At 38.2% G+C, this 72,089-nt stretch overlaps 1 long non-coding RNA gene across 1 annotated transcript; it reads left to right on the top strand.

Moving 5' to 3' along the window:
* Positions 1–15,777: 15,777 nt before the first annotated feature.
* Positions 15,778–35,365, top strand: LOC117098044. The gene is made up of 3 exons (XR_004443151.1): positions 15,778–15,788; positions 17,778–17,785; positions 35,237–35,365. It is a non-coding gene; the product is annotated as an uncharacterized LOC117098044 (long non-coding RNA).
* The last annotated feature ends 36,724 nt before the right edge of the window (positions 35,366–72,089 follow it).

The raw sequence follows: 72,089 nt of genomic DNA, 5'->3' as shown, positions 1-72,089 counted from the left end.
AGTAACAAGAAACATGTTAAATAGATTCTTGCTATGCAATTTTTCCACGCTATTGTTACCTCTTCTAACCTTTACAAAGCACTTTCCCAATGGAATATACAGTCTATGTACCAAGGAATTATTCAAGTACAAAGTTACATACATCTTACAAACATAAAAGCTTCAGCCCCTGGCACATGTAAGAGGAACAAAGATCCCTGTAGAAATGTAGAAAATGTTCACTTTTGGTCTGGTGTAAAGATGAAGTTAAAAATATCTAGATCTGATTACATACCTAGTCTTGAAATAAACCGTAAGTCACAAAAGTCAAAGGTGAATGCAAATTGTTTTTATCTTAAGAATAAAACAAAAAAAGATATTTATTATGGAATAAAACTATCAAAGCTCCAAATCCAATAAAAAGGTCGCATTGGGAAGCTAGAACTTCTCTTCCTGTTTGTACCACCACACTTATTAACTGAAAAATTTTCGTGGTATATTGGAGCATATGTGAATGGCGAGGAACAGAAAAAAGACTTTTCCACCCCAAACCTGCTCAAGTTATTAGCATTCCCTCTGCTCCTGCTTTTCTCTTTTTCTCCCAACATAACGTCTCACAGCTTAAGATGAAAAGACTTATTGGATTCTCTGTTGTCAATCGGACAAGTCCTCTCTGGGGTCCTTTCTGTCAAGATCCTCGGATTCCATTTGAATTTAAAACAGACCCATAGGCTTGGGAAACGTGGCAGCCCTGTGTTCAGGGAAACAGAGAAAGAGTTATTTTTAAAATATCTTACAAGATCTTCATTCCCAAGGCAAGTTAGGGGAAAACTGGTGGATGTTTCAGAGTGTGTGTTATCAACTAACTACATGTTGAAGATCCAGAAAGGACGTGATCACTTAGGACAGCAATTATTGAATGTGTACACTGAATTTCTCAGCTGAAATTTTTTTTTTTAATTTAATGGACCAAGTCATTTAAGGCATCATGCATTATGTAGCTCAATGACATTTTGACTGTCGGAGCAAGACTCTTTTGATTTGGTAGAATATCTGGTTGTGTCTTCCTTTATTTCAAAGAACTACGATTTTAATCTCTTTTAATTAAAATCCAAAAGAAATGATCTTACACCACATTTTTCAAGAAGTTACTCTTTTTTCTATTTTTTAGTTGTAGTGGCATCTCAATTGCCAAATCAGTAGGCTAATATTAAAATATTTTAAATTATGTGATATGGTAGAAAAAGCAAGGAAGAGAAAATAATTCAGGCATGAAAAAGGGAAGAAAAACATAATACATAGGATGAAAGCAATCATTGTTAATAAATGCCTGTGGGACTTATAAAAAAAATTAGGTATAAAGATTACATTCAATTGTAAGAATTTTTGTCCTTTCTTAAGAGTGTGCTTATTTCTTTTTTTTATTTAATGCTACCCAAGTTATCTTTTAAGATTATTAGGGACAGGCGTGAGTGTTCATATTTAATTTTACTCATATTGTTATCTAAACTGATATTTGTTGCCTTTTATTGACAGAGCTATAAAAAATAAAAACGATGTGAATGTCCTTGTCTTTTTATGTGTACTTAACTCCAATTGATTTTACTGACAAGAGTGCATTTAGGAGAATTTCTGCAATATTCCACCCACAAAACTGTCCCTGCAATCTGTCTAGTCTCCTGATGGTCCACCCCATTCATTAGCTTGATTCTTTCTAGACTGTGCATCCCCCCTCTGCTTAAATGTCTCTTCCTTCCTCCTCTCTAGAGAAGTCACACCCCATTCCAGACCTCGATCACTAGGCTCTCTGATGACTCTAATTACTTTTGTATTTCATCTATTGCATCGTTAATACTTTTCACTACCGTCCGGGCGCGGTGGCTCACGCCTGTAATCCCAGCACTTTGGGAGGCCGAGGCGGGCGGATCATGAGGTCTGGAGATTGAGACCACGGTGAAACCCCGTCTCTACTAAAAGTACAAAAAATTAGCCGGGCGTGGTGGCGGACGCCTGTAGTCCCAGCTACTGGGGAGGCTGAGGCAGGAGAATGGCATGAACCCGGGAGGCGGAGCTTGCAGTGAGCTGAGATCGCGGGCCACTGCACTCCAGCCTGGGCCACAGAGCAAGACTCCGTCTCAAAAAAAAAAAAAAAAAGAAAGAAAAAAAAACCCTTTTCACTACCTAATTACTTTATCACATCAATATTTGCTGCTTCCTCCTCTAGAGTGTAAGTTCCTATAGCCAGGAATACTGTCTTCTATCACTTCTGCACTGCGGCACACACTAAGCATTTAACCCAAGGCTCCCAAATCCTATTTTGTAAAAGAATTTTCCCCAGAATAAAAGAAAAAAATGATAAGAATGCTGTGAGCTAGTCACTAAGCTCAACTTGTCTGATAATTTTTGTTCTCAGATAATGTTCTCTTGAATTTTTGGTGTTAGAATTTCCTTTATGGAAATAAAATACAGTGGTTTTAAATAGCAGATTTGTTGTTTTTACTTTTCTTAATAAAATAGCAAGTCAATACCAGTCCCTCAAATCTTTTGAAACTGAAATCCTGCGAGCCACTGGTTGACAATTCATCCCCAGCAGGCCATGATAACTGTCCCCTCTGGAGACCTCCTGTAACTTTGTAGAACTCATTGACCATTCAGTGAGGCTGTGTGGCTCTTTATGCTCTTACATATTTGCCTGTACCTGCAGCTAATTTAGAGCCCCATTTTATACTTATTTCTTCTTCTTTGTGGCACCTATTTATGATTACAATGTTGACAGCAAATCTCAAAAATATGCTTGTTGAAAAATTGAGTATTCAGAATTATTCCAAATATGGGGAGCTAAAAGAAATCATGGATTTGGATGGATTAGTTTATATTAAGGGAACTAAGATTGTGTATTTTAGACAAGTAAAAATAGCCAAATTATGATAAACTCTAAATCATACATTAGACTGTGATTATGGAAAGGTATCAAAAAACACATTGATTTGACAAGCCTTTTGTAATATCCTTCTATAAATGCTTAAGGAAACAAAGAACAGTATTTTTGCAGGACAGTATCATTTTCTGGTGAATTCTGTGACTGTAAAATGTTGTTGTGGTTCCAATGCAGAGTTCTTTTTATTCCTTATTAGGCGTATAAAATAATACTTTTTTTCCTGTATATGTAAACATAGTTTTAACATAATTTTTTCAATCAAGAAATACTTTTCTATTTTCTTCAATTTGTGTCTAGCTATCAGTTCCATTCTTACAAATATTCTTAGTCCATGGAACCTATTTTCTGCTGAGCACTGTGAAATTTAATTCAGAAGTAGTGCTTTATTGATGCTTCGTTTTTGTGACCTTTCCAGTCCTGTGTTGGTGACATATTGGTCCTCTGTCTCCAGTGCTTTGTGAATCTAATAGATAGGATGGAATGGGTCAGATAATGAAAGTCCCTGGTACATTAACTTTCAATTTCATGAATGTCTGAATATTGCAGAGAAGATGAATAGCAAGACTTCCTTTGCGTTTATATTTTAACATTTATAAGCTAGTTAAATTTCCCTTGTATTATCAGCAGCATAGTTCTAGTCTACAACATTAACACACACATTTATATTTTTGAGCAGTGGCATAAGAGTTTAAAATAATTTATAAACCACAGAGCAGGCAACTTACAAATGCATGCTACTAAAAGAGATGAGTAAATAGGGGTTTCATCTCATATGAGTTATAGCTTATGAAGTATACACTGAAAAGCCTCCTTTATTTCTCTTTGTGTTGCCGATGTAAGAGGGGAGTTGGGGTGCATAGTCAGTCATATGACTGATCTGTCATTAGGTAGTTACAATCATCCCCAAAAGCAGTATTATTGTTTTGAAGAAGCATTCATCTTCTCTGAAGACATTATACCAAGTGTAGCCATTTGAAAGAATCTGTTGAAATAGACTAGTCTTTGGATGAGGCTTGAAAGCACCGGAGTGATAAGAAACACAGGAAGAGCCTGAATGATTAGGTGAGGACAAGGATGAGAAGGCACACAGCTGTTCAATTGTTGGGGTTTGGATACTGATATGTGCACTCATTTGTATTCCCTTGGGTTGTTTTATAGGCATTGCATCATCTGTTCTTGCCCTAGTCCAGTCTTACCACTGTATTTATAGCAACCATTCTTATGAAATATGGCCAGACTTAGACAATACGGTTTGGCCTTTCGGATTGTGCTTGATATTCTAGCTGTATTTGAACACTCGCCCTATCTTGTCATGGTAGGATAGCTGCTTTTGAGACCTTAGATTATGCCCTAAATGAGAAATGTAGTCATTGGCTTGATTCCATGGGAAATGGGAAACTGTGACATGGAAACTCCACCTAATCTGGACTCCATAAGTATGTGATTAAATGTAAATAGTACAATATGCTTTTATCTTTTGACACAGAAATGAAAAATGACGCTGGGTGTGGTGGCGCACAGCTGTAATCCCAGCACTTTGGGAGGCCGAGGTGGGCAGATCACTTCAGGTCAGGAGTTTGAGAAGAGCCTGGCCAACATAGCGAAACCCTGTCTCTACTAAAATATACAAAAATTAGCTGGGTATTGTGGCAGGTACCTGTAATCCCAGCTGCTTGGGAAGCTGAGGCAGGAGAATCACTTGAACCTGGGAGGTGGAGGTTGCAGTGAGCCGAGATCACACCATTGCACTCGAGCCTGGGTAACAAAGAGAGACTCCACCTTAAAAAAAAAAAAAAAAAAAAAAAAAGGCAATATATGAGATTGTGCAGTGGCTGTTGTGTTTGGACCATTTTCATCAACTGGTTTCTTCGAGAAGTTGTGAGCCTCTGGCTCCAGTTCCAAGGCTCTCCCATAGTGACATCTGCCTCCTCAAAGGGGGCATCAGTTTTCCTCAGCTGCTGTTTAATTTAAACAATTACAGAGGAGCCTTTCTCTCCAGCTCATCTTACTTCACTCCATGAATGCAGCCTCCAGTCATGATGATCTATGCCTTTACCCTCTTTAGAGCAGTGAAATGGCCTCAGTCGTCTGTTACAGAGGTCACTATTGGCAGAGGCTTAGTGGCTTGGCTTTGCACTTTCCTGCCATGCCATTTCTGTTTACCCTGAGGGCCACTCCTCAACTTCCCAACTTTCCCCTCTTCTGCCCCATATCACAAGCAGCTGAGCCAACAGCCCTCACATTACTTGGATTCGGGCAGGTTGGACCAATGAACACAGGAGGGAGACTGGGGAGAAGGAAGGAGAAACTGAGGTATTTCTTCCCCTCCCCTTGTCTTGGGCAGCACCTCCAGAAGGACTTGCATCACCTCCTTGTCTCCAGCTCTCTCTAGATAGGTCCTCTAAGATACCAGATTTTCCTTCATGACTGAGGCCTTTGGTCCCCATCACCCCACACCTGCCTTCTGCCCCTCACTTCTAAGCTATGCTTACATGCACGTTCAATTACTGTTCACATTAGGCATCTCACCTCTTGATTACCGTGTGAACAAGGCTTGGCACCAGCTTTACGCTTTTTAAATACAAAGAGTGGTTTCTGTTTCCCTAGTTAGAGCCTAATATATCCATTCACTGTAACTATTTCCATGTACATCCCACCTCCCAACCCCACTATTCTCAAGGCAGATTGAACCCAGAATTTCTCATTAAGCTGATTCCTTTAGCCACATAGGCTCATCAATGAGTCTATGCCTCCTTTTTAGTTGATTGGTATGCAGATTCAGAAAGATTACTCTTCCAAATTCTGTTTAGGGCACATGGCCAGAAATTACCTGTCTGCTTATGGACTTTTAGAGTACTTTGTACTTACATTAAGACATATGCCAATTCTGCTTTAAAATCCATTATAGATGCTCCTTGACTCATGAAGGAGTTATGTCCCAATTAACTCATCATAAGTTGAAAATATAAGTTGAAAATGCACTTAATATGCTTAACCTACCAAACATTGCAGCTTATCCTGGCCTACCTTAAACATGCTCAGAACACATTAGCCTACAGTTGTGAAAAATCATCTAATACAAAACCTATTTTATAATAAAGTATTGAATATGTAATGTAATTGATTGAATACTATACTGAAAGTGACAAAAATAATGGTTGTATGGGCACTTTTAGTTTCTACTGAATGCAAATTACTTTTGTACCACAGTAAAGTTGAAAAAGCATTAAGTCTGAACCAATGTAAATTAGGGACCACCTGCATTTAAAAACACGTCTTCTCAACCTTACTAAATTATAAGCTCTTCAAACTCAGTCACTGTATCTTCTCTGTCTATCTCCCTCATGACTCTAGCCCAACTTCAGGTACATTTTAAGTGCTCAAAAATATTTGACAAATGAATGAATGGCAATTCAAACTAAAAATGAAGTTTATATAAAAATTCTTCTTTGTCAATAATAGATATTTTGCTCATTGCTGGGAAGAATCCAAAAGGAAAACAGAACGGATTTGTTTCTCTAAAAAACTTGAGAGAATTGGACTACATATATAAAAAGCATATACCACGAACAATATGCTGGTAGACATGTTGAAAATTTCAATATGCTCTTCCTAGAGATAGACTCACATTTGAGTTATCGAGAGTATTGACTCGATATTTTCTTGTATTGTGGTGGTGAATTTGTTTCTTATTATTTAAGTGGATACTGTTGCTTGTTGGTGGTCCACTCAGTGTCTGCTCCCCTCTTCCTCCTTCCTAAGTTCCTCCTTCTCAAAGCTTCTTCTTAACCCAGAAGAATCTGGGATAAGATGACATTCTCCTCAGCTAAGGACTGGGCACATGCTAGTCCAGACCAATCGGGAAAGTCCCGTTCTCCTTATGTCTAGGTTATCTAAATGGTTCAGATAACTCAGACATAAGCCAATCCACTCACGGCACTCCTCTGGCCAAGCTGGACAGAAGGTAGCTTAAGAAAGGGCATATGACCTCATTTAGATCAGTGACACATAAGAGGAGAAATCTAAAGGCTTCTGAGGAAACTGTTGGAACAAAATGTTCTGTCCCCTTCTGCACTGTGTGGTTTGCAGATATGAAGGTTAGACCTGCAGCAACCATCTTTGCTTCCACGATGGCAGCTGATGTTAGGATAGAGCTGATTCTGTGGAAGTCAGAGCAGAGAGACAGAAGTTAACTGGGTCCTTGGAAATACCTTGGAGTGTCTGACTCACTTAAATACCATGGAGTGTCTGTCTCTTATATTTTGATGAGTACTACTCCTACTTCTAGGCTTCCTGGTTTTATGAGTCAAACTCTTTGAGTAGGGTTTTCTTTCAAAGCATTTTAAAGCATTTAAACTGTATTGCCACTCTGAGAACTAAAATACTTGACTCAAATGGTGAGTCAATGAAGTATCTAAACATGAGAGGCAAAATTAGCCTAGCAGTGAATTAACCACAGGGATGGAACTCCCATGCCTCCACAGTGATTTAGCCTTCCTTCTTTCTTTCTTCCCCTTCTTCCAGTCACTGCCCTCAAGATGGTCAGAGTATAATGATCCACTCTCTATATGGAGTATTCAATTATCAAAATATGTATATTATTAAGTGTGTATATATAGGCAGTGCTGGTTTTACTCAAGAGACTAGGAAAGAATTTAAGATCCTCAAATACAGAGGAACTTGAAGGAGAAATTTGAGTGACGAGAAGCCCTACACTCATAAATTTCAGCAAGTATGGAACAGAAGAGTCTCAAAACTATGGAACTGTTGAGAGAGGCATAAATTAGCCATCAAAAAGTTCTGACAAATTCCATGAAATATGATATGAGAGGTAGGAGACTGAATAAGATCCTGGAGGCAGGTATCATGGTTAAGAACTAAGTGCATGAACCTTGGAATCAGAAAGACCTTTCTGTTCAGTTCCTGATTCTACCTCTGCACAACCTTTGTCACCTGTAAAATGGGTAATAATACTGTTTAATGGTGTTGTAAGAATCAAATGAAATGTATATATATAAATGTCCACATAATATTGCCTAAAACACACTAGGAACTAAGAATAGCCTGCACGTCCCCCCGCCATAGTTATTGTTTATATATTATCAATAAGCAATAACTGTTAGCCCTGAACTTTTTGTTCCTTGATGCAATTTTTCTGAGTTAGTTCAGTCAACCTTACTCTGCAGGAGTGAGACCACCTTGGCCACAGATTTGTGCTCGTATCTGAGTTGTCACATCCCAGGGACAGATGAGAGCTAAATGAGATTTATCTAGGGTCAGTGTTGAAGAAGAAACCTTATTAAACTGGATTTTGCGAGGCATACTCACTTGTTGGGAGTAAGGGAAGCAAGGCAGCAGCCCTCCACATATCATCAGTAAGGGCTGTGACACACTAAAGGTAAAGCACAGGCCAACACGGCTACGGAAGGAGGCCTGAAGCATGTGCAAGAAATCAGGGCAACAACTGAGCATTTCGGGGTCAAAGGCAAGGCCAACCGGGGCCTGGAATAAATCACATTTTTTGGTATTCACATCCAACATTTCTATACAGGTAGAACAAAGCTGAAATACATTTCTAAAGTAGTTCAAATGTTACAGTCTCTGAGATACCATCCACAGTTCTCCCAACCTTACTGACTTCCACCTACAAACCCTTTCTCACGCTGCCCATACTTCTGTGCTACACTCACCTACCCTGTTGTATTCAAATTCTCACATGTGTGCCCCTCATCCTGCACCAAATTGGACTCCTGATAAAAGGGACGCATCTTATTCTTTTCTCATCGTCTTGAGATCCTAGCTTAGGATTTAGGTGAATGATTGTATGTCAAAGGATTCTACCTCGGCAGAGTCCTGTTGCTGTTTAGATCAGAGTTTAAGAGCTATCAGCTATCCAAAATAAATTTAATATAATTTTTTTTTTTTTTAAGTTTCTAGATTTGTAATCAGCATATCGAGAATCTTATATGTGGATCAATTCAAAGACTTGTTGATTCTTAAAAAGTAAAACTTGGGCCGGGCACAGTGGCTCACGCCTGTACTCCCAGCACTTTTGGGGCCAAGGCAGGTGGATCACATGAAGTCAGGAGCTTGAGACCACTCTGGCCAACATGGCGAAACCCAGTCTCTACACTAAAAATACAAAAATTAGCTGGGCATGGTGGCATGCACCTGTAATCCAAGCTACTCGGGAGGCTGAGTCAGGAGAATCACTTGAACCGGGGAGGCGGAGGTTGCAGTGAGCTGAGATGGCACTACTGCATTCCAGCCTGGGCAACAAGAGCAAAACTCCATCTCAAAGAAAAAAAAAAAAGCAAAAACCTTAATAGTACTCTCATGAATTACAAAAGAAAGTGATAGAAGTGACAGTATAAGTGCCTATTAGGTGTCCAAAGACACTGTGCAGACATTGCCTCATTTGCCCCACACAATAATTGTGTGAGGGAGGTGTTATTAAGACTGTTTCAAAATGAGGAAACAGAAGCTCAGAAATGTTCATAGTGTGTCTGAGGAAACTGGCAGAGCTGAGATGGTAAGCCAGGCTTTTGATCCAAAATCCATGTTTTTTCACTGTATTAGTTCTGTTGTTTAATTTTTCTAAATTCATGTTCCTTTTCATGATGAGCTGTAGCATTCATCAAAGGAAATGTCTGTATATGTAAATTCCCTGCACTGATAGACCAAGTGATTATTTATAGCCTGTTGACATTTGCTGAGTTTTCTGCTCACATTTACATTAGCTTCACACCCTCCAGAAAAGGCTGGGAAATGTTTTGATGGCATGTCAGAGATTTCCAAATGTAGATTCACTGACTCATTCTATAAACACTTACCGAATGTTTACTGTGTACAAGGCACTGTACATAGGGTGAAACATATGCAATCTTTTTGGTGCAGTTGCATATAACATCTATTGCAAGAGCAACTATTCTTCAAGATCTATTCTGGGCAGGGGTTCAAAAATGCATGTACACGTACATTGTATGGGGATTTATCTGTGAGAAACAGGTGTATTCCTGGCAACCCAAACATAGACAATTAGACTTGGGAGAAAGGGCACCTGCTCTCAGCAGAAGAAAGAAGAACTCAACAGGAAGGATAAAAGGGCTGAAGTAACCTAGAAAGCATTTATAGTCAAAAAGCACTTTACCTGTAGTACTGGAAGAGCAAAGGATATGGAGTGGAAAGCAAGAATTCAAGAATTATCTCTGCTGGTTAAGGAATATTTGCTGTTGAGCATATAACTTAATTCCTTCTCAGTTTCTTTATTGGTAAGAGAGGTAATGATACTTCTTTCAAATGAAGTAATAACATTTTAGTAAAATATAAAGGGATATATGAATGCCAAAATGATATAATAATCAGGATTTAAGTTTTGTTTAATGCTCTGGAAATCTTGGAGATGAACAGAAGCAGACGCATGGTCAAATGCATGCTCCGTGATTGACTAGGGATTCCAGCATGGAGCTGGGAGGAAGGAGAGTTTTGTTTATACGTATATATCAACAGAGGTCAAATAATAGTTGGAAATTTGAAAGGAGTCTGGATTTTGAACTACGAAAGTCAGAAATAGTCATTCAAAATACATAGCACCGTTAAAGAGGAATGAGAAGAGTTATTTTTCTAGGGTATACATATGCTAGTCCTCATCAGAATTTAAGAGACAACTTTGGAGATGCAGATTTGTGATTCTGCAAGTGTAGAAGCTTTGGTTATGTGTTCTGCTTCATTATCTGCCTTTTGATATCATCCAGAGGAGCATTTCTTGGTCTGAAGCAAAAACTATTTAATGAGAGTTTATTTAAGGTTAGATTCTCCTGATTCAGTGCCCTGCCATTCAGAGTTACCTGACTCCCCTTTAATAAACTGGGAACAACAAAGAAGATTTTCTGTCTGAGCCAGCCAGCAAAAATAATAAATAAAATAAAACCATGCAGGTTGTTTTATTTGGGTTTGAAGATCAAGTTTAAAGTGATCTTCAAAATGATTAAAGCCATCTAGATTTCGAGTTTGCATTTAATAGAATGAGAGCTCAGTTCTCTTTCTCCTATTCACATTAGTTTGGGCCCAGAGGATATTTATTAAACAAAGAACAGCAGAACAAACTAATGCTAAAGGAGGAAATTGGTTTTCCTGCAGTCTAACCTATTTTTAAATTAGCAGAAGCAAGTGCTAATATGAAACCCTCTGACCAGTAATCACATTTTCCTTTCTCTTTGTTGGAAAATCACAGCCATCCATATTAGCATTTCACACTAGTTAAGAGAGTGTGGTCAAATGGTCCAAGGAGACTGTTCAGGGTGAGAGCTGGGGAGGGAGAGGTGATTTGGGCAGTGAGGTTTCCTGGGAAAAGCACCTCAGTAGGCAATTTCATGTGGAAGTTAAAAAGCCTTTTTGGACATCAATTCAAAAATAAAGCACAAAAGACAATGAACATGGCTCCAGATGGAGGCTGGGTTATAGTTTACTCAGGTGTTGACAAAAAATCAATACTGCCACCACCTATTGATGATTTATTTCAGTAATTACTCTTGAACCCATAACTAAAATGCTGTCAAAATAGGACAACCTTGTGCTCCTAAATGCTTGTGCTTTCTTCTTTCACTAGATTAATTTACATGTAATAATGAAAACAGCACAGTTCTCTGATACTGATCAGTCAGCAATCTATTAAATGGTTTTAAAAACGGGAGAAAAAATTAACAACTGCTTTCAAACACCTTTGGCTTGGGTGACTCAGTTATTTTCCCATTGGTCTGGTTAAAATTGTTGGTCCATAGAACTAATCTGGAAGCATAAGGACCTAACACGCTTTCTCTCCAAAGTGAAAAAACCTCAGTGGTTCATGGGAAGTCTCAGCCATTGTCCATCACAACCCTCAGCCTTGTGTACCTGGTGAATGCTCTCCCAGGTTGTTGGAGAATTTTCTGGACAATAAATGTATTTATTTACCAGGCAACAGAGGTGTATTTAGAAACAGCTAATTGTTGTAATGCTCTTTCATGATTTAAGCTGAAATAGAAATCATTTATTAGTGATAAATAGTATACTATCTACCAGCTGATCCTCGCTTTACCATTTCTAGAACCATATGAAATAAATCAATTTTTTCTTCTAAATCAGTGAATTAGAAGACCTGAGATGCTTGAAATTGAATGAAAACAAAATGCATCTTTATTTTCAATAACATCTGACTCAGCCATAGAATGTATTTGGATTGTAAATGTAGGCCAATAAGCCAGTAGTATTTGTGGTACCTATGGCTTTAAGTTCAGTAGAAATCACACACATTTTCATGAAATCTTAGTTGTTACACATATCTTGAAATAGGTTTTTGTGACCATCACCCTTTGAATTGATAATAGTTGCCCATCATATTGTTTAGATGTTATTTAACATGTCAAAAATATCACAATATTTTTTTTTAGAAGGAGTCTCAGTTTGTTGCCCAGGCTGGAATGCAGTGGCATGATCTTGACTCACTGCAACCTCTGCCTCCCAGGTTCAAGTGATTCGCCCACCTCAGCCTTCTGAGTAGCTGGGATTGCAGGAGCCTCTCACCACGCCCAGCTAATTTTTGTATTTTTAGTAGAAATGGGGTTTCACCATGTTGGTTGGCCAGGCTGGTCTCGAACTCTTGACCTCAGGTAATCCGCCCACCTCAACCTCCCAAAGTGCTGGGATTACAGGCGTGAGCCACTGCACCTGGCCAGAAAATGTTTATTTTTAAAACATATGATAACTGTATTTATATGAAGTTGATTTCAATTATACTCCTATGTATTTTATGCTTTCAAAATATTTTTCTGAATACTTAGGAGTAAATTTCACCAAAGAAGTGAAAGATCTATATACTAGAAATTACAAAATATCGATTAAAGAAATTGAAGATGACACAAATAAATAGAAGGATATCCTGTGTTCACATATTGGAAGAGCTAATATTGTTAAAATGTCTGTATGGCCCAAAGTGATCTACAAATTCAGTGTAATTCCTGTCAAAATTCCAATGTCACTCTTCACAAAAATTTTAAAAACTCCTAAAATTTATATAGAACCATAGAAGACTTCAAATAGTCAAAGACGTCTTGACCAAAAGGGACAAAGCTGGGGGCATCACACCATGAGATTTCTAAACGTATTACAAAGCTATGATAATCAAAACAGCATGATACTGGCATAAAAACAGACATGTCAACCAATGAAATAAGATAAAGAATCTAGAAATAAATTCACAAATTTACAGTCAATTGATTTTTTACAAAGGTGCCAAGAAAACAAAATGGGGAACTGACAGTCTCTTCAACAGTATTGGGAAAACTAGAAATTCACATGCAGAAGAATGAAAATGGTCCCTTATCTGACCCTTATGTATGAATCAACTCCAAATGTGTAAAAGTTTCATGTAAGACATGAAACTATAACACTACTACAATAAACATAGGGGAAAACCTGCGTTACATTGGTCTGGACAGTGATTTCTTGAATATGACCGCAAAAGCACAAGCAACAAAAGCAAAAATAGACAAATGGGATTGCAACAAACTAAAAAGCTTCTGTACAGGAAAGGAAACAATTAATAGAGTGAAGAGACAACCCACAGATTGGGAGAAAATATTTGCAAATTATACATCAGATAAGGGGCTAATATCCAAAATACATAAGGAACTCAGACTACTCAATAACAAGAAAACAAATAATCCTATTACAAATTGGGCAAAGGAGTTGAATAGACATTTCTCTTTTTTTTTTTTTTTTTTTTTTTGAGACAGAGTCTTGCTCTGTCGCCCAGGCTGGAGTGCAGTGGCTGGATCTCAGCTCACTGCAAGCTCCGTCTCCCGGGTTCATGCCATTCTCCTGCCTCAGCCTCCCGAGTAGCTGGGACTACAGGCGCCTGCCACCTCGCCCGGCTAGTTTTTTTTTTTTTTTTGTATTTTTTAGTAGAGACGGGGTTTCACCGTGTTAGCCAGGATGGTCTCGATCTCCTGACCTCGTGATCCGCCCGTCTCGGCCTCCCAAAGTGCTGGGATTACAGGCTTGAGCCACCGCACCCGGCCGACATTTCTCAAAAGAAGACATACGAATGGTCAACAAGTATATGAAAAACTGCTCAACTTCTCTAATCATCATAGAAATGCACATTCAAACTACAGTGAAATACCATCTAACACCTACTAGATTGGCTATTATCAAAAAGATGAAAGATAAATGTTCAGGAGGATGTGGAGAGAAGGGAATCTTTGTGCACTGTTTAGGGACATTGTAAATTAGTATAGCCATTCTGGAAAACTGTAAGGAAATTCCTCAGAAAACTAAAAATAGAACTACCTTATGATCCAGCAATTCCACTTCTGGTATATACCCAAGGGAATTGATACCAGTGTGTCAAAGAGATCTCTGCACTCCCATGTTCACTGCAGCATTATTTACAATAGCCAAGATACGGGAACAACCTACGTGCTCATCAATGGATAAGTGGATTTTTAAAATGTAGTATCTAAACACAACAGAATACTATTCTGCCTAAAAAAAAACCAAAAAAAAAAAAAAAAAAAAAAAAACAGGAAATTCTGTTATTTGTGGCAACATGGATGAGCCTAGAGGATATTATGTTAAGTGAAATAAGCCAGCTACAGAAAGACAAATACTGTATGATATCACTTATGTGAATCTATAAAAGATAAAACTTGTAAAGAGTAGAACAATGGTTACCAGAGACTAGGGTGGAATGGGGTGGATGAGGAAAGGGAAGATGTTGGTCGATAGGTACAAAGTTTCAGTTAGACAGGAGGAATAAGTTCTATTGCACAGCAGGGTGACTATACTTAATAATAATGTGTTGCATATTTCACATAGCTAAAAGAGAAGCTTTCAAATGTTCTTACCACAAATGTAAATATTTGAGGTGATGGATATGCTAAGTACCCTGATTTGATTATTCTGCAATGTATACATGTATCAAGACATCACATTGTACCCCGTAAATATACAATTGTTATGTATCAGTTAAAAATAAAATAAAATTTTAAAGCTATGTTTTTTCCAATAGGCTTTTCAACAATGATCTTGGAGCAATTGACATTCATAGCTAAAAAAAAAAAAAATGAACCTTGCCATAAACCTCATACTTTATACAAAATTAATTCAAACTGGATGACAGACTTAAATGTAAAACATAAAACTATAAAGTATTTGGAAAAAAAACTATTCAGAACCTAGGGCTAGGTGAAGAGTTCTCAGAATTGATCCCAAAAGCATCGTCTATACAAGGAAAATTGATAAACTGGGTCTCATCAAAATTAAAAATCTTTGCTCTGTGAAAGGTCAACAGGATGAAAAGGCAATCAGACTGGGTGAAAACTTTTATACATTTCTCATCTGACAAAAGACTTGCATCTGGACTACATAAAGAAGTCTCAAAACTCAACAATTTAAAAAAAAACAATAAAAATGAGCAAATCCATGAGGAACAGTTTCACTGAAGAATAAATACAGATGGCAAATAAGAACCTGAAAAGATCAACATTATTAGCCACCAAGGAAATACAAATTAAAATTACGATTTCACTATGCACCTATCAAAATGCCAAAAAAAAAAAAAGATAATACTAACTGTTGGTGAGGATGAGGGGAAACCAGATTACTCATACATTGTTGATAGGAAGAAAATGTGTCAGTCACTCTGGAACATAATTCAGCAGTTTCTTCGAAAATTCAACATGCACTTGCTATACTTAGCAATTACCCTTTTAGGTATTTATCTTATAGGAATGAGAAACTGTGTTCACACAAAAACAAAGCATGGATGTTCATAGCAGCTTTATTTGCAATAGTTACTAGTTAGAAACAACCCAGGTTTCCATCAAGAGGCGTATGATTAAACAGCCTGCCGTTCATCCATACCGTGGGATGCTATTCAGCAGTTAACAGGAGTGAGTGATCGATACATACCATGACCTGGATGAACCTAAAAGGAATTATGCTGAGTGGGGGGGGAAAAAAAAAAAGCTATTTTAGAAGTGTCATATAATGTATGATACCATTTATATAACACTTTAAAAACATTACAGAAATGAAAAATAGATTCGTGGTTTCCAAAGGTTAGGGATTTAGGGGATATGTGCTATAATGGAGTAGCACAAGGAAACTTGAACTGAAGGAATGGTTCTGTATCTTGGCTGTAGTAGTCATGACACAAAGCCACGTATTTAATTAAATTGCATAGAATTATGCACAGACATAATCACATGAGTACATGTATAACTACTGAAATCTGTATAAGCTTTGTGAATTGTGCCAATGTCAATATCCTGGTTTGCATACATAGATGTTAGCAATGGGGGAAGAGCCAGTAAAGGGTACACTGACCTCCCTGTATATATTTTTGCAACTTACTATGAACTTAGTATTATTTCAAAGTAAAGAGCTTTTTAGGCCAGGTGCGGTGGATCAGGCCTATAATCCCAGCACTTTGGGAGGCCAAGGCAGGGAGATCACTTGAGGAAAGGAATTCAATACAAGCCTGGCCAATGTGAGGAAACCCAGTCTCTACTGAAAATACAAAAATTAGCCTTGTGTGGTGGCACACGCCTGTTATCCCAGCTACTCGGTAGGCTGAGGCATAAGAATTGCTTAAACCTGGGAGACGGAGGTTGCAGCAAGCTGAGATCGTGCCACTGCACTCCAGCCTGGGTGACAGAGTGAGACTGTCTCCAAGAAAAACAAAACAAAACAGTTAAGAACTTTCTAAAAAGTCAAAAAACCCAAACATGGTTCTCATTATGGATGTTGCCAGACTACCAACGTGTCCTAAGTGATAGAAAAATAAAGGTTAAACACTATTGTTAAAAGTCCCTATTATAAGTGAATTCTTATAAATCATGAACTACTTGGTTGGTAGATATCAAGAAGTTAAATAACTGCTTTTGTTCAAAGAAAAATAGTCCTCTTGCTAACCACATACAAACAAGCAGATGCAAGCTCATTTATTGGGTCCTGACTTGCCCAGTGGGGTTCAAACCAGTGAAGACCAAAGACAGCCTGCCTCCTTCATCTCTTCTTCTCTCTCTCCTTCCTCCCTTCCTTCTTTTCTTTAAGGAAAAATCTCCCAGTTTATTAAGCAGGTTTGTGTATAATTTCTAGGTAAGACTAGCTCCAGAGCAGTCTAATTCAAGTGTTCTCGTTTATAAGAGTCAGTAAACTCGAAGCAGAAACTGCTTCTGCTTGAAGTACACCATGCACATTGTTGCTCACAACAAAGCAGATTTATTCTAAGATTTTTAAACCGTCAAGGAAAAACATTTCTTATAAAAACTTAAAAAAAAAAAAAACCTCAATATTAGTTTCTAGTGAATTAGATAACTGATGTCAAGGTTCAGTATTTGGTGGCTAAAACAGACTCCTAAATACAAGAAATCAATTTTAAAACTCTCCTTCTTGCAAGAAAAAATATGAGATCCAAAGAATATTACCTGGAGCCAGGTGCAGTGCCTCACGCCTGTAATCCTAGCACTTTGGGAGGCTGAGATAGGTGGATCACTTGAAGTCAGGAATTCCAGACCAGCCTGGCCAAGGTGGTGAAACCCCCTCCACTAAAAATACAAAAACCAGCAAACTGTCGCAAGAACAGACAACCAAATACCACATGTTCTCACTTATAGATGGGAATTGAACAATGAGATCACTTGGACACAGGAAGGGGAGCATCACACACCGGGTTCTATTGTGGGGAGCGGGTAGGGGGAAAGGATAGCATTAGGAGATATACCTAATGTAAATGACGAGTTAATGGGTGCACCACACCAACATGACACATGTATACATATGTAACAAATCTGCACGTTGTGCACATGTACCTGAGAACATAAAGTATAATAATAATAATACAAAAATACAAAAACCAGCCAGGCATGGTGGCGCATGCCTGAAATCTCAGCTTCTCGGGAGGCTGAGGCAGGAAAGTTGCTTGAACCTGGGAGGCGGAGGTTTCAGTGAGCTGAGATCGCACCACAGCACTCCAGCCTGGGTGACAGAGCGAGACTCCATCTCAAAAACAGAAACAAAAACCAACAACAAAGGAAAAACAAAGAATATTACCTGGACAACAATGTCATGGTCTTCAGTCTTTTGACCGCTGGCAGGATATGGCATTGTCCATTTTTGCAGAATATGAGATAGAGAGGAAGCAGGCAGATTTAGCTTGATCCCTTAGTATCCATTGTTCCCTTTTTCTCTATAAAATTATTTTTCCATAATGTAACTTTTGATGTCTAAAATATTGTTTCCAGAATAGAAAATGTGCTTGAAATCTCACTACAGATGGGCCTAGAAGGAAATAAGAAAATTCTGTTAGACTTGTCTTACATTAAAGAGCATTTACACAATAAAACCCATAGCAGTAGATCAAAAACTTGACAAATAGCTGTGCATTTGCCTCAATTTCCTCACCTGGAAAGTGAAGGGGCGGTCTGGATGAGCTCTAAAGGTATTCCTGTTGCTTAATTTCTCAGGATTCTGAATTCTGTGATAATTCAGAGCCCCACATCCTGAAGCCTTAAATCTTGAGTCTCTCAAAGTTTTTAGTTAAGAAGACAGTGATGGTGAATGTCTACTGTCCATGGATTACACGCCGGACACTGTTTTAAGTACTTCATATGTCTTAATTTATTTAATCCCAAAGCAGTTCACTGAAGAAGGTGCTCTTGTTTTCAATATCCTCAATTTAAAAATGAAGAGACTACTGTGACTCAGGTCAACAAACTCACCTAATAGATACTGCTAATAAGTGGTAGAGATGGAACTCAAACCATCTAACTGTAGAACTCAGGTTCTTAGCCACTAAACCCTGTTTGCTTGTGAAGTTAGGGGCTTTGCCCAGAAATGTTGTGATAAAGCAACCTTGTCCATTCAAGTAGTTATAGACATAAATTGCCACACATTGCGAGACATGATGCAGACCTCAACCAAGCAATTTGGTCCACAATTCAGATCAGCCACAGCACTAACTTGCCCTGACTACATTTTCGGACTTTCAGCCATTTCATTTTTCTATATCAGGCATAAATTCCCTTAGGCATTTGAATCATTTCCTTCATACAAATTCAGAAACCTTGTCTATATGTGAATTCTTTAGTTCAGGGATTGGCAAACGTTTTCTGTAAAGAGACAGATAGGAAATATTTCAAGCGTTGCCGGTAGTAAAGGCTGTCACAGCTACTCAACTCTGCTGTTGTGGCTCAGAACCGGGCTGTAGTTTGCCAGCCCCTCCTTTAGAGAACTTGGCATTCTCTGTAATGGTTTCTTTGGATAAGCCAAAGGTGTAATAGTTGAAGATAAATTTCCCTGTTCTATACGATGAATTTTTTTTTAACAATTCTGGATTTTAGAGCCTACCCTAAGCAGATGATCCCTTAATTTTTTAAAGAAGTTCCCATTTATATCAAAAGTAATTTTTTTAATTTTGAGAAAAAAATTCACAAAGTGCAGTTATGTGTCTCATATAATCAAAACGAGGCAAAGTGCGATCTAATTTTGAAGACATTGCTTTAAAAATTATTTTTTTAATTTCCTCTGGTTGTTACAGTATACTAGTAAATATTCCAGTTTTTTTCTTCTGCTTCTGAAAGAAATACGCCCTTTTTTTCTCCTAAGGAAGGTTCATATACAAGGGTTTTGATTTACTTAAGAGTAACGCTCAAGGTCATATTTAAGTACTATTAGTACTGCATTATGTTGGTACTAAAGTGCTTAATGGACGCTCAGCATTATTTTTTGTATCCTGATTTAGCACTAATGTTGGATTATTGCTGATCTATGCAGCTTTACGATTAATTGTCCAAATTAGGTCAAGGCAAGCCTCTGTGTGAAAAAAACGGTCATAACTCTGTATGTTACCAGAGTGCCGAGGGCACGTTCACAATCACCGTCTCCTATAAAGGAACAGGCTATCACCTGAGGCTTTTGTTCAGACTAGGGCAGACAGAACCCGGGTTGGAGGCGAGGGGTCAATCTAGATAAAGAGTTAAATATTTGGTATGCTGCATAGCATTGAAGACAACGTCTGCATGCAGCTGTATTCAATTTTTTAGTTGGATTCTGGCACACAGTGACAAAGGCATTTGTCTGAAGATAAGAGTGACATACTTTTGGTAACCTAAGATGTGTTGTGATGAAAATGAGAGAAAGCAAATAGTATGATTTAAGAGCAGTCTGATCTTTTTGGCTTCTTTACAATGTATGCTTTAATAAATTTGTTTAAACTTGACTTGCATTCCTTGATATAAAAATTCATAGTGACTAACAGTGTCATGAATGCTGCTTAAATGAATCTGGAATCTAGAGAAAACACATGTATACAAACCTAGCAAGTGTTATGGTCTTTGGCTTTGCAAAGACAACGTGAAATAGAAAGTGCTTATTGAGTTAATTAAATGATAACATACCAAGACAATTTACTATGGACATATTTAACCTAGTTTTTTAAAAAGAAAAAAAAAAAACTATGATAAAGTGAGAAAATCTAGGACTTGCTAGAGATGAAAATTAACTGGTTTTGAAATTAACCGGTAGAGGGCTATATCTGAAATTAAACTTATATTACTTTCACTAGATGAAATACCATGCAAGAGCTTTTCTAAACGAATCCTTTACTTATAGGAAGTTAATATTTCATAATGCCATGAGAAACACAGCAGTAATACATTTTCAGCAAGTAGGCACGTTTCGCCTTAAGACAAATAAAAATAACTTGTCAGTTATACAATCCTAAATTTTGTGTTGTTTTGATTTTGATTACAATAGTCCCCTATTATCCTTGGTTTTGCTTTCCTAGGATTCAGTTACCCAAAGTCAACAATGGTCTGAAAATGTAAAATGAAAAATTCCAGAAATAAACAATAAGTTTCCAACATTCAAATCTCATGCCATCCCGCCCTGTCCTGCCCAAGATAGGAATCCAGGAATCATTCCTTTGTCCAGCGCCTCAGTCCTGTTTGTGCTACTGCCCATTTAGTCACTTAGTAGCCGACTCGGTGATTTCAGATCAACTGTGGCAGTATCGCTGTGCTTGTGTTCAAACCACCCTTCTTTTACTTAATGGGCCCCGAAGTGCAAGAGTAGTGATGCTGGCATATGGTTATAATTGTCTTTTTTTTTTTGGAGACAGAGTCTCTCCCTGTTGCCCAGTCTGGAGTGCAGTGGTGTGATCTTGGCTCACTGAAACCTCCGCCTCCCAGGTTTAAGGGATTCTCCTGCTTCAGCCTCCCAAGTAGCTGGGATTACAGGCACCCATCATGCCAGGCTAATTTTTGTATTTTTAATAGAGACGGGGTTTCGCCGTATTGGCCAGGCTGGTCTCAAACTCCTGACCCCAAGTGATCGACCTGCCTCAGCCTCCCAAAGTGCTGGGATTACAGGTGTGAGCCACTGTGCCCAGCCAATTATTCTGTTTCTATAATGAGTTGCTGTTAATTTTTTACTGTGCCTAATCTATAAATTAAGCTTTATCATAGGTATGGATAGATAAGAAGAAAACATAGTCTAGATGGGGGTTGGTACTATCCTTAGCTTCAGGCATCCACTGGCAATCTTAGAACATAGCCCCCTTAAATAAGGGGAGACTACTGTATTATAAGGTTATACCGAATTCTGAATCTTAAACTACTTCACAAAATCAACTTTGAAAGGTAAGTATTATTTAGAAAGCAAAACTTCAAGGTGAAGGCTTGTGAATGGAATCTGAGTGTATATCACAGAGAATGAGAAACGATCATGTTCTGCCTCCTTAGCTCAACTCGTACCACCTCTTAATTTTTTTATGGCCAAGCTCCAGGTAATTATTTCCCATCTGTTCTTGATTTAGTGCTCCTGAAAATCAAGGAATACTACTGACTTAGACTTTTAAAAAAACTTTTGAGAAAATATTTACTATCCGGAGAGTACTGATAGATAATTAAGTAAGATCAACTGTCCCCTCCAGCCAGCCTTAAATCTGGGAGCAGATGGCCATCCCACAGGCCACATTACTTTGGATATTCCAATAAACTTTATAATGAAAAAGAATATCCAGAATTTTTGTCCCCCAAATGTAATTTAAATTGTATTAGGAAATAAAATATTGCATTCCAATACACAGGTGCTTTTCTAACTCATGATGTAGTTTTACTTATATACGTTATACTCTTCAGGACAAAAACCAACACAATTGCTTACAGTCCAAAATACAATTACTAGTCAAATATATTTTCCAGTATCATAAAACTCCTAAAATAGATCTATGAGTACTATACTTTTATACTTACTAGCATTTGTTTTGCAAGGCCCTAAAATTTATAGAAAATGTAAATCACTTTTACAGTTCATAACTATTCTTAACATTACTTGATATACAAGTATTTATTTATCTGGCATATAGAATGTTTCCATAAATACAGCTGTATTTATATAAATACCCTATCCATATATACCACATATGGATACCTCAACTTATGGTCCATATGGATCTTTATATTTAAGCTCAGTAAAATAAATAATGTCAACAAGCTTTTAAAGTACAACCAATTAATAATATTGGTATATTTTTATTCAGACATACTTGAAGACCTGAGAATAATTACATAGTATTTCCTGAGTGTTTATACATTGTATTATGAACATGTGTTTAATTGTTTCAATAAACTCTTGGTACTCGTATTTCTAATAATAAAATTTTCTATCTTAAAAAAAAGGTGATTGCCTGGGAGTGTTACCATTAAGACTGAATTGATTAAATGCAAATTAATGCAAGATGCAAGTAATAGTGCTTTTAAATAAGTACAGACCTGCATTGTAATTGAAAAATACTCACAAAGGACTGCTTCATACTCCATGCTAAATCTCCCAGTGATTTTATCAGTGTGCTACATAACAGAAGAGCAATAGGCATGATGTGCAATGAAGATAACCAATTTCTTAAATTAACAAATACTAAGGAGATAGCAAAGAACTACACTTTTCCTCCTGAACCAACACATTGCTCTTTTCTGTTGCCTCTAGGCCACGCCTCCCATCCATTCATTTGACTTAAATTACAGCCAACTTAACTAATTTGTTAGGAATGTTTTAAAGCATAAGCGCCATATACAATTTTTACATTTGTTTCTCATGGGCCCTTAAAACATTCGATTTGTCATCTCTTCTACGTTAGAAGAGGTGACTCACTTCCAGTTCACCGGTCAAGAATCGGTAAGACAGAAAACAAACCTATATTCCAAAGTTTAATTCAAGGTTTGTTAGATTGTACAGATTCTGATGTCTCCTTCAGTTTCCTTCTAAAGAATGGAAAAGTTTGAAGCAATGCTCTCTGACAGGTCAAATCTGCCCAGGCCAAGGAGATATATAGATGCCCTGGTGCCACAGATTTTTCTCATGGCCTCTTTCCCCTAAGTCTCAGCAATTGGATTGTCACTTGGGTCCCCGACACAGGAACTCTAAGGAAAGATGGCTTCTCAAGGAAGGGAAGGGAAAGCCCTGTGAACAATTAGGGTGATAACACTTGCCATGTGAGTTGCTTTGGGCTCCTTTGAAACTCAAATTCCAGAATGTAAGCCTGTGAACTGTAGCAGGAAGCTAAATTAATATCAAGCATGAGCTAACTTAGGGTTAATTCTCAACCACCACCAATGAGTAGACCTGTTAGGTTATATTCCTGATCAGATCAAGCAGAAAAGGGTAACGAATTATACTTTCAAAGGCATGTCAAAGTAATAGAAGTAGCAAAGATACAAAATGTATCAATTGTGCCCAAATAATACTTTCTTTTTCTTTAGGTAAATTACCTTTTGAAAAGCATGAGAATTTTTTTTATGTATCAATTAATGTTTCCTTCCAAAAGCTTCATTCATTAATTTCCTGCAAAAGAAAAACTTTGCTCTGTTGGATATGTTTCTTAATGACTCTGACCTTTTAGTTAACACTGCATATGGATAAAATGCTTTATCATGGTTAATGAATTTTTCCATGTAACAATCCCTTTACGTTGAATAAATAATATTATTCATTATCATTAATAGTCCTCACTGTCAGAAACAAACAGTACAAGTAATATCAAAACTATTCTAAATGTTCTTAAGTTACATTCCATTATTGCTTTTTTAAAGAGTCAATTCCCATTTCTATTGAATAGGTTGATTGCTTAAAAATACTCATTAAGAAACTGTTATGCACCACATATTATTCTGATTTAACTGGTCTAGACATTGGCATTTCTAAAAATCTCTCTGGGTTTTTAGTATGCAGCCTAGGTTGAAAATCGTTGCTCAGGAGGCCTGAGTCTGGAATGAGGACAGGAGGCTTTCACAGGATAGGTGACATTTGAGAGAGACCTAAAGAGAAAGTAGGAGTTTCCCAGAGGTTGAAGGATGGAGAAGAAACAAAGAGGCTTGACACAACCTTGGTGGGACTGGACCATCTGTTCTTGGGGAGGTAAAAAAGGAAGTGACCAGAGGAAACCAGAAGGATTGGTCAGGGCCACACTGAAAAGAACCTTCACAGCCATGCTGACAAGTTGAATTTTATTCAACTGGTCACAGGGAATCACTATATCTTCACATTTTTAAGAAGCAAATATGGCCTGAGCTGATCTCTGTTTAAGATGAAAAACCTGTGAAGTGGAAGATGCATTAGAGCACGAGAACTTTGAAATTAGCAGAGGTTTGCATCCTTCAGGTGAGAGATGATGATAGATTATGATTGTTCCAAACTGACTTGCTCTATTGTACCTTGGATCACCAAATAAACATCATAGCTTCCTGTACTCAATTTTTAAATGTTATCAACAATTGCTGTAAATATCATGTTAATTCTATGCCCAGAAGATAAAAATATTTGGCAAAAACCACAATTAGTTTCGCACCAACCTAATAATATTCTTGATCCACAAGGATTTCAACAACTAATTCCTTGGTACTAAAGAAGCAGAAAATAATTAATACCAAGTGTTCTTTTAAAAAAAATCTAGTATTTACTCAACAGATTTGAATAAATGAACTAATCAGTAGTTGTACCAACTCAGTTATTAGTCCTATAGTAGACACTATAGAGAATGTACAGGGAGCACCAGTGGGTTGGAGGAACAAAGTTAGCCCAACTGAAATAATAGTGCACAGTTTTGTACTAATGCTGTGATGTAGATCACAAGTATAGGTGGCATTCAGAAGAAAATACAAAAAGTTTTGGAGGCTTCAGGGAGAATAAGGATCCATTTTATTTTACTCCTAGTGGATGCTCAATAAGTATTTCATTAATACTGCATTGTATGGTATAAATATTTGTTTAGTTATTGCTCATTGAATAAGTGAAATCAGTCTTCAAATTTGCTCTAAAGATGGGCAAGATTTTGGATTGATGACATAAAATAGGGCTTTTGAGATAAAGGAAATAAATGAAGACACTGATACAACATAGAGGTTATAATAACCATATCAAGTATTTTAGTTTTAATGCTATCAGGACCACTGGAGGAATATTTTGCTTGCAGAAGAGAAAATTTAAAATGAGAAATTATGTGTCTTCAAATATCCAAAAGCGAGGGAGGCTTTCACTAGAAACTCTATGACTTTCCAGAAAGCAAAATTATGTCCCAAGAGCAGATGCCAACGCTACAGTTTCATGCAAACTGAAATTATATCCCTTGCCAGTAAATTTTTTTCATCACTTGGTTTTTACTCAAAGGATTAACTTGGTGAGAATGTTACAGAAGACTTTCAAGCATAAAATAAGGCATTGCACTAGGAGATCTTCAAAGTTTGTTCCAACTCTTATAGTTTAAGTAGCAAACATTAGAATTTGTTTGGGTTCACGTGGCTAAGTTTGGACCAAAACAAAACAAAACAAAACAAAACAAAAGAACCCAGAAGACTTCTGCCTAGCATATTAATAATTAAAAAGCAGAGTTTCTCACATTGGAATAAAAAGCACAACACAACTAAAGGCTGCCTATAAAAAACAAATTTGAAAGAGAAAGACACAAATAGATTCAATGCAATACCACCACTTTGGAAAATCGTCTGGCAGTTTCTTTAAAAACTTAAAAATACACCTACCATATGATCCAGTCATTCCACTACAAGATATTTATCCATGAAAAATTGAAAGCATATGTCTGTTCAGAAACTTGTGCATGAATGTACATGAAAATTGTATTTGTAATAACCAAAACCTGGAAACAAGCCAATATCCATCAAGAGATGAATACATGAGTAAACTATGGTATAGCAATACTATGGAATATTGCTCAGTAATAAAAAGGAATGAACTGTTGATACGTGTGATAAGGGATGAACTCAAAATAATTATGGTATGTGGAAAAAGTCTATAACACAAAGAGGTGAACATATTGTAAAATTTTATATAAAATTCTAGAAAATGCAAACTAGACTTTAGTGAAAGAAAGTCAGTAGTTGTCAACGGGTGGGTGTGGTGTAGTGAATGCAGATGGGAATGGGCAGGAGGGAGAAATGACAAAGGAGAATGATGAAACTTGGGGGATGCATATGTTCATTATCTTAATTGTGGCACTAATTTCATGGACATGTAAGTATATATATCAAATTGTATGCTTTAATATGTGCGGTTTGGCACACCATTATGATTAAAAAGTCAGAAAGTTACAAAGTAGCCATATAACAATGTAATTTCAGAATTGATACATAAATTTTTTCTTTCAAGAGATGTAAGATAGGACAGGATGTGTAGAGTAGAATAGTGACTTCACACTTGATAGGAGACTCTCAAAAATGATTCTTGGATAAAGATTACTAGGACTACTACCAGAAACTATCTTCATGATCAACAGACCCTGTGCTAGATATGCTCGCTGAGCCAAAGGATCCAAAGCTGGCTTAATAGGTATAACCCATCTTCCTCCTTTTAACCATCAGCAGTCCAAGAATCTAGTGCTTTTTCATTGACATTTTCCACCCATGTGTCTTAATGACTTAGTTTTTCGGAAAAAAAAAAAAAAAAAAAAAAAAAGCTTTTGTTACGCTTTAAGCTTTCTGAAATTCTGTAAGGATTTTTTTTTAGTAGCAAAAAATGTGTGCAACAATGCATCCTATGTTAATGTTAACTGGCAGAGGGTGATTAACTTCCCTTTTCCATTGAGTTCTGCTCTCACTTCTGCAGGTGAAGAGAAGTAGCACAAAGGGAGCTGAGAAAATGGGTGCCAATGGATGCCATTTAATCAAGAGATTCCTGCCATCAGTATTTAAGGCAGAGCAGACAAATACTACCAGATGGTACCAACCACCATAGGGAACAAGACACAGTTGGAACATTAAGTCAGAACCCCAGAATTCCCAGTCACCCGCCACTCAGGCTCATTTTGGTCACTGTTTGCCTAATCATAACGCAACCATGGGCCAGGCACAGTGGCTTATGCCTGTAATCCCAGCACTTTGGGAGGCCAAGGTGGAAGGATTGCTTGAGTCTGGGAGTTCAAGACCAGCCTGAGCAACAAAGTGAGACCCTTGTCTGTATCAAAAATAAAAAAAAAATTAGCCAGTCATGGTGGCATGTGCCTGTAGTCCCAGCTATTCCAGAGGCTGCAGTGGGAGGATTGCTTAAGCTCAGGATGTTGAGACTGCAGTGAGCTGTGACCGTGCCACTGCACTCTGCACTCCAGGCTGAGTGACAGCGAGACCTTATCTCTAAAAAAAAAATTACATAATTATGATAATGACGATGTACTGTGTATTTTACGCATTAAATTTCTTGGGCCCCATTTCTGCCAATATGGGTAGGTTTACTGTACCTCAGCATAAATTGTATCATGTATGTGTGCCTGTAAATGGGCTATAAACCTCACCTTAGAGGTTTTTTTTTTCTTTTTTTTTCTTTCATTTAAAATATCTTTATTGGAATCAACACTATGGAGGGGACAGCTTGTACTTTGTATAGTTATCAAAATATGTACAAAGGGCTAATTAATTGGCATAAAATAGGTAAAATAATATTTTTCAATGAAGTTTACCTCAAAGAACTTTATGGATACCACTGCCCTTACAGGCAAGCCCCAAAGCCAAATACCTATCCTGTCACCTTTGAAGTCTAGAGATAGCTTATTCTTATCTATCCCTTCCTCAATTTCCATCCCTGGTCTGATTATTGCCTCATCCCCTGTCAGAATATCATCATATATGCCCAGGGCAAACTTTTCATTCAGGGCGCTCTCAGAGGCATTTTGTGGCTGCTGGCTAACGAAACATGGTACTTTTGGCAGAGTATTGAGGTAAGCTTGCCTTGTCAGAACCAATTGTAATCAAGTTGTGGAGGAGATCTGTAGCCCCCTATTTGCCTCTGATCATCGTGGTTTAGCATACAAGATATTTCCTAAATGAACCCTATCAGTGTTGCCTGCTCATATTACCATTGGTCAGTTAGCAACACTTTGTTAATAGACCAGATTAGAATTTGCAGTCCACTCCCGTAAGTGCTAGTATAGTTCTTGGGCCTTCTTCAAATATTGCTTTCTGTTTTCATGCATCTTTTTAGGTTGCTCTGTTTGATGCTTTTCATAAGAATTGTTTAATTTAAGCTTTATTATTCTGTTCTCTGAGCAATTTATTGTATTAGTTTAGGGCCACTGGAGGCACCTGATCCTCCCCTAGTTGATTTATGAGGTCTTTAGATATTGTACACTTGGATAATGCTTCAGAAGTAATTAAGCAACATGTGGCTTTGGCAGTTGGAGATAATCAATTCTCAAAAATGATAAAGTGTTTATAATGTACAGTTGATGATAGATGCTTGATTGGGTGGCCTAGAATAACAATCACCCATCAACTCTTCTGCTCACTCACTAAATCGCCCCATCAGGCCTTAGAAATATTTAAGCGTAAGTGAGAACTGTACTCATTCCATCTTGTAAATTGGTCAGAAGCTGTGGCATGGTGAATTCACTTCTCATGCTTAACAAGGAAAGCAAGCACAAGTCTTTCTTCTGTAGTTTATTTATTCAATAAGTAAATATTCAGTGCCTACCACGTGCCACACACTATTCTTTGGGAATACAGCCGTGAACCATGGAGTCAAAAGTCTCCCTTGGAATTTGCATTCTAGTTGGAAAAAAGACAACACCATAAATAAGTACAATATTAGTATGTAGATATGTGTTAAGAAGGAAAAAGAAAAGCAGGGAAGATTGAAACCTCAAAAAGGGAGTTTCTGTTTTTCACTAGGGGCCAGGGAGGACCTCACTATGAAGATGACTTGGGAGCAAAGACCTTTGTGTTTTGGGAATTGTCCAGTAAAGCAATGTTTACTACCCTCAGAGATGGGCATTCCCCCAGGTGTGCTTCCATGTCCCCGAGTGGCTTTGTGCACTAATCTACTGCCTGAGCCAACAGCATAGGGGGACATGATTTATTATATAGCTTGTCAACACTCTTGTCCTGGTTAGGGCTGAATTTTCTGGCTTACTTTCTTCCTAGATCTGAAGCATCTGGCCATGCCTACCACAGGAAACAATTGAAAGAAGAAAGGCAAACAAAACAAATTCTTTTCAAATGATATCACGTGGCTTACAGAGGAATAAAAGTGTGTCCCGCATAGCCCTGTTAAATACGGATGTGTGTTCATGTAGGAAAAGCTCCTCGGAAGGAAAGATAAAATAGAGATGATGAGACTTTGTTGGCTTTCCTTTATAAGTTACACATGAGTAGGCAAAACATTAGTGGCTAAAAGATAAAACAATTATCCAGTTTTGAGATAAACTTTGTAAATATTCATTTACCTTTAGGTTTCACTAATTGCTGTCCAACGAGAGAACCCAGGGTGATAAGTAGTCAATAACACAACACACTTAAAAGCATTTTCTTCATTAGGTTGTATGTAAATCCCAGTGTGCAGTTCTTATTCTGTGTTTTTTGTTTTTTTTTTTTTTTAGTTTCCTCACCGAACTGCTGAAAATTTATCTCTGGCATTCACTTACTGGAATTTAGGGCAATTACATGAGCATAGGTCAGATAATAACTTGTGTCTGTCCATATTTAAATACAATAGATGTTACTTATCAGGCACCAAATAAGAAAGTCAGTTTTCTATTATGCAAATTAACTATCAAACTTGTTTTAAAATATTTAACCTAGTACTAGGGCTGTCATAACAAAGTGCCACAGATTGGGTGGCTTAAGACAGCTGAAATTTATCATCCCACAGTTTAGGATTCTAGAAGTCTGAAATCAAGTTGCCAACAGGGCCTTGCTCGCTGGCTCTCTCTGAAGGCTCCAGAGGAGGATCCCTTCTTGCTTTCTTGGTTGCTGGAAACCCTTGGCATTCTTTGGCTTATAGATGCATCACTAATCTCCATGTCCACTGTCACATGGCATTCTCCCTGCGTGTTCCGTTTGTCTTCTCTTTTATAAAGACACCAGTGATATTGGACTAAGGTCCGCCCTAATGCCATAAAACTTCATTTGAACTTGATTACATCTGCTGAGACCCTATTTCCAAATAAGATCACGTTCACAGGTGAGAGTGGTGGTCAGGACTTTGACATATCTTTTCTGGGAACATAATTCAACCCGTAACAACTAATATCTTAGTGACTCCATTGCACGTTTTTAAACAGGTCAAATATTTTAAGCCACTCATTTATTGATATTCATGAAGATGATTCTTTACTTTGAAATCCTTGGAATTTGAATAAAATCTGCCTGTGCATCTTTGAACAGTAAAGATTTCACTAGTTGCCAGCAAGAGCCTTAGCAGCTATCATTCCTCAGGCTGATCACATCCCCACATGTACTTCGGATGAACTGGAAAAGAAGTCGGCGGGCTAGATACGAGAAACTTGACCTAGTATCCACTTCTAATAGGAACACAAGAATTAGGAGGATGGTAAATAGCTTTCTTCCATAAAACTATGTTCTGTGTTTTGTTATCTTGTTTTGTCAAAACCTTACTTATGACTTTTTTTCTATGCATGGGTTCCATAGGAATATGTAATTTCAAAATGGAAAGAAAATGAATTATTTGAATTAACTGAGTCATATTTTTCCTTCTCCGTATACAACAATAATTAAGAGATAACAGGAATACGTAGATAGTTGAACTGTAGAAAACGTATGTATAGTGATGTAAAAGCTAAGATTTCCCTTGCCATAGTAGGCTCAACAGTTGCAAAAGTAAAGCAGAAATTAAGTCACTGGCCTTCCCCACTGACAGGATGAATCACATCTGTAGTGGGTCTTTTCAGCTCCAATGGTTGGCAGTTGGTGGTGCACACAGAAAGCCCTTTCTCCATTTCTGCAGCTCACTGTGATTATTTCTTTTTTTTTTTTTTTTTTTTCCTTTTTTTGAGATGGAGTCTCGCTCTGTCACCCAGGCTGGAGTACAATGATGCGATCTCGGCTCATTGCAACCTCTGCCTTCCAGGTTCAAGCAATTCTTCTGCCTCAGCCTCCTCAGTAGCTGGGATTACAGGTGCCCACCACCATGCCCAGCTCATTTTTTGTATTTTTGGTAGAGATGGGGTTTCACCATGTTCACCAGGCTAGTCCTGAACTCTTGACCTCACATGATCTATCTGCCTTGGCCTCCCAAAGTGCTGGGATTACAGACGTGAGCCACTGCTGGGATTACAGTTGTGAGCCACCGCACCTGGTCCACTGTGATTATTTCTTTATATATATACATATATACACTTTATGTTCTAGGGTACATGTGCACAACGTGCAGGTTTGCTACATATGTGTACATGTGTCATGTTGGTGTGCTGCACCCATTAACTCGTCATTTACATTAGGTAGATCTCGTAATGCTATCCCTCTCCCCTCCCCACATCCCGCAACAGGCCCCAGTGTGTAATGTTCCTCTTCCTGTGTCCAAGTGTTCTCATGGTTCAGTTCCCATCTATGAGGGAGAACATGCAGTGTTTGGTTTTCTGTTCTTGCTTTAGTTTGCTGAGAATGGTGGTTTCCAGCTGCATCCATGTCCCTACAAAGGACATGAACTCATCCTTTTTTATGGGTGCATAGTATTCCATGGTGTATATGTGCCACATTTTCTTAATCCAGTGTGTCATTGATGGACATTTGGGTTGATTCCAAGTCTTTGCTATTGTGAATAGTACTGCAGTAAACATACGTGTGCATGTGTCTTTGTAGCAGCATGATTTACAGTCCTTTGGGTATATATCCAGTAATGGGATGGCTGGGGTCAAATCGTATTTCTAGTTTCAGATCCTTGAGGAATTGCCACACTGTTTTCCACAATGGTTGAACTCGTTTACAGCTCCCCCACCAACAGTGTCAAAGTGTTCCTATTTCTCCACATCCTCTCCAGCACCTGTTGTTTCCTGACTTTTTAAAAATCGCCATTCTAACTGGTGTGAGATGGTATCTCATTGTGGTTTTGATTTGCATTTCTCTGATGGCTAGTGATGATGAGCATTTTTTCATGTGTCTGTTGGCTGCATACATATCTTCTTTTGAGAAGTGTCTGTTCAATTCCTTTGCCCACTTTTTGATGGGGTTGTTTGTTTTTTTTCTTGTAAATTTGTTTGAGTTCTTTGTAGGTTCTGGATATTAGCCCTTTGTCAGATGAGTAGATTGCAAAAGTTTTCTCCCATTCTGTAGGTTGCCTGTTCACTCTGATGGTAGTTTCTTTTGATGTGCAGAAGCTCTTTAGTTTAATTAGATCCCATTTGTCAATTTTGGCTTTTGTTGCCATTGCTTTTAGTGTTTTAGACATGAAGTCCTTGCCCATGCCTGTGTCCTGAATGGTGTTGCCTAGGTTTTCTTCTAGGGTTTTTATGGTTTTAGGTCTAACATTTAAGTCTCTAATCCATCTTGAATTAATTTTTGTATAAGGAGAAAGGAAGGCATCCAGTTTCAGCTTTCTACTTATGGCTAGCCAGTTTTCACAGCACCATTTATTAAATAGGGAATCCTTTCCCCATTTCTTGTTTTTGTCAGGCTTGTCAAAGATCAGATGGTTGTAGATGTGTGGTATTATTTCTGAGGGCTCTGTTCTGTTCCATTGGTCTATATCTCTGTTTTGGTACCAGTACCATGCTGTTTTGGTTACTGTAGCCTTGTAGTGTAGTTTGAAGTCAGGTAGCATGATGCCTCCAGCTTTGTTCTTTTGGCTTAGGATTGTCTTGTCAATGCGGGCTCTTTTTTGGTTCCATATGAACTTTAAAGCAGTTTTTTCCAATTCTGTGAAGAAAGTCATTGGTAGCTTAATGGGAATGGTATTGAATCTATAAATTACCTTGGGCAGTGTGGTCATTTTCATGATATTGAGTCTTCCTATCCATGAGCATGGAATGTTCTTCCATTTGTTTGTGTCCTCTTTTATTTCACTGAGCAGTGGTTTGTAGTTCCCCTTGAAGAGGTCCTTCACATCCCTTATAAGTTGGATTCCTAGGCATTTTATTCTCTTTGAAGCAATTTTGAATGGGAGTTCATTCATGATTTGGCTCTCTGTCCTGTTATTGGTGTATAAGGAGACTTAGACTCCCACACAATAATAATGGGAGACTTTAACACCCCACTGTCAACATTAGACAGATCAACGAGACAGAAAGTTAACAAAGATATCCAGAAATTGAAGTCAACTCTGCACCAAGTGGACCTAATAGACATCTACAGAACTCTCCACCCCAATTCAATAGAATATACATTCTTCTCAGCACCACATCACACTTATTCCAAAATTGACCACATAATTGGAAGTAAAGCACTCCTCAGCAAATGTAAAAGAAGAGAAATTATAACAAACGGTCTCTCAGACCACAGTGCAATCAAACTAGAACTCAGGACTAAGAAACTCAATCAAAACCGCTCAACTACATGGAAACTGATCAACCTGCTCCTGAATGACTACTGGGTACATAACAAAATGAAGGCAGGAATAAAGATGTTCTTTGAAACCAATGAGAACAAAGATACAACATACCAGAACCTCTGGGACACATTTAAAGCAGTGTGTAGAGGGAAATTTATAGCACTAAATGCCCACAAAAGAAAGCAGGAAAGATCTAAAATTGACACCCTAACATCATAATTAAAAGAACTAGAGAAGCAAGAACAAGCACATTCAAAAGCTAGCAGAAGGCAAGATATAACTAAGATCAGAGCAGAACTGAAGGAGATAGAGACACAAAAAACCCTTCAATAAATCAATGAATCCAGGAGCCGGTTGTTTGAAAAGATCAACAAAATTGATTGACCTCTAGCAAGACTAATAAAGAAAAAAAGAGAAAAGAATCAAATAGACGCAATAAAAAATGATGAAGGGGATATTACCACCGACCCCACAGAAATACAAACTGCCATCAGAGAATACTATAAACACCTCTACACAAATAAACTAGAAAACCTAGAAGAAATGGATAAATTCCTGGATACATACACTCTCTCAAGATTTTAGCAGGAAGAAGTTGAATCCCTGAATAGACCAATAGCAGGCTCTGAAACTGAGGCAATAATTAATAGCCTACCAACCAAAAAAAGTCCAGGACCAGACGGATTCTACCAGAGGTACAAGGAGGAGCTAGTACCATTCCTTCTGAAACTGTTCCAACCAGTAGAAAAAGAGGGAATCCTCCCTAACTCATTTTATAAGGCCAACATCATCCTGATACCAAAGCCTGGAAGAGACACAACAAAAAAGAGAATTTTAGACCAATATCCCTGATGAACATCGATGCAAAAATCCGCAATAAAATACTGGCAAACCGAATCCAGCAGCACATCAAAAAGCTTATCCACCGTGATCAAGTGGGCTTCATCCCTGGGATGCAAGGCTGGTTCAACATATGCAAATCAATAAACGTAATCCAGCATATAAACAGAACCAAAGACAAAATTCAACAGCCCTTCATGCTAAAAACTCTTAATAAATTCGGTATTGATGGAACATATCCCAAAATAATAAGAGCTATTTATGGCAAACCCACAGCCAATATCATACTGAATGGGCAAAAACTGGAAGCATTCCCCTTAAAAACTGGCACAAGACAGGGATGCCCTCTCTCACCACTCCTGTTCAGCATAGTGTTGGAAGTTCTGGCTAGGGCAATCAGGCAGGAGAAAGAAATAAAGGGTATTCAATTAGGAAAAGAGGAAGTCAAATTGTCCCTATTTGCAGATGACATGATTGTATATCTAGAAAACCCCATCGTCTCAGCCCAAAATCTCCTTCAGCTGATAAGCAACTTCAGCAAAGTCTCAGGATACAAAATCAATGTGCACTGTGGTTATTTCTAAAAGTTGCTTGGCCAGTCAGAACCTCAGCTTTCCCTCCGTCACAGCCCAAGATGCCTGCCTGCACTTACAGTCTAGGTTTCTATGTAGAAAAGACAAACTCATTTTCATTAGCTCTCAGTTTGAACCTGATGCTCAGGGCCCAGGAATACTTTTTCTATGACCAGATTTCTTTAAAACCATCAAAAGGAAATGTAGGTTTCTGTAGGACTGGGAAGGATCTCTGCAGGTCCCTCCCTCGGGTCTACTTCCATACCGTGACTCTCCTTTCCAGGACCCACCCTTAAAGCCCAAGGGAGAATATGCCAAAAGAAAGCCCAAGAAGTAGAATCTCTGAGGGGATGCCTCTCATGTGAACTTGGGACAGATATTCCTTTCTGGCTCTGTGACAGCAGCTGTTATTCCCTGACACTGAGCTGAGAGCAGCCCAGCTGAGCATATCGCCTTGCACATAAATAGATACATTTCCATGCTTCCTGATGGAGATGACAGCTCAGAAAGGGGGAGGTCCAGTTTTGGGCCAGAAAGCATCCTCACTAAGAATGTTCTGAGGCTGTCCTTTGGTCTCCTGAGTTTTTACCTTCCTTTATATAAAAATTGCACAGATAAGTCCATTCAAAGCCACCGTACATGATTGACAAATCAGATAAGAGATGGGATTTGTTTATTGTTTAGTTTAAAAAAAATTATTATTATTTTTATGGTTATCTAAATGCTCTGGAAATCAGGTTGAGTGTTGCAAGGAGGCTCTTGTTGCCGCTCTCCCTTGAGAATATGTTTCTAATGCCTGTCATGTGTGGTGGAAAACTTAACTCATGCTGCTGTTCCCTTACTGGACTTCAGTACTGCCTGGAAATCCTATCCTTTGACAGTTTCTAAGCCAAAGCTCTCTAGAATTTATCAGTTCTCTTGATTGAGGCTGGTTCTCCTTGTTACAGTTTATTTCTCCAGGCTTCTAAAAATGCGTGCCTACTACCAAGATGAAAAGACGCTGTAGGGGATGTGGAGCTCCATGCCCCCCCTCTGCTCTCTAGGATGGACCCTGGCAGCCTCCAGATATTTCACTTGCACCCCGGGAGCTGGGAGGGATTTTGAAAGGCAAGATGTGAGGGAAGAGCAGTTTCTTATTATTTACAACTTATTTACTGGTATCAAATAGTGTAACAAATTTACCCTACAATAAGTATAGCATTTTTATGTTATCAAATAGAGCTCACATGTGATAGCACATTTCTATTAAACAAAATTTTGTGGTCAGCAAAATTCATAACTCCCTCTTCTTGTGACTTCTAAGAATAGCCTCTTTAAGGTCTCAAACGTGAAATTGTCTGATTTTGCATTTTAACCTACATGTGGTATATATTCTCTAGAAAGGAGGATTTTTGTGATCAGCTTTTAGTTTGAGTCTAAAGAAAATTATCAATATAGAAACTGCCCATTGTACTGAATGTACTTGACTATTAGTCTTAGCTTCCAAGAGTACTTCCAAAAGCACAATAAATGTAGGCTGGAGAATCACGGCAAGGGGTACAGAGGAGAGAATGAGAGGTCACAGCAGATTCCAACATGTTTTTAAATGATTTCCCCTTACAAATTAATCTTATTTATAAGGATTAGGAGGAAGAAATCATTCACTTGGCAGGATCCTTGTCATAGGTAAAGGGTCATAATTTCAGAAGCAATATTTGTTGACATACTGGAAAGTAAATTCAGAGACTGGGCATCTTTACAGTTTTGCTGCATTCTTCAAACTCACGCTGGGGACTAAGAGGTCTCAGTTTACCCAGGCCTTCAGGAATATCTTTTTAGAATTGAGTCACATTGGTAAAGAAAGCTGGCAGGGGAGACTGGGCTATCCTAAAGGAAAACCCTCTCTGGTGTATTTCTAACTGTGCACTGATTTATAATATAAGACATAACTCTTCACCAACTAGAAATCATAACAGAAGTTTCAAAACACCTTCCTGCCTCTCATTATGATGTGAAGTTAAAAGATTTTGTTACCTACTATAAAAGCCGCTGAAGCAAAAACTTAAGTAGAAGGTTGTTTATCAGATAGTTGTGAAATGGAGTTAAGGATTAAGCTGGGTAACATCTGCCCCGACCCCATTTTCTCCCCTTTTGTCTCTTTTATGGCATTTTTTTTCAGGCAGACATTTATAGGTAACAGCCATGTCATCGTTCCAAATAGGACCCAAGGTCTGAGCTTTCACCATGAACCTGTCATAGTATCTCAGTGTCCATCCGCCACCAGTCTTTAGGTTTTGTCTGTCACTCAAACACTTGCCTTTGGAAGGTGGAAAAGTAGCCAGTTGTTTCTTTTCATCATTTCACTTTGATTTCTTTCCACTTTGTTTGTTTGTTTGTTTGTTTGTTTGTTTGTTTGAAACAGAGTCTTGCTCTGTTGCCCAGGCTGGAGTCCAGTGGCACAAGCTCGGCTCACTGCAACCTCCACCTCCCAGGTTCAAGCGAATCTCCTGCCTCAGCCTCCTGAGTAGCTGGGATTATAGGGGCACACCATCACACCTGGCTAATTTTTGTATTTTTAGTAGAGACAGGGTTTCACCATGTTGGCCAGGCTGATCTCGAACTCCTGACCTCATGATCAATCCGCCTTGGTCTCCCAAAGTGCTGGGATTACAGGCATGAGCCACCGTGTCCGGCCAGAGAGGTTTGCCACCAAGCAGCATAAACATCATCTTCACCTATGTGTGTGGAGTAACTTGAATTTTCCCACCCTAAGAAATGTTCTGTTTGTGTTTTATGCTGAGGGACTTGGCTAAAAATGTCAGTTTCACTGTTTCAGAATTCTTAAGAGAAATTGTACTCTAAGTTGTACTTAAAGTAGATATCATTAGGTTTCACAAATCTTTTCCTGTTTTCCTTTAAGAATATTTTGAACATAAAGAAATGATTTGGTCAATAAATAAATGCGGTTGTTGAACTGACCATCTTGTGCTACATCTCCGAATGATGCCCTACACAGTAACACCCCAGAAAGGTGTTAGAAATGAGATGTCCTTTACAGGCAGCATTTGGGGGAGATCACAGAATACCATGTTAGCTTTATAGATGCCAGGAAGGAAAGGAGCAATGCCAGACCTTTTACAAAACCTGTGAAATCAGAGATCTGCAAAGGAATCTTGTGATAGACGAGAACTTACAATCACCTTTATTTAATTAACTTATTTGTTTTGGTGTGTGAATATGAGCCTTCATGTTTCAGTTTTTCAGGTTATATCATTTTTATAAAACAAGCTCAAAGGGTCCTAGAGAGAAAGATGGTTACTTTATGAACCTTGTGGTGTCTCACATACGTCTAGTCATGATATGTGATGCTTCCTAATCATAAGGTCTTCTGTGCTGTGTATCATTTTCTGTGCCCTATAGCTAGTAGTGTATAGTAAATAAACACAGACTTCCAGTTTAAAACGTTCTGGAGCCAAAAAGTTGAAAGCAGGCTTCACCTATGTGAGTGAAACCTGCAAGATTTGCAAAATTCTGCAAAAATTCTTCTGGAGGCTTACTATGCTAATGTGTATCAAAAACCTCCATTAGGGGAGTAAAATACATTGCTTCCCAAACTTACTTCACCAGGGAACTCTTCTCTGCTGGGCATCTATTGAGGCCAGTGTTGCATGAATCATATTCCTTCTTACTTTAGAGTGAACTGATGAGAATCAGTGGCAGGTATGTCAAGACTTTCATACAGAGTGTTGGGTTTCACCATATATGATAGACACAGACTCTGACGTGTGTGTGTATGTGTGTATGTACATGTAGGTATATATGTGTGTGTGTATGTACATTTGGTATATAAGTGTGTGTGTGTGTGTGTGTGTGTGTGTGTGTGTGTCACAGAAAAAGGGAGAGAGATAGAGGGGGCAAAGAAAAGGGAAAAAGAGGAAAGATGAATTGGCCCGGGATCAGGCCACCTGATTGTTTGAACCTAGGATTTATTTAACAGCTGCATAGATGTAACACGTTTGCAGGTTTTTGCCTCTTTATTACAACATTAATTTAGCAGCTTCACAATTCTAAGTATTGACATGTAATAAATTTTGTGTGAATTAATAAATGCATGAATGAATGCCTCGCAGGTCCCCGTTTTTGTGCGTGCTTTCCTGACATTTTCTGAAATGGCTTTGAATGAGGGTTTTTCTTGGGGACCCGTGGATGCCAACTGAGGACAATTATTATGAGTATTTGCAAAGCTGAGCCTACAATGTCCACTTCAGGGGTATTTTAAGGCAAAAGGAAAAAGAAAACTCTCTTTCATTTTGTTTTGCTGACACCTAATATGTTTTAAGTAAAAAATCCATTCTACACAGGCAAATAACTGGTTATTTGGAGCAGAAAATGTATTTATGCCAATTGATAACCTATTAATTTAGGTAGAAAATATATTTTCCAAAGCATATTTGAATAATAAGCACAATATAATACATTTTAAAGTGTTTTCCAACTGGTTTCTACTTCTAGTTTTTGATTAAAATACACACTTGAAACTTTTATGTTTTTAATAGCACTAAATTAAAAGAATCAGGTTTTCATTTATGCAATTATTTTTAACATTAATTTTAAAAATAATCATTGTACCTTAGTGAGCTGGAATTTTTTTCCCCGATAAACTACTTCCAAGAGTGCAGAAATACCAGGGTGTGTATCATATACCTCCAACCAGACATATACATGGACACATTTATCTTCTGTTGATCAATCTATAACTTGTCCACTGCTAAGCAAAAATCTTAGGGAGTAAATTAGACCTAGTCTCTTGAATTGCCATTGCTGAGGAGTTTGAAGCTTAATTACACGGGAAGGATACATTTCCTTTGTGTTACACCAACAATACATGTGGTTTTGATGAGTAATAAGCATTCTCTCAAGGAAGACAGGTAAGACGCCAAGACTACTAGAAAGTGCTCACAATGTAATGAAAAGTGGGATGGTAAAGATACTAAACTCTGGGAGGAAAGATCCTATTATATAATAGTGCATAGGAAAAAAATGAAAGTACACCAAAATGCCAATAAGATTATCATTGGTCGTTGGACTTATGGGCAGTTTTAACTATCCTCTGTATACTTTTCCTTATGTTCTAAATTTCTACAATGAGCTATGGTTACTTAGAAAACAAATGTTATGGAAAAAAACTCTTCTCTTTTCCCCACTCAATTTCACTACCCTCTTCCTGCAACCTGGTAAAATAGTAAGCCATATAACTAGAGGCACTTTTATACTTCCACAATAGTGTAGATTCTGGCTAAAATCATTTAAAAAGAACACTAAATACATCACAGACGCAAAAAAGGAGAGAAGGGCACAGTAGCATTGTATTCATGTGATTCTATTGGGCTTATTTCCTATAAAAACATATGGCTTGAAATTTTGTTAATATATATTGTTCATACAGAGCTGTTAAAGAAGAAATTGAGTTATTTTCCGGTGTGAAAAAGTCTATATGAGGAAGAAAGTTACATGGACAAAATGCTAAACAGCAACTATTTTACGAATGCTAAGATCCAAGCTAGGAAAAGGAAAATTTTCTGAATATTAATTTCTGTATCCAGATAAGAGTGAACTATAATTTACAGACACGCTGCTGTTGGCCTGATGATGGTAAAAACGCTTTGCCAAATATTTCTTCCCTATATAAATGATATGTCTGGCCCATGCTACTGTAATGTATCTAATTCACTCTTAATTACTTTCTAACAATTGTGGGACAATTAACCATACTGTAGCATACTTAGTCAAAAAGGTTTTTTTTTTTTTTACTTAACACTGATAATGTTTTTATATTTTATACTCTAAAATATAGCCACCTGTGAATATATGGAGCGAGAAAGATCTCTTCGGACTTGCTGAAAAATCAGAAAATTTCCTGTGAAACCTGGGTGGAAAGATTTTTTCTTAAGCTTTAGAAATAATATGTAAAATGCCTTTTACAGAAGTTCATGATAAAGGCAATTCATTTGTGATGGGAGGGAATGATTTCCATTTTTGAAAAGAAAAAAATTAAGCCTTCCCCTGGCTGACCCTGCATCTTCCCTCTCACAACCACTTTATACCATGTGACGCAATCAGCAGAGGCCGAAGGGCCTCCTCTCTATTGCCTATTGATTTATTTTAATAGTGTCATAGAGATTACGGCTGTAGTATGCACATTAAGTGGCTTAGGCCAAAGGAGGATTGGTCCTTCTAGTTGGCTTTTAAGTTTAGGTTTAAATGACCTCAGTATTGTACTTCCAGCAGGCCAATGTCCCAATAGTCGGCTTAAACAATTGGTGGCTGAATATTTTGTGTCTCCCTTATTGCTGAAAAAAACCCACAAAAAATGGTATTGCTTCTGGGGTGTTCTCATCCTGAAAACAGAAGCCTAGAATAAGAATGTTTTTAAAAGATTCTCCACTATTACCAATGTGTTTAATATTAGAAATGTACTTATCCTTATTGCATAATTCTTTATGTTGCAAGAGGGTAGAGGGAATGTGAATTACATATTTTTTATAAGATGTTGACTAAAGCTAGAAATGTCATTAGAAAAGTTACTTTGGAACAGATTGATTTCCCTTTACAACTATTCAAAGCCAAAAGAATATTGAGCAGATGCAGGTAAATGTGCAGGGAAAATTCCTTTTACCAAAGCATGCTTGTGAGTTCTTTTAGATGGCTTCTTGGGTTATATAAATTTAGTTTGAGGTCATTATATGGATAATTTGTTACTAAGTAAAGTAGTTTGTCAGGTTACGAGACATTAATCTTCCAATAGGTCTTTAATTAGGACAGATGCACTAAATAATTCATAGCAAGACTTGGCCTGGAAACATTTATAATACTCAATTATACCATTTTACAGGCAATGGCAAATTGTTTTTGTGTAGTCTGGAAATTGTGGGACTTAATTAATTACCTTCAGTGTTTTAGACATCTGCTCTGCACTCTTTTAAATGCATTAAATTGGCAACTCATGAAATGTTAAAAATACAGTTCAAATTCCCAGATGGCAAAGGGTGAAGATCAGCTATGACAGAAAAGAAAAAGCCACTCTGTGGTGTGCTGGAAATATGAAACCAAGTTACATAGCCAGTAACATTCGGCTTAGAAGGCTCTCAAGTGTGTGACAATTATTTTTAAAAGAATGAGAAATTTTCATGGTTTTAAAAAGCATTTAACTTGCCATTAAATACACTTCCTCCTGGTTTCCTTTGATAGGCTGCAGTAAACAAACTGGGAAACCAGGCAGAGTGCAGATAGAAAACACGTATCAATCTCTGTCATGTAAACACCTCTGAGTGAAATTTATTCCTGCACAAACAAATAACTTTGCCCCCATAAGTTGTACGAAAGACATGACAAAAAATAAGTACTCTAGAAGTATTTGCAGAGGCATTTTCATGTCATAGATCATAAATGATGGAAAGGGGAATTAAGAGCTTATTCTATTTGTAATTAGATCACAGAAAACAGATGGTGATGGCTTTGCACTGGGTAGGAGGATGTGACCATTTAAGTAAACAAAAGGAAAAGGGATGTTCGTTTCATTTTTCATCCTAGAAATTTCTCTGAGAAAGATGTTATAAGGGTCCTGTGATTAAGAACAATACATGAATCAGTTACAGAGGATCTAAACACATTCTGAAAGCTCTAAATGAGGCATGAGTTTGCAGATGAAGGGATCCCCTCTGATTGTGATAGTCAGCTGATGCTGTGGCCCTTGGAGCCCAGATATCTGCAGCTTTCTGAAGGGCATTTCTCTCAAGGTTGTACAGTTTCTCCAGAGGGCTTGGGAGATGTTTTCTTCAAATGAGCATAGAGTTCAGGTCCTACCTCCAAAGCAGTTATGCTGGGTCAACATGTGGGATCACATGGAGGCAGAATTGTTTCCTACTTGAGTAGCTCCTGAATGGAATGGGGAAAAATGGAATTGGCTGCCAACATGCTCAGTGAGTGGACAGGGCTTTGTGGCCAAATCCCTTAGAGAATGTAGACCAACTCTCTCTAGCAGAAATCCAGTGCAAGCCACATATGGGATTTAAAGTTTTCTTGGAGTCACAATTTAAAAAGTAAAAAGAAACAGATGCAATTAACTTCAGTAACATGTATTTTATCATCTCCACTTGTAATCAATATAAGAATTATTATTATTATTATTTTGAGACAGGGTCTCACTCTTTTTCCCAAGCTGGAGTGTAGTGGTGTGATCAAGGCTCATTGCAGCCTTGACCTCCCAGGCTCCAGGGATCCTCCCACTTCAGACTCCTGAGTAGTTTGGACCACAGGTGCTCACCACTACAACCAGCTAACTTTCTCTCTCTCTCTCTCTCTTTTTTTTTTCTTTTTTTTTTAGAGATGGGGTCTCCTTGTATTGCATAAGCTGGTCTTGAACTCCTGGGCTCAAGTGATCCTCCCACCTCAGCCTTCCAAATGTTGGGATTTTAGATGTGAGCCACCATGTCCGGCCAATATAAGAATTATTAATGGGATTTTTTACATTCTTTTTTAAAATACTAAGTCGGCAAAATCCTATGTATATTTCACATGCATAGTACATCTCCACACTAATGAGCCACCTTTCAAGGAGCTCCATAGCTCACTGTGGCTAGTGACTACCATACTTCACAGTGCAGCTTTAGGTAATGAATGGGATAGCAAGGTAGCACATATGAACCTCCAGGGTATACATCTAGCACGGTGCTGGGAAGAAACTAAATAGGTGCTCATTATAAAGGCCGGAAGAATCCTTCCCACCTGCCAAGTATGAGCTTAGTATTCTCAGAGGCCTTCCCTTATTTTCCTCCATCCCCATTCCCTGCCTCCAAGACAGAAGGTTGCCCTTTTCTATGCCACAGAAGCACTCTATTTTCCCTACATCCCCTTTGGTATATATATATATATATATATATATATATATATAGCTATTAATACGGCATCATAATTATGTCTTTACAATATTCTCTTAAGCAAATTTTAAGCATCTTGAGGACAGAGTTGGTGCCTTATCCATGTCAATTTCCTGACATACAAGGGGATGTTCCATAAATATTTGTTAACTTGAATAAAAAAATTCAATCAGCAATTCAGATGAGGGAAGAATGCCAAACTGCACATATCAAGACAGGGCAGAAATGAGGGAGAGGAAATCTGGAGGTGAGAGGGGAAGGGCAGGAAGTGAGGAAGGGAGAAAGAGAAAGAAAGAGAGAGAAGAAAAGAAAAAAGGGAAGAGGGAAGGTAAGGGAGGGAGAGGGGAAGGAAGGGAGGAAGGAAGGAAAACTTTGAGGGAAACAGCTCATCCAGACTTATGAACTAGCATTTCCCAGAATTGTTCCACTGAATTACTCTGCTTTTGAGGACAAAGTCCACATTTGTAAAACAGGGACGATATATAGTTTGGGATTGGGGTAGCACTGGAAATACTTGTGTGTATGCTTGCTTGCCAGCCATAGTGAAGTTTGTAAAGGAAGGCTTTGATTCTGTTGTTTGGTGTAATTACTTGCTCCATTAGAAAACAAAACAATAAGACGCTTGTACACACTCTGGAGTGTTCTCCCTAGATCAAGTCACCGTTAATACAAACCTAATCTAAACGTTTTCGGCAGTGGTAAATTAAGATAATTTAATTAGAAATCTATTTCTTAACAGGATCAATTATTTTTTACTTTAACAGAATGAAAAGCATACACAAATAAACTAATATTTTAGAGTTACATATGACTTAAACTTTTTTCTTTAATTACTACTATCAGAAGGGATAGATTTAGGCTTAAGAATGGGACTATAAAAACTATACAAATTTACCATTGCACCTCTCTAGCTTTGATGTTATTAGACAGCTGTTTGAGGCTAATTTCCCACTGAAATAAAAAAAAAAAGGACAAGACAAATCTCTAAAATGTAACCTCATTTTCAAGATGACCAGGCAGAGCCTCAAAATAAAAGAAGTGAAGGAAGGAGAGACACAAAGGTGAGAAAAGTTAGGAAATTTTATTTGTCCTTCTCTTTCAGTTTATCAGAATAGCAAAATTAACACTATCATTCCAGTTTACTCCTTGGGCACCAGCAACATCTTATTGCTTATCTCTAGTACTATCTGGAACCTTAAGCAATTCACTTTGTCCTCCCCTTTGTCCTATTAGAGACATCAGGCAAGGCAGCAATATTAGGAAAAGGCATATTTGATTACACCATTCAAAAATCTCTCAGTTCTTTCCAGTTTTCTTTTAGACTTTCTTCCCCTACTGTAATTCCTCCTACATTCCAAATTTTATTTTCATGAGGCCAACCATTTGTTTCTAATACAGAGAATTAAATCTGTAACTCTCTTTCTTCAAAATAATTAAAGAAAGAAAATTAGCATTCAGAAAAATAATAAATACATATATGTAAATTTAACAGGAATCCAATGCTTCTAATTAAGAAAAGGAGAATAGTCTTACCTACTGAGAAGAATCGTGAGCATTTCTCTAGTTTGCGACAACTTTATTCTGATTAATAAACACACTATATTATTATTAGTATTAGCGGTACTATTATTAAGACCTGGTCTTGCTCTGTCACCCAGGCTGGAGTGCAGTGGCACAATCATAGCTCACTGCAACCTTAAATTCCTGGGCTCAAGGAATCCTCACACCTCAGCCTCCCAAGCAGGTAGGATTACAGGTGTGCACCACCATGGCTGGCTATTTATTTTCTTAGAGATGGGGTCTTAGTGTGGTGTCCAGGCTGATCTAAATCTCCTAGCCTCAAGAGATCTTCCCATGTCAGCCTCCCAAAGAGGTGGGATTATAGGCATGAGCTACCTGTGCCTGGTCTATTATGTAATCATTCTAAACGTGCTCTGTGCCAAGCGCTATTGTTAAGTGCTTTGCCTGAATTAACTAATTTGATCCTCATAGTGTCCCAGTAAGGGTGGGTTATTATCCTTATTTTACAAATGAGGAAACACATCAGTGGGTTGGGTTCCTTGTTGAAGACCACATTGCTAGGAGGAGGCAGAAGCTGGATTTGAACTCATGTTTACATCACTCCTCTACGCTGCTTTTCCCTAGTGGAGTATGGAACGAGGATTCGTGGGGACTGACCTGGTGCTCATGGAATTGCTCACTTCATGGTCCCTGATGGAACAGGCATGAGGAAAATCCCTTTCCCATCACCTACACTCAGTCTGATGGCACTGTGTTCAGGCCACACTCATGATGGCTAATCAATGAGAACAAATTGTACAAACCTGTACAAATCAGTACGACCTGATGCCATATTGAAAAAAACTAACTCAAATTGGAAATTCTGCTCCCTGACAAGTCCCATAGCTCCATGAAGAAAGGAAGTGTGTCCAATTTTTAAAAATTTTCCTTGGTGCTTTCTTTTTAATCAACTTCGGGGCCATTATAGTGCCTTCTACAGGTACATAATCAACAAGTGCTAACTGAATTGATCTATGCCTTGGTAGCGTTGCCCTTAAAAATTGCACTCTTAAATATGCTGAAAAACTAGCTGTATATTAAAAGTGTAATTTAAGGCCAGGTGTGGTGGCTCACGCCTGTAATCCCAGCACTGTGGGAGGCTGAGACGGGTGGATCACGAGGTCAAGAGATTGAGACCATCCTGACCAACATGGTGAAACTCTGTCTCTACTAAAAATACAAAAATTAGCTGGGCGTGGTGGTGCATGCCTGTAGTCCTAGCTATTTGGGAAGCTGAGACAGGAGAATCGCTTGAACCAAGGAGGCAGAGGTTCAAGAGACTCTGTATCAAAAAAAAAAAAATGTAACTTAACAACTAAGTATATTTGTTTGGTATCTATTGTAAGTATGTTGTTTGTTGATTTTTCAATATTCTAGTGTTTAAAAAATGCATGTTGCTATTAATTGTAATGTGAGTTTTATAGAAAGAGGAAAAAGAGTAACCCAAGGCTTGAAAATAAAATTATGTTGAAATATTCATATGATGAAGGAAGGTTTTCTGTGTATATATTATACTAATACTAATGGTACTTATTAGTTATATGGATTATTCATTAAAAGTATAAATTTTTATTAAGTGGTTCTAATTTTATAATTAGAGAAATTTTAAAGTACCTGAGTTAAAATAATGACTTGTTATTTAATTTGGCTTCCTTTCCTTGTAATTAAAAATTCAGTACTTTCTTTTTATCAGATTTATCTTTACTTCTTTATTCATTGGGCTAGCTACAGTGGTTTCTATGCATAGATTCTTTTAATGTCCTATATGCCTTCTGGAAAGTTAGAAAGTATTTTATGATGCATCACCAATGTTATTTCAAAAACCCCAAATTAGCAGCAAACTTACACATAGGAAAAATAGAATGAGTCAGTGAATTGTTTTATATTGTATGTCTCTTGAGAACAAGTCATCAAAAGTTACAGCATTTTAAAAAATGTACCATGTATATAGTAGAAATCTGTCTCAGCTGCTGCCTGCCTTTAGTGAACATGATATTATGCTTATTTAATTGCTCAAAAAACTTTAGGCAATGCTAAGCACGAATAGAAGGCTTTTTCCTAGGGTGGAGAAATATGCTGATTGGCTTTACTTCCTTAATTATGGCTTTACAGTTTAGGCATTACAGAAATATTACATATCTGACTCTTAAGGTCTTTACCCATTTTATATTAGAGCTTAGATTTCTTCATCCCATTGTTGATCTAAAATGTCTCTAGCTTTCTCAGGTAAAGGAAGAACATGCCCATGTGTTGCATTAGGTAATTCCTATTATTGAAAAGCTGTGTTCAATCTAAAATGACCTTTTCTTGTATTTATTGTCAAGCTAGCTTTGCAACCCACATTAAATTGAAGCTTTTGTATGAGGACTGAGAAGCCCACTGTTGCGTGTGCAATGACACTCTTAGGATGTTTGCTTAGGACAGCCAGCCCTCCAGCCAGCTGGTGGCAGGAGCCGGAGCATTTGGCCAAGTATTCATTGTTGCTTTTTTAAAGTCCACAGCAAAGACAGGGCATTGGGTCTGAATTTGGACTATAAAGAAAGATGGACAAGTGCTATGCAAAGAAAAAGTTCATCTGTGAAGAGGGTCTCTGTGCTTTCGTAATCGGAACTCACAGCATCAGTACTTTTGAAGATGTTGAACAAGAATTTTGGGAGGGGCAGAATGGAGATTTGGACTTTTCACAAAAATAAATTTGATAATCAGCATTGGTTTTACTTTAATTTTAGTGATCCTTTATGGTTATACATGTTTATAGTGACAAATTACATCTGTGGGATTCGGGCAGGACTTTGAAAATGGCCTGATTATGATGTTAAGCTGCGTTAAGAGTTTTCTGGGAGGCTCACATGACTTCACTCAGAGAAAATGCCCAAATATTAAGAGAGGAACTCTCTTAATTGCCTATTTCCTGCATGCTACTGTTTTTTTAAGCAAAGATTGTTCATTTACTTACCTTTTAAGTTTGTGTTTGCACTTCCAAGTTGAATTTTAAAACCTCTTCATTTAAAATAATAATAATAGTCATTTTAAAATTCTCTCCTGATTTGAAAGACAATTTCTCAAATTTTAACACTAATTTTATACTTGCCAAGTTTATTTTGGTTTACATTATATGCACTATTTTTTCCCCCAAGACCTTAAAAGCAACCTTATTTGAGAAATGTGAATTATGTGCTTAGAATGCCCAGTTTTACTAAACCCAGCAGAGCTCTAGCTACTGACCATACACCAGCGGCCTGCACCACTTACAGCAATGACCAAGTAATAGCCCCCTCTTAACTCTTTTACTGTCTGTGAGTTGCGACCTTCTTTACACACCCACATGCCTCTAGTATACATTAAAGTCCAGCCTGCCCAGATCTATTAAGCAGCTATAACTAATATTTTCCATTTGACTATCTCATCCTTCTTCTCTTTTAGTCTCTTGTCAGCTGAGTGTTCTATCCCCTAGAACAGGGGTCCCCAGCCCCTGGTCTGTGGCCTGTTAGGAACCAGGCCACACAGCAGGAGGTGAGTGGGGGGCAAGCCAGGAAGCTTCACCTGTCCTCACAGCCACTCCCCATCACTCACATCACCGCCCGAGCTCCACCTCCTTGTCAAGTGGCCGCATTAGATTTTCACAGGAGTGTGAACCCTATTGTGAACTGTGCAGGAGAGGGATCTGGGTTGCATGCTCCTTATGAGAATCTAATGCCTGATGATCTGTCACCGTCTCCCATCAACCCCAGATGGGACCATCTAGTTGCAGGAAAACAAACTCAGGCTCCCACTGATTCTACACTACACTGAGTTGTGTAATTATTTCCTTATATATTACAATATAATAATAATAGAAATAAAGTGCACAATAAATGTAAGGCACTTGAATCATCCCAAAACATCCCCTTCTCCCCTGGTCCGTGGAAAAATTGTCTTCCATGAAACCAGTCCCTGGGTGCCAAAAAAGTTGGGGACCTCCTTTGTTTGCCCTAGAACACTAGAGGAAGAAAAGGGTCACTTTCATGGGTGTGCAGCTTACACACTCAGAAGATCCCTCAGCCTGGCCGAAAGCTCCGCTGTTGCCATCTTAAAAATATTAGTAATTTTTAAACAAGGGATCCTGCATTTTAATCTTACGTTGAGCCTCACCTTCTTCCTTGCTGGTTCTGAAAGAGAAGAAGATGTGAGGAACTGGGAAGGCCCTGAGCTCTGCAGAGTCTCTCTTCATCATTGTGAATTTCGTTTTGGAATAGCTGGTCACTAGCCTCTAGTGCACTGTTTCAAAAAATATGTCAGTGAACATTGATGCAAGAAGCACTTACTAAAAATGGTAGATTCCTCAGCCCGGACAAATGAATCACAGTCTTGAGGGATGGGGCCAAGAAGTTTGTATTTTCATAGACTTCCCATGATTCTCAGTTCACTAAAGGCTGAGAACCTTTGGCTGGTGAATTGCACCGCTGAATTGACACATCTCTAATTCTGTGACTCCATATTGGTGGGTTCACAACTAAAGGAGAGGAAACAAAAGAAAATAAATTCTGTTAGCTCCAGTACACTTTATGATACATTGTCAGAGGACAAAAATACTGGTTTGTACTAGAAAAAGAACTCTGTTTGATTTGGCGGAGAATTGTGATGTCTTCATTTGAGGCTAGGTTATTTTAAACCACTTTTTTGGGGGAGTTCCTATTTTCACTGTTTCTGCTACCACCATTAGAAAATGGAATATTTTAGTTAGGCAATTATGGGTGATCAAACAGCTATTTCAGCCAGTCGCTGGCCCTGTCAGGGACTTTGCAAAGATCAATTGCAATGACAAGGATTGTTGTATTAAAGTCAGCTAACCAAGGCATCAATCATTATTTAAAATAGCGTTTTTGCAGATAGCAGAGTTTAGTGGTTGAGAGGCTGCATTTTGGAGGCAGACAGGCCCCAGTGGAAACCAGACCCATCATTTAATAGTGGGACCTAACGCAATTCTTTTTTCCCAACAAATCCTAGGTTTTCATTTAAAAAAAAATCATTGATAAGGATATTAACAGACTGTACTTTATAAGGTTGTTTTGAGAATAAAGCAAGACAGTCCAAGTGAAATCCTAGTGCACAGTACCTGGTACATAGTATTAAATATTAAATATTAAATAAAATATTATTTTTAACTGTCAAGAAAGATTTTAAAATGAAGGTCTATGAAAAGTTAAGAACTGAAGCCAAACTAAAATCCTGTAATCAAATAAATTCCAGGTGTAATAGATAATCCTTGTATATTTTTCCAAATTGTGTACATGATAAACTCATTAATTCAACCTTACAACAGAGAAACTGACTTCAAATTAGCAGGCAAGCAAGCATGGAAGTACAAATGGTTATGCATAGGAAGACAGAAATACAATGTCAAAATGTATTTGACACATTTGTTTTGACAAGTGCAATGATTAATTTTCTGTGTCAATTTGGCTAGGCTGATTCCTTGCCCAGTTATTTCATTACAGGACAGTCTAGGTGTTTCTGTAAAGGTATTTTTTGATGTGTTTAATATATAAGTCAGTAGACTTTGAGTAAGACAGATTACTCTCCATCATGTGGGTAGTCCTCATCCAATCAGTTGAAGGCCTTAAGAAAAAAGACTAAGGTTTATACAAGAAGAAAGGAATTCTGCCTCCAACTCAAGACTGCCAGCCTGCCTTGCAGATTTGGGGCTTGTAAGCCTCTACAGTCACTGAACCAGTTCCTTAAAGTCCGTTTCCCTCTCTCTCTTTGTATAAATACACACACACACACACACACACACACACACGCATACACACACAATAGATAGATAGATAGATAGATAGATAGATAGATAGATAGATAGATTTTTTTTTTCTTTTACAGACAGAGTCTCACTCTGTCACTCAGGGTGGACATCAGTGGTAAGATCATTATCTCACTGTAACCTCAAACTCCTGGGCTGAAGTGATCCTCTTACTGCAGCCTCCCAAAGTGCTGGGATTACATGCATGAGCCACCATGGCCCAGCCTGTGTGTGATGTATTTATCATATATATATTAATTTGGGCTGTGATAGCAACAATACCATAGTCTGGGTGGCTTGAAAAACAAACATCTTCACAGTTCCAGGAGCTGGGAAGTCCAAGATCAAGATGCTGGTAGGTTCAGTGCCTGGTGAGGATCCTCTTACTGATTCATAGATAGCCATGTTCTCACTGCTATTTCCTCACATGGTGGAAAGGAATGACAGGACTCTCTGGAGTCTTTTTTATAAGGACTCTGTTCCTACTCTATCAAGACAACCCTTACCCCTCTAATCCCATTCATAAGGTTTTACTATCATGGCCTAATCACCTCCCAACGGCTCTACATGCTACTACCTTCACTTTTGGGGTTAGAGTTTCAACATACTACATATCTATATATAGATTAGTATATAATGTTAATTACATATAGATTATTATTAGTAATCACAGTTCTCCAGAGCAACAGGAACTATATATAGATATATATACACGTGATATATCTCTATATAGATATATATACGCATATATCTCTATTTACAGAGGTTTATATGTATATCTATATATCTATATGTAGATGTATTATCTAGTATATAGGTGTATCTAGTATATATCTCAATATATCTATATATAGGTCCTACTTTTCTAGAGAGTCAGTACAACACAATGACTAATATAACACAAGCTTTGTTGCCCAGGCTGGAGTGCAGTGGCACGATCTGGGCTCACTGCTAGCTCCGTCTCCTGGGTTCATGCTGTTCTCCTGCCTCATCCTCCTGAGTAGCTGGGACTACAGGCATCTGCCACCACGACCAGCAATTTTTTTGTATTTTTAGTACCTTTTACTTTTTTATTATCACACAGTATTGATGTGATATTCCATTGAGCATTTGGCTCACAAAAATAAATATTTTGGAATGCAGTTATTTTATGGAAGGACTTGGATATTGAATCCTCACTGTGATATCCGATGAAAACACTTTCCTGTAATGGAAATTAAAGACAAGATGTTGCAGATCAACAAAGAATGTGTGTAGAGTCAGGACTGTTACTGCCCCCTGTTTTGTGCTTACCTCATATGCATTGCTCTGCCCTCCAGGCTGCGCTGAAGAAGCTGCGATTTCACAACTGCTTCTGCACAAGCAATATGGATAAAGAATTTTGCCTTTCCATGAAATGGCTCAACCAGGGTAATTATTTATCTGTGCAGGCTGATGCCTTAAGCTTAGTGCCTGTGAACTCCTCCGAGAGCAGAGATGGGCGTGATTGACAGATAGCTGAAACTCTGTCACCTGGGTAAAACCCTGCTGGTAATGAAGCATTCATACTCAGACCTCACCTTTCTGGACCTGCCAGGCTGCATTTGCTGGCAGCAACTCTGAAAGCCTTCCATGGGAAAATGATGTTTCAAAGGTGCCAATTACAGCACATATGTATTTCACCTTGAGAATTTCAATTGGCAAAGATAATATCATGGATTGCCCTTATAGTTTTGATGGGACATTCATTTGTACTAAGTAGCTGATCGAAATGCAGTTATTAATGGAGGCTTTGAAAACAGTGCATGAAAAGCAATGGGGGATTGGTTTTTTTAAAAGCATGTCCTAAAGGACCATTTACCAACTAGTGCTCAGCAAATGTTTAAAGAATAATGGTGTGCAAATAAGCATGTTCACCTAGAAACCAACTGGATTCTGATTCCCTGATGAAACATTATATGTAAATATAAATTAGCTTGTTCTAACCCGTGGCATTGGACACCTAGACGTGGCTTCTTTCCTTTTGCACAACACGGACCTGAGGAGAAGGAAAACAGAGCTTACCTTGTTCCTGCTCTGTCAAGACAACCCTTACCCCTTTGTTATTTTGCTTCTTTTTAGGATAACTCTTAGGCAAAATAATGAAGCCAGAAACCAACATGGTCATAAGTGAATGTTTATGGAACATCTACTATGGGTCAACTGTTTTACATATGTCGTTTTATTTAATCTTCATAAAAATCCTGTGAAATATGAGAGAAGAAGCATTTTTGTTTCCATTTTCTCTAGAAGAAACAGATTCTAAGGTGTCAAGTAATCAGTCCAAGGTTGTCTAGATAGGTAAAGTTCCAACGACTTTGTCTCTTTGCATTTATTTCTTCTCATGTAAGTACAAGTCAGTTCCTCTCTCTCTCTCTCTCTTTCACACACACACACACACACACACACACACACACTCTCTCTCTCTCTCTCTCTCACTGTGTCTGTCTCTGTCTGTCTGTTGCTCTTTCTCTCTCTCCTTCTCTTTTTTCTCTCTGGGTCTCTCTCTCTCGTACACACAAGCACATGTACACACACACACACACACACACACACAGATAACCTCTGCCCTCTTCTGTACTTCCAGACCTCCGTTGTACTGGGTGAAAACATTGGATAAACTCCTTCACACTCAATTGGTTGAGACTTAATATACTGTGCCTTCCCTGAGCATTTTAATAGAAGAGGTCAGGGAGAGGGTGAAGCTTAGTAGAAAGAATTGCTTTGTGAATGGATTCTCAAAATCTGTAAAGAATGTGGCTTTGGACTGAATGCTTTCTCAGAACCCCTCAGACAATCCCACTTGGGAACTTTGTCCTCTCCCCCAGCTCGTGGGTGGTTTTAATGTCCCAGCTTCTTGTCCAGCTGCTGCTCTGTGTCTCCTGGGCAGCTCCTCCTTGTCGTTCAGCCTTTACATCATGCAGACTGTCTGTCATCCCAACAACTCAACAGATGCTTTTTGAAGGACAAATAAAAATTTTGGTTAGATTCTTGGTAAAATGGTACTAGATCCTGAAAAAAACATCTGATTTTGGAATTAACCTTAACTTGGTATCCTTCTCATTGTCAAGGGCCTTTTCTTTGGGCAAGGATGTTAATCTGCGGGCCTGACTACCCTAGACACTGGGCTAAATTCATTCTTCCTTTTTAACTTTTACTTGAGCAGTTTGACACAGGTTTTAGATAAGCTGAGAAGCACGTCCACCTGCCATAGCAAATAGGAAGACAAGCACTCTCTTCCATATGGATGACCCAATTCTACTCTCTCAACCCAGCAGTGGCCCTAACAAGCAATAGAACCCCTTGGCTAGTTATTTTCAGAAATGACAGCTCTGTAGCAATTATGGAAAAACTAGGATCTTTGTTTTTGACAGGAACTCTTAACATTCAAAGGGAGAGTGAGACCCAGCAACACAACAGGGTGGGGTATTTCATTATTTAGGGCTAACTTGGGCAACAAAATCATTCTAACAGGATCATTTAGATGCCACCCGAGTCAAAATGAAACTTTCTCCAAGCCCCACATCAAGGTTCCCCGCAGCAGAGGTGGATAAGTGGTACATCACACCCTCACATTCTTCACTGGCCTTGTCACATCCTCCCTAGGGACATAATACAGCATTGGAGCATCCAAAGTCCAAAACCGCTGCTTGCCTGTCATCTTCCTGCAGCCTCCACACAGTAGAGGTGTTCCTCCAGCAGTTGATTTCCAAAACAAAGCACCAGCTTGACTCCTGCTTGTCAGAGACGGAAGCCCCCTGAGCTCTCTTCCTTACAACAGCACACGATAGCTGCTGGCTGTGTTCTGCATCTCAATTCAGCAGTGTTTGCTCCCATCAAATCCTAGTTGAGAGAAACAGCCCACCAGGCCTGCCAAAATCGACTTCTTGCGAATTCCTCATTTTGGGAGAATCCCTTATTTCAAGAAGTTGCATAGGTACTTGGAATGTGTGACCTTAGCTGTGCCCTCAACTGAGCTATGAATTTAACGTGATGCCCGTGGCTTTGATCTGGGGGGTCGATGTGAGAAACTACCACAGGAAGAATGCCCTGGCATTTTGCAGAGTGGCTCTGGTGGGCCCCATCCATTACATTGTCCAGTCCCCCAAATGATTGCATGAGACTTAGACTTAGACTTAGACTTCCGGGCTCGCCTAAAAAGATTTTTCTTCTGAAGAAAAGGTGTGCATCCATTTATAAGACAATGAGGGCTCTTTAACCTATCGTGTGTCTCTCCTTACCTGAGCTGCAAAAACCCAGGGCTACATTTTCTTCTCAGTCGTAGCAGCTTTCTTTTACTTCAGCTTAGGATAGAATTATTTCTACTCTTTTTCCTCTTATTACTTGACATTTTGGTAGACATAGAGTTAGACATTATCTTGTTGATTCTCACAACCACACCCAAGAATATCTACTTATTATCATTATTTTATAGAGCAGGAAAATAAGGAGAGAGAGATGAAATGATTTGCCCCAGTTGACAAAGTCCCATTAGAAACTTTGTTAGTTATAAACAGTAAACAAAGGAATGGAAAGGTCACAGTGTGTAGTCATAGTGCATGCTCTGAGTCTATCTAAAATGTTTTTAACCAGATGTGGTGATGCACACCCGTACTCCCAACTACTTAGGACACTGAGGCAGAATGATCACTTGAGCCCAAGAATTCTAGGCTGCAATGCGCTACGTTTGCCACTATGAACAGCCAAGCACTCTAACCTGGGCAACAAAACAAGACTCTGCCTCTAAAATTAAAAGAAAAACGTTCTTGTGGTTGTTATCGTTGTATAACCCTGGCGAAGCCACTGACTGTGTTGATATGGCACTTGTTCAGCAAACCAGCCCTTCTAATGTCAGGTAAGCCATGCCGGTGTGAGGGCCGAGAAAAATGTTTAAAACAAAAACTTACCATAACATTTAAAGCTTCACATGAAAAGATATAGATCTTGTGTACATATGTTTTGCCCTGTTATTAGGAAGCAAAATGTAGAAGACAAGTAATTATAATTTAAGTAATTTGTTTAATACAATACCTGAAATTACTGTCAGATAAACATTTCTTGAGAAGATCAAAATATATGGTTATTTTACATTTGCCCATTTGGATCTCTTTCAATTTCTGCAGTTTATTAGCTTGGTTCAGTGTCTTTGAGCATTAGTCAACATTTAAAATGTAGGTTTTTATGATTCTGGAAGAAGCAATTGCTTCTGAGGGAGAAAACATTCTGTAAATTACATGTAAATGTTTTTACTTGGATGAGTTCTTTTGCATCTGTGCAGAGGATCGTTTTAATTTACACAAGAATGAAGATTTTCCGTGATTGAATGTAGTATGCACGCTTGTGTATCTAATTTCCACTTCATTTATACCAGAGTCTAGCAGACACAAGGGGCATTTTGTTATAATGTAAGTGCTACTTAAAAATAAAATAAAATTATAATAAAAAGCTAAGGATTAGTGTGCCATTTCTAATTTTATTTCAGAGTTGCCCCTTGGAGTGGGTTGGAGCAGATCTGAGTCTTGTAATTTGGCATTATGATGCTCTAAAGATACAGACCATAAAGACTTCATCCTAGGAACAAAGCAGATGAGAAACTCAGAGATGTGATTGACTAAAAACATCAAACCGTCTCCCCTTTCCCTCACAGCTATACATTTTAGAGTTCAGTGTATTTTTCCTATATAGAAAACTGTTCTATAAATCATTTCTATTTCTTTTTCCTTAATCTCTGAGATTATGTAGCCTTTATAAAAATCGGGTGTTTGAAAATCCAAAGGATTATAAAGGCTTCAGCTAATTCAGCTTCATCTCTTTGCACCATTAAAATCTTTCAGAGAAATAACCAGCTTCTAGTCATTGTTTATTGACAGTGAAAAGGATGTGACATTTTGACATTAATCAGTTGCTAGGCTGGAGACAAATGTATAGGTTTTGATGTTCTAATATCACTGCAAATGTAATAATAAAGGCCACTGAAATGTGGAAATGGGTGTGAATATTTGCCTCTTCCTAACTGAGAACTACAAGACTTCTTTTTATCTTATTAAATCCACGTTATTAAAAGCCCTGAATTAATGAAAGGTTATTGCTTAAGAATTCAAATTTATATAGAATTCAAAATTATAAGAATAATTTTGAATTAAGAATTTTGAATTAAGAATATAATTAAGAATTCAAAATTATAAACAGCCAGTTCGAAGCTTTTAGTCTCCGAGCCGCTCTTTCCTCTTTACAGCTTCTTTGTTAGGCACAACTACATTTTTAGCATTTTTCTTCTATAGTCGTTTTTTAGGTTTTGTTTTTGTTTGTGTTTGTGTTTTTTTCATGCTGTCATTTTTCCCCTTGGCCATCTTGGGAAATAAACTGGTGGAATTTCTCCTTACAATAGAGAGTACTGAGACTCTGGAAGAGTACAGACATCTTGCCTAAGATGTACAGTTGGCAAAGAGAACTGATAGGGTCCCATTCTGTAGGGAGGGCCGGCACATTTAAACAGGCATGGTCCAAGGTGGAATGGAGGTTAATGAGCATTCATATGTTTCCTTTGCATCCACCAAGACGCCTCCTGGGTGGACAGGTAGAGAGCTAAGGCAGCCCCAGGTTGATTTCCCAGGACAACTACAGTTGCAGAGTCTTTGGGAAGGACTTGTGTTTTCAAATTCTGAAAGCTAGGTGCCCCAATCTCAGATATTCTGGTCAGTTACCTGCCTACAGAACCGTAATACCTCCCCTAATGAATATAATTGATTACAGATTAATTTTGAGCTACTTTCAAATTCTCTAAAGCACAGGTAATTTTGAAGGTACTTATAGGATGTTGCAATGAATTAATCACTTTAAGATAGAAGGAAAGGGTGTAAGATAGATTTTTAAAAACTTTCAACCTTATGTTTATTTTCTTATTAATATAGGTGGCTTTATTTGGCTAATCTTATTTTAATTTAATTATTTTATATTAGATGTGCTAATTATATAAACACTAATTACCTGAATCTATTTAATTCTGTGGCATTCATGGTTACCTGACAAATACTGAATTGAATGACAACACCTAAATAAAACTGCATGACTTAACTGTCTGGTGTAATATTTGCGTTATTAGGGAGTTGTCATCTTGTAAAGAAATAGAAATCATGAACTGTTTATTTACCATAGCTTTACTTAATAATACAATAGGAGATATTGCTATCTCAAGACAATGTAGCTTCTAATCTTGGTTTAGAACCAGGATAGCATCCTTAAGATTTAGAAAACTTTGAATAACCTTTAAAAAAATGTTTTTAAAATCATATGCTGTGCCAATTAATTTTATAAGTCTAATTATCAATATATTGCTTCCTAAAAGTTCATGAACTGCCAGTATTGCTTTTGTCTCTCAGATGGATTCTAAGGCAGCTCTTATAGTCTTGTCTATAGGCCAGTTGTGATCACTCACCCCTCTGATCCCAGCACTTAGGGAGGCCAAGGAGGGGGAGTCATTTGAGGCCAGGAGTTGGTGACCAGCATGGGCAACATAGCAATAGTAAGACCTCATATCTACAACAATTTATTTTACGTTTTTAGTATTTTAAGTGTGAAACACATTCAGGTGTACATCCAAAGTTTTAGGACTTTCACTTAATAACAAATTTTATCATCTAAGTTTGACACAACCTGTTTTTCTTTAAAAACAAAATAAGGTTGGGTCAAGATGGCAGTTATAACAAAATATTTTGTTTCCTCTCTTACCCCAAGTTCCCTCAAATTAAAAAAAAAGTAAAATTTTTAATAATTAATACTTCTGGTAAACATGTACCATGAAGAAATAATTTTAAGGAAATGCAAAAATTTAAAAGCAAGCTGGATTAGATCCACAAAGGAAAAGAGACTGTAAAAAAGCAAAGCAAACATAACAAAACAAACAAAAACGCTACCCAGATTAAATATGAGAGAATACTACTGCCGAGAATTTTCTAGGGGTACTCCAAGCTCATGACCAATGAACACAAGTAATGGGAGAAATCCTTGGAGCAATGATCATGGTGATTGTGCAGCAACTGTATTTGGGGCTGCCCAGCCAGTCAGCCGTTTTCCATCCTTGGCTTTTTTGCTCTGTGGGCAGCAGAAAAGCCAAGATGATTTCATGGGAAAATTCTACCATATGTCTAAAGAACATATAATTTCTATATTATACAAATAGTTTCAAAGAGAAAACATAAAAAAGTTTTCCAACTCATTCTTTAGGGCTAACATAATAATGTACCATAAAATAGAAAGAAAGCTATAGTCTAAGCTTATTTCTGAACTTAAATGCAAAAATCTTAAGTAAAATACAAATGAAATCCAACTGTGTATTAAAAAGAGCATTTCCTAGGAGTACAATCATGACTCATTATTGATACTTCACTAGAATTTATTGAAAATTACTATCACCATATTAACAGATTCTAAAAATTCAATCTATATACTCAGCTCTATTGATGCCAAAACTGCATTCGATGTAATTAAATACCAAATTCAGACCACAACAATGAAACAAAAAAGAGAAACACAAATCCAAAACAAAACAAAATACCTCTCAAACCACACTCAGAATATAAAGAAAACTTGATAAAGGGCATCCAACAAAAATGAAACCAAAGTTTTTGAAGAATTTCCCATTGAAGTTACTAAGGAGAAGAGGAGAGAGGAATATCTGTCTAACACCCAGATTCTGAAGTGACCTCTGCCTCTTGGTGGTCCTGCCTTTCTGTAATCCTCTCCCCCTTGAGTGTGGGTGGGACCTGTGACTTGCTTCTAACCAACAGAATATGGCAAAGGTGATAGGAGGTGACTCCTAGATTACTTTATGTTGTATAAGACTCCATCTTACAAGCAGACTTATTCTCTCTCTCATTCTCCTACTGGCCTTGAGGAAGCAAACGGCCATATTATGAACTGCCAATGGAAAGAGCCACATAGCTTGCACAGTGGCAGTATCACAGCCAATAAGGTTTATCTGAAAGTGATTACTGGTAATTGGAAAGGGCCACATGACAGGAGGCTGTGAATGGAATTGAGGAGCTGAGGGAAGGCTTTGGCCAATAGACAGTTAAAGCTCCCAGCCCTACAGCTACAAGCTATGAGGAGATGAATTCTGCCAATAACTTTAGTGAGTTTGGAAATGGATTCTTTTCCAATTGAGCCACCAGATGAGAATACAGCCCAGCTGACATCTTGATTGCAGCTAGTGACATCTTGATGCAGAGAGCCCAGCAAAGCAGTGCTCATGCTCCTAACCCACATAAACTGTGAGAAAACAAATGTATGCTGTTTTAAACCGCTACATTTCAAAAAAAATTGCAGCAATAGATAACAAATACAGTCTATTCTCACCACTACTTTTTATAACATTTAAGGTTTTTATTTAATGACATGATATAGAACATTGACATACAATGAACTGTTCAAAGTGTACAATTTGATAAATTCTGACTACAGATACACACAACTGTGAAGGCACCAAAATGATTAAGATAAAGAACACAACCATCACACCTAAAAGATTCCTCGGGTCCCTTTGTCATCTCATCCCTGTCTTGACCCCCATTACCAGCCAACCTCTGATTCGCTTTCTATTGCAGTAGATTAATTTGCATCTTCAAGAATTCTAGAATGTACTCTTGTTTTGTCTAGCTTCTTTCACTCATCCATTGAGTGAAATCTCTCTCACATTGAGATTCATCCATGTGAGAACATGAATTAATAGTTTATTTTGTTGTTGTTATTGAATAGCATTTCATTATACAGCTACACCACAGTTTGTCTTTTACCCTGTCGATGGACATTTGGGTTGATTCCAGTTTTTTACCATAACAAATAGAACTCTTTGAACATTCATGTGCAAGTCTTTGTATAGACATATGCTTTCATTTCTCTTGGGTAGACACCTAGGAGCCAAGCAAGTGGGTCATATAGTACCTATGTTTAAATTTTAAGAAAATGTCAAACTGCTTTTCAAAATTGTTGTACCATTTTATGTCTCACAAAAAATGTGTGAGAGTTTCAGTTCCTCTACAGCCAGCATTTGGTATGATGAGTCTTTTTAGTTGTAGCCATTATACTATGTGGGTAGTGATATCTCATTGTGATTTTAATTTGTATATCCTTGATGACTAATGATGTTAAACATCTTTTCATGTTCTTATTTTACCACACTTAGTAAAGTGTCCGTTCAAAATCTGTAGCCTATTTTATATTGGATTGTTTTTTATTACCAAATTTTGAGAGTTTTGTATATAGTCTAGATGAAATTCCTGTATTCAACATGGGATTTGCAAATCCCATTTTCTTTCTGTGGGTTGTCTTTTTATTCTCTTACTCTAAAGAGCATCATTTAATTTTGATGAAGTTCAATTTATTATTTTTCTTTTATAGATCATGCTTTTGGAGTTTTATCTAGGAAAACGTTGCCTAACCATAGGTCACAAATATTTTCTCCAGTAATCTTTATAAATTTGTGTAAATCAAGTTTTCACCTGTTATTATTTTCTTCTGCTTGATATACTTTAACATTTTTTGGAGTGCAGGCCTGATAGTGATGAGTTCTTCTAGCTTTTGCTATCTGAAAACATTTTCACTGAGCCTTAATTTTGAAAGGTATTTTCACTAGGTAAAGGACTACATTTGCAGTGTTATTAGTTGCATTTGCACGTTATTTTTTCAGTACTTTTCATGTTGTTGGGGCATTGTTTTTTAGTTTGCATTGTTTCCTATGAGAAATCTGTTGTCATACTTATTTTTATTCATTGGTACATAATGTCTTTTTTCTCTGGCTGCTTTTAAGGTTTTCTTTGGCTGGCCACTGTAGCTCATGCCTGTAATCCTAGCACTTTTTGGAGGCTGAGGCAGGTGTATCACCTGAGACCAGGAGTTCGAGACCAGCCTGACCAACATGGTGAAACCCCATCTCTACTACAAATACAAAAAAGTTAGCTGGGCATGGTGGCAGGTGCCTGTAATCCCAGCTGCTTGGGAGGCTGAGGCAGGAGAATTGCTTGAAGCTGGGAGGCCGCGGTTGCAGTGAGCCAAGACTGTGCCACTGCACTCCAGCCTGGGCGACAAGAACAAAACTCCGTCTCAAAAAAAAAAAAAAAAGATTTTATTTTTCTCTCTGCTTTCAAGCAATTTGATTATGATATGCCTTGGTATAGTTTTTCTTCATATATTTCTTATGCTTCTAATTTGTTGACCTTCTTGGACCTGTAGTCTACAACTACAAATCAAATTTGGAAAGGTTTTGGCCATTTTTTCTTCAAATACTTTTAGTTTCCTCATCCTCTTCTCACCTTTGTGTATTCCAATTACATGTGTGTGTATTTGGTCATTCGAAGGTGTCCTTAGCTCATGGATGTTGTGTTCATTATTTTCTGTTATTTTCACTCTTTGTTTCATTTTGAACAGTTTCTGTTGCTGTGTCTTCGTGTTCACTATTTTTTTTTTCTGTCATGTCTAATCTTCCGTTAAACCTATCCACTGTATTTTTAAACTCACATATGTATTTTTAATCATTAGAAGTTTTATTTGGGTCTTTTTAATATCCTCCCATGCCTCTATTTAATGTGTTCACTCTTTCCTCTAGCTTCCTGAACACACAGAAGGCAATTGGAACAACTGCCTCAATTTCCTTGTCCACTAATTCTATAATCTGTGTTATTTCTGGGTCTGTTTTAACTGATGGATTTTGCAGTTTCCTGCTTCTTTTTATGCTGTGTAATTTGTTATTAGATGCTAGACCTTTTGAATTTTACCTTATTGGTTGCTGGATTTTTTTATTCCTGTAAATATTCTTGAGCTTTGTTCTGTCACATAATTTGGGTCAAAGGATTCTTTCCCATTACTGAGGTAAGACAATTCCTAGTATCCTAAATATGCTCCCCAACAATGACGGGATTATGAGCCACGAGTAACCTGGCTGTTGAGAACACACACTACTCCTGGCTCTGTGTGGACTCCAGGCATTTGTTTAGTCTGATCTTCGAGGCGAACATTCTTTCATGGGCCTCAGATAGTTTCCTCAGACGTATGCATTGATCAGGGCTCTGCTGCGTTCTGACAGGAAACTCTCTGCAGGTCTCTGGAGTTTTCTCTCTGTGCAGCTCCTTCCTCTCTGATATCCTGCCTCTAGCATTGGTGTCCCTAAACTCCCAACTCTGTCATCTTAACTCAGGAGGGCTGCCAGGCTCTGCCTAGGAATCCACTCTCTGCACCATGGCTTAGAAACTCTCTTGAGACAGTAGACTGGGGCTATCATCATGTGCTTACTTTTAATAATAGAAAAAATTTTAAATGTTTTGAACCAGGAAGGAACACAATACTATAAGCAAATATAAAAACAAATGTGAGATTGAGGAAAAATATTTTTCACATGTGTAGCAGAAAAAAATACTACTATTAAAAATAAACGAAACATAATCATTAAGAAAAAAAATAACCCAAGCTAATAACAGTCAAATTCACAGAAGAAGAAACATACATAGCTAAAATGCATATAAACTCATCCTTGACCTAATTAATCACCAAGGTAATGTAAATGAGGTATAGTTTTTTCAATTATCTTTTTTTTTTTTTTTTTTTTTTTTTTTTTTGAGATGACGTCTTGCTCTGTTGCCCAGGTTGGAGTGTGGAGGCGTGATCTCGGCTCACTGCAACCTCCACTGCCTGGATTCAAGCAATTCTCCTGTCTCAGCTTCCCAAGTAGCTGGGACTACAGGCACACATCACCACGCCCAGCTAATTTTTGTATTTTTAGTAGAGACAGGGTTTCACCATATTGCTTAGGCTGGTCTCAAACTCCTGACCTCAGGTAATCCACTCGCCTTGGCCTCTCAAAGTGCTAGGATTACAGATGTGAGCCACTGTGCCAGGCCTCAATTATCTTAAATGGTAAAAAGGTCAATACATTTCAGTGTTGATACAGATGCAGGAAAATAGAGACTCATGAAGGCTACGGATATTTGGATAGTTTTTTTTTAAAGCAAAGTTAAATAATTTATGTTAAAGATTAGATGTACATCCTCTTCAACTCAATAATATCAGTTCTGGCAGTCCTATATTACTAATTGCACATGTGTGTACAAATTTTCAAAGAAGGTATTCACTGAAATAAAATTGGAAACAACCTAAATGACCATCAATTGAGAATGGCACAGTGCGCTATGTTACATCCGTATTGCAGAAAATAAAAGAGCTACTAAAAAAATGTGGTAGCCCTTTATGATTGCATATGGATATTTCTAAAATATATTGTTAAGTGAAAAATATTACAAATGAATACATCTAGTAAGATCCCACAAATGTCTTCAAAATAACCTTACATAGGAGAATATATTCTTATGAAGATGTAAAAGCAATAAAAAATATTGGAAGGCTATGAATTCAATGTCAGCCATGATTACCTCTTGGGGAGGAAAGGAAAAGGGAAGCCAGTTAGAGGGAGAATTGTATACTCTACATAACTTCTGTATCACTCAAATTCTTAGAATAAAAAGTCTATGTATTATTTGTGTCATTATAAAATTAAAACATGGGGAAAACTCATGCCAAAATGAAAGAGAAAAAGAAGATCAAAGGGAAAATGAAAAGAAGGAAAAAAATTCTATTTTGAGATTTATGGCAGACTGGTGGATATCATGTGGCATACTCAAGTTGCTTTATTCGCTCGTGGTCTGTTTTGAGGGGGATCATAGGACATAGAGGAACATAATAGAATTTTAGGGGGTGGTAAGTACTCATTATTCATTGGTAAAATGTGGATTTGGGGCCCTATGATGGGATTAAATGTGTAAGAGAAGCAATTCCATTTGAGGATAAGGGAAGACAGAGGCTTTCACATTTCCAGCTGATTGTTAAGGACAGACAGGTAATATTATAAAAAAATCTAATGTAAGAAAATTTAGTTTAAAAAATGAGAAATCCATTTCTGAACTCATTTAAGTTTTCTCCCCAGATCTAAGATGAAGGCTCATCAGCTATAAATACTCAGTGCTTTCCACTGTGACAAAGTTTAAATTAAAACAAAACAAAACAAACCCCCAGAGCTTGGCAGGAAAGCGGAGGTCCATGGTATGAGCCTGCGGCCAGACGTGCCTGGAAGAAAAGAGCAGAGGCTGAGTTTCCATCAGGTCTTGCTTCTCCTGGCTGTAGCCCTCTTGCAGATTCTGGGTTTCTATGGAATGGTTTGTTTAAGCAAGAATTTGTCAGTGGTCCAACAGCCCTCTCCAGTGAGGAGGGTGCATCAGGCTGCTGATGCCGAGTTCAGTCACACTGCATGGCTAGCCTTAGGCTGACAGTGCTAGATCAGTCAGGCTGTCTTGGGTTGCAAATACTAGTACCTGAAACCGTCCTTCCTCTCTCCCTGTCTTACTGTCTCCTTTCTTGCCTCCTTCCTTCCTTTCTTCTTTCATCCTTTTATTCATCAACAATTTATTGAGCAGTTACTGTATCAGGCAGTGCTCTAGTGGAGATTCTGGAAATACAGCAGTGACCTCAACAGAGAAAATGCCTTCGTGGCTATACCTCCTTCATTCTTGGTCTGTTTTCAGAATTCAAACTTCTAAATGTAAAAGTTGACTGCCCTATCAGGGATATTATTTACTGATTGTGAATTTCTTGCTGTACTTTCTACGGGTAATTGTAGTATGCATTGCAAATGAATTATCATTTTGATTGATAAACCAATCCCTTATTATTTTATTTGATATGAATTAAACTCCCTAGGTAATTCTGTGTGTACTGACAAAATTCCATTTAGGGACCTGTACACCTAAGTGTTACATCTCTACTTTTGCTGCCCTGAAGGCCCCGCCTTGGTTCCCTCCTTGAATTACCTATTTTCCCCATCTCTCAGATGTAATACTTAATCCTTAGTGAATGACTCCAGTTGCTAATTAACTAAAAAGGAAATATTCAGAGAACTTGGAATAAGAGATGGGATGGGAAAGACAGCTCCTTAATACACAGCAGAGGGGGTTACTCCTAGAGACATCTACCATCTGCTCCTGCATTTTGAAATTCCTTCAGATTAATTTAGGTTCTGCCCAGAATCTATTGCGACAACTATAATACTCATCTCTCCATTAAAAAAAATAATAATAACTGTAGATCTCTTCAATTACTGACACTTTTTGAATAATAAAAACTAACATTTTAAAAGTAATCAGTATGGACCAGGTACAGCGGCTCATGCCTGTAATCCCAGCACTTTGGGAGGCTGAGGTGGGTAGATTGCCTGAGGTCAAGAGTTCAAGACCAGCCTGACCAACATGATGAAACCCTCTCTCTACTAAAACTACAAAAACTTAGCCGGGCGTGGTGGCACATGCCTGTAGTCCCAGCTGAGGCAGGAAGATCGCTTGAACCTGGGAGGCGATTTTAGTGAGCCAAGATCGCGCTGTTGCACTCCAGCCTGGGCAACAAGAGCGAAACTCTGCTCAAAAAAAAAAAAAAAGAAAAAGAAAGTGTGTGTCAGGAACTGTGATTAGTATTTGACATTCTTATACTTGTGGGTATTACTATCCCCATTTTACTTATGAGGAAATGGAGGATTAGAAGAGTTACGTCACTTGCCCAAAGTCATTTAGTAAGTTATGGACCCAGAATTTGAAGTGAGAATCTGACTCCAGAGCTCATGAAGCACTCTGCATTCCACCACCTCTTGGTTATTATTATATAGAAATACAAAAACCATAGTAAAACAGAAGAATGGAATGCACAGGATTGTCATAAGGATTAAATGGCCCGCTAGGTGGAAAACACTTAGCAAGAGGATGGCTGTTGATCTTCCTTCGCTGCATAAACTCCATTTTTTTTCAGCCTTTTTCTCAAAATGTGGTAGCTTCCACCAGGTCAGTTCTAAGCAGCACAGGATCTGTTGACACTATTGCTTGATATGTTCTGTACTAATGCTTTGTCTTTTCATCAGCTTATGAGTACATTATTTTTTAGCATTCAAGGTAAAATTGCTGTTCATATTAATTTTATAGTCATCTAAAATTTATCTTTAAAAGATGAACAGTTCTTAAGTAGACCTTATCCCATTTTTGTACTCACATGGGAGTAATTTGGATGTATTTCTTTCTGGTCTTTTCTCTAGACATAAGTTTGCACAGACAGGTTTAGATAAAAATGAATATATACATTTTTGTTTAATAGCCTACTTATTTTTCATAATATATATCATGACTATTTCTCCATGTCATGCAAGATTCTTCCAAAACATCATTTCAAAGGCTGCATAGTATTCCATGATACAGATATACTTTGTTTAATTTATCATCTTTTAGGGGATTTCTATGTTCTTTTCCATGTGTCTAATGCCATCTTTTTTTTTTTTTTTTTTTTTGAGATGGAGTCTCATTCTCACCAGGCTGGAGTGCAGTGGCATGATCTCCACTCACTAAAACCTCCACCCCCCTGGGTTCAAGTGATTCTCCTGCCTCAGCCTCCCAAGTAGCTGGGACAACAGGCACATGCCACCACACCCAGCTAATTTTTATATTTTTAGTAGAGACAAGGTTTTACTATGTTGGCCAGGATGGTTTCCGTCTCCTGACCTTGTGATCTGCCTGTGTCGGCCTCCCAAAGTGCTGGGATTACAGGTGTGAGCCACCACACCCAGCCTAATGCCACTTTTTAATACTGACTCCATAGGTCACCCAGAAAAATAAGTTCCCAATCTGCCCAGTTCCTAATGATACAGTTCTGAGACTTGTCCTGATGCTGCTGTTCAGTGATGCCAGCAGTGCATCCATGAGACCTACTGGGGGGAAATATTTTGCTAAGCAGTATTTATATGCCCTCTTAAGCAATTCTTTAGGAAATCCCATATTAAACACAGCAGAAACAGACCCCATTTATCTCTGAGGACGTGAATATTCATATGCACTCATGCAGGCAGTTGTTCTATTTGCATAGAATTTATATTTTTAGTGTGCTTTACTATATACAAGATACATACACGATCTCATTTGATACTCAAGAAAAGCCCATTTTACCAATTAAGTAACTGAGGCTCATTTTTTTGGAAACTACCTCTCCAGCAAGGGGCAGAAAAGGAAATCACATCGAAGTCATGATTCTAAACTCTGTGCTCCTTTCTATCTATTTGAGGATTAAATTTTGATTCATTAGCATTTCAGTAATAGGAAGTATTAGCATATCAGATTTGCTCAAGGCAAAGTGGAGTTTTCTCATCTCACCTCTCATTAATAAAAATTATTCTGCGGGCAAGAATTGCTACAAAGCTTGATTAGTTAAAAACCAATAGCCTAACTCTAACATCAAGATACATAGGCATCGATTTTATTTGGTGAAAAGCTTTGGAGGAGCCCAGGCCAGCTGTACGCACTGACCCTGCCTTTTCTTGCAGATGCTGAAATGCTCTCTTTAATGTATTGTCATTTAGAGGTGGCAAAGTCCTTAACAGCCATGAACATTACAAGTGCAACAATAAAACATGATTTTTCTCCCCTGGAAAATGCCCTTGTTACAGTGCTCCAAAAATAAGTTAGAGATGATTTCCTTGTTGCCCCCATAGACCTTTAACTGGAATATATTCAAGGCTTTCTGTAGCTTGCATCCTTATAAATTTATTCTTGTCAGGTCTAGCCATGTATCTACTCCCAGAGTGAAATATGAGAATGAAAATGGAAGCAGCATCAGATGCTGACACATTTGCCAGAGGAATTCAGAGTGAGGGAGGCTGTCCAAGGCGAGGAGGTGAGCCCAAGATAGAGCATTGCAGGTGGCATCCACTGTTCCCTTCCTATTCCTGCCATTGTTCAGATCCTGTAAAGCCGAGCAAATGAGAGTAATGAAAGGCTTGATTCCATTACACTGCCTTGACTTTGCTGCCAATCATATACCTCCAAATCCTAATAAAAGCACATGGCACTTCAACACAGGGATAGAAGATCGAAGAAAGAGGCTGACTGGTTTGACCTCGGCCACATTAGAAAATCAAGTGGCCTCTAAGATCCCTATAGCAATCAGATTTTGTTGTGGGTAAAGCCTTCCTCTGTAGACAGAGACACCGTACCAAATAAGCCATGCTATTCCCAAGAAACTGGACCTGGAAATGTTGTCTTCAAAGACAATTTTTGGAATGTAGGACTCCAAAGTCAGGGAAATTGAAAGAGACAGCTGGTCTTAAGCACTAATATTTGATTAGTAAAGGCAAGAGGGAGTGTGTTGCATGTGGCATAGCTTCCACAAACTTATTTTATCTTCAAAGGTTTTATTCAGGTTTTATGGAACCTCTCTGTGATTAAATTGTTCTCCTGGTAGTCCTGATAGTGCACCTGAGGCCTTTGGGGAGCTTTGTTATTTTCCTGTTACTTTCTACATTCTCCAGAAAGGTCACATTACTGTCCTTGTCTTTTAATTCAATTTGATCTGTAACACATATGTTGAGTACATTGTGTGGTGGGTGGGGGTATGTGAGGGATAAGATGGCCAAGGCCTAATTCCTGCCCTCATGGAGCTCAGCATCACTGCAGAGACATTCAGAATAAACAACTGGAAATCCCTGAGATAAGGGCTGGACTCTGACCTGGGGCTGGGGTTGGGGGAGCTCAGAGACAGGACAACTCATTCTGCCTGTGGACTTGAAGGAAGCTTCCTTGGTGCTAAATGGGCTGATCTCAGAGCTCTGGAAGGAGAGGAGGTACATGGTCCAGTTCGGGCGCGGGAGTCTCTGCAGGATGGTTTGCCACATGATCTGACCAGCGGGGAGGAAAGGTGGATGTGGGGACGGGATGTGCAAAATTTAACCCAATAACAGAAAGAGCAACAGATTCTAATTTTTAAAGTAATATTATTTAAATTAAAATGATGGTAGTAAAAATTCTCCAAGTGGAAATATTATAATGTGGGAGGTTTTTTTTTTTAATTCACTGGAATATAGAAAAGAACATTAGCCAAAAAAAAAAAAAAAAAAAAAGGCGCATCACCAGCAAAGTGTGCAGTTTGGGGATTTGGCCACAATCATTATTCCCAAGTCTTCATAGCACCAATATTGAAGTATTGAGCCATGCAGAGCATGGATGGGCCTCAAAAGAACTGCACTCAGCAGTCGAGGCCAGTCACAAAAGACAATGTATTGCATGATTCCATTTATATGAAATATCCAAAAGAAGCAAATCTGTAGAGGCAAAAAGTAGATCCGTGGTTGTCTGGAGGTGAGTTGGGGGGGAAGTGACTGCTAATGGGAATGAGGTTTCTTTTTGAGGTTAAAAGAAAATGTTCTAAAATCAAAGGATGATGATTAGATTATACTCTAAATATACTAAAAATGACTGAAATGTATATTTTAAATGGGTGAAGTTTATGCTATGTGAATTATGGTACAATAAAGCTGTTTAAAAAATCTTATGGCCCCAGCTTTACATGCTTAACCACAAGCTTCACTTGCAGGTTTAGACACAAACTAGAGAGGGGGAAAGAGAACCTGCTAGGCTGTACTGTGCGTGTGTTGAAATGCATCCTGGGTGGCAGCAAGCGACCCTTCTTGAATTGCATCACCAGCCTTAGCTCTGGGCTACTCTGGACTGCCCAAAGGAGAGCACTCTTGGAGGAGGGGGCCAGGTCAGCTCCTGTACTTAGACATTTGTGGAAAATGATCGGAGCGTGAAGGTCATTTCTAGCAGTAACAGCAGGGCAAGACTGGAAAGCATGGTGTGGTGGAAAGAGAAGTGGCCTCATAGGAGCGATCAAGGTCATGACCCAGCTCAGAGATGTGCTTACTAGTTGTGAGGCTTGGGGCAAATCGCCTCATTCCTGGGGGCCTTCAATTCTTCTCTAGCAAATGGAAATTTGGATTATAAAAAAGTAGTCAGACCAGGTGCAGTTGATCACGCCTGTAATCCCAGCACTTTGGGAAGCCCAGGCGGGTGGATCACTTGAGGTCAGGAGTTTGAGACCAGCCTGGCCAACATGGTGCAACCCTGTCTCTACTAAAAATACAAAAAAAAAAAAAAAAAATAGCCCAGCATGGTGTCACACACCTATAATCGCAGCTACTTGGGAGGCTAAGGCAGGAGAATCACTTGAAGCCAGGAGGCAGAGGTTGCAATGAGCAGAGATCGGGCAACTGCACTCCAGCCTGGGCAACAGAGTGAGATTTTTCTTAAAATAAAAAAGAAAGAAAAAAGAGTAGCCAGGTGAGGAGCATGTAGGATGCCAGCTGCAGGCTGTCAGGATCCTTCAGAAGATGACATTGACCGTGGCAAGTGGATCCCAGCTGAGGGCCTGGTATTTGGCTTGTCAGGCTCCAAATCTTACTTTCTATGACTTTGAAGCTGACCCTTCCCTCAGTGGCCGATGCTAAGCATGCCCACGGGACTTGGACTTATATGCCAGCTTACCAATTTATAAATTTACAGCATGATAGATGACTGCCAAGAAGACTCAATACTCACTTCTCCCAGCCAATGCATCTACTCCCTTTAAAAATATCTAGATCAAATGCCAAATTATGATCAGAAGGTTACTCAGTGAGCAACCAGTGAATCGCAAGAGCAGGTTCTGGGCTCTGGTAAGCCAGTGGGTTCAATTTGTGGTAGTCATTTGTTTATCTCCCTCTAGGACAGAACAAGCTGAGTTGTGTGCTTAGGTCAGAACTGGTTTTCCCTAAAGTGCCAGGATGG

Source organism: Trachypithecus francoisi, unplaced genomic scaffold (genome assembly GCF_009764315.1).
Source record: "Trachypithecus francoisi isolate TF-2019V2 unplaced genomic scaffold, Tfra_2.0 Lachesis_group15, whole genome shotgun sequence".
NCBI classification, from domain to species: domain Eukaryota; kingdom Metazoa; phylum Chordata; class Mammalia; order Primates; family Cercopithecidae; genus Trachypithecus; species Trachypithecus francoisi.
Note: the sequence above shows the minus strand (reverse complement) of the source record. Positions and strands in the feature narration are given on the sequence as shown.